The sequence below is a fragment of the Panulirus ornatus genome, chromosome 39, assembly GCF_036320965.1.
Source record: "Panulirus ornatus isolate Po-2019 chromosome 39, ASM3632096v1, whole genome shotgun sequence".
Classification (NCBI taxonomy): Eukaryota; Metazoa; Arthropoda; class Malacostraca; order Decapoda; family Palinuridae; genus Panulirus; species Panulirus ornatus.
The window spans coordinates 5748727-5809674 of NC_092262.1; the positions used below are offsets into that span (position 1 = coordinate 5748727).

At 39.8% G+C, this 60948-nt stretch overlaps 2 protein-coding genes across 10 annotated transcripts in view; one reads left to right on the forward strand and one right to left on the reverse strand.

The window, feature by feature from the left end:
• LOC139761058 (agrin-like) overlaps window positions 1–24063 on the forward strand; it is a 26502-nt gene extending 2439 nt beyond the window's left edge. For 4 of the 9 annotated variants that reach the window (XM_071684845.1, XM_071684843.1, XM_071684844.1 and 1 more), the window contains exons 5-17: window positions 711–875; window positions 4812–4973; window positions 5868–6032; window positions 9978–10139; window positions 11062–11226; window positions 15447–15608; window positions 16228–16392; window positions 20613–20774; window positions 21395–21559; window positions 22342–22509; window positions 22978–23118; window positions 23558–23711; window positions 23948–24063. In XM_071684845.1, coding sequence (XP_071540946.1) covers window positions 711–875; window positions 4812–4973; window positions 5868–6032; window positions 9978–10139; window positions 11062–11226; window positions 15447–15608; window positions 16228–16392; window positions 20613–20774; window positions 21395–21559; window positions 22342–22509; window positions 22978–23118; window positions 23558–23711; window positions 23948–23963 — 1952 coding nt within the window. In that variant the 3' untranslated portion in view covers window positions 23964–24063. Of the gene's footprint in view, window positions 1–710; window positions 876–4811; window positions 4974–5867; window positions 6033–9977; window positions 10140–11061; window positions 11227–15446; window positions 15609–16227; window positions 16393–20612; window positions 20775–21394; window positions 21560–22341; window positions 22510–22977; window positions 23119–23557; window positions 23716–23947 lie in introns of all 9 variants that reach the window. The other 5 variants (XM_071684848.1, XM_071684849.1, XM_071684850.1 and 2 more) reach the window with 5 other exon arrangements.
• Window positions 24064–28580: 4517 nt separating this feature from the next.
• Arl6 (ADP ribosylation factor-like 6) lies at window positions 28581–60742 on the reverse strand. Its single transcript, XM_071684853.1, has 4 exons — window positions 60687–60742; window positions 58897–59235; window positions 58505–58677; window positions 28581–37027 (listed from the first exon to the last, which is right to left on the reverse strand). The coding sequence occupies exons 2-4, from the start codon at window positions 59072–59074 to the stop codon at window positions 36809–36811; spliced, it is 570 nt and encodes a 189-aa protein (XP_071540954.1). The 5' UTR covers window positions 59075–59235; window positions 60687–60742; the 3' UTR covers window positions 28581–36808.
• Window positions 60743–60948: the final 206 nt, after the last annotated feature.

Below are 60948 nucleotides of genomic sequence, written 5' to 3' on the forward strand. Positions count from 1 at the left end.
TTTTAGATACATTATTAAATCTCTCAAACCTAATCTATATAGTTTTCAACCCACAACGACGTTCATTGTTCTTGTACGTAAACTATTATTTCGCTTTAATTCTAAGAAGTCTTCTAACAATGGACTCTAATTTCTTCTTTCCTCTTCAAACTAATTTTATATACTATATCCTATTTTACTACTCGCCATTTTCACATTTAATGTGCTCTGCGATACTCATCATAAACCCTTGCAAATATTTTTATTCCAACATAGGTGTTAGTCTTGTACAAAGCCTAATTTAAGTTGCATATCGTGGGTAAAAGTTAATGTAACCTACTCCATTAGCATGAACCCCTACGAACATTATTGCATCCTTTAACTCTGACGAAATCCCAACAATTTGCTTGAAAAACCTCAACATATTTACACATTAGAATCTTGAAACCCACCTTAACATTGCTATAGTCTTGAAACCTATCGAGTGTTTTCGAAACTTCTATGATTCATATTTTAAAACTTGCATTAAAACCAAAGTTCTTCATAATGTTACATCACATTAATGACTAAAATAAGTCCTATTAGCTTACCAGAACTTTAAACATTTTCTGATAATGACTTAAACACAAAATTCCTCCATCGTATTTTAACCCCCCATTTGAAATCTAACATTTAATGGAACTTTAAATTTAAACATTTGGATAAACTCCTTCTTCCCATCTCTTCACAAGACGAGTGTCCAGAATCTTGTCCACAAGAATACGACCCCGTGTGTGGTAGTGACGGACATACATACAGCAATGAGTGTGAACTGCAGCGTGCATCATGTAATGATTCACAAATCTCTATGAAACATACCGGCAAATGTAAACCCTCAACACCTGATGCCATTCCAGGTAAGATAAATTATCTGCTTGTCTTGTACGTACATTGTTCAATTCGTCCAAGCTAATGATTTTCAACCCACTACAACGTTGATTCTTCTTATACTTAAACTATTCTTGTTTCACTTTAATTCTAAGAAGTCTTACCAACTTTATTTACTATGCTTTGTCGCCGTCTCCCGCGTTAGCGACGTAGCGCAAGAAAACAGACGAAAGGATGTCACGACCCATGCACATGTATATACATAAACGTCCACACACGCAAATGCATACCTATACATCTCGCTGTACACGTATATATACACACGTACATATATGCACATGTACATAATTCACTCTGCCTTTATTCATTCCCATCATCACCTCACCACACATGGAGTAACAACCCCTACCCCCTCGTGTGTGCAATATAGCGCTAGGAAAATACAAGGCCCCATTCGTTCACACCTAGTCTCTAGCTGTCATGTATATTGCACCGAAACCACAGCTCCCTTTCCACATCCAGGCCCCACAGATTTCCATGATTTACCCCAAACGCTTCACATGCCCTGGTTCAATCCATTGACAGCACGTAGACCCCGGTATACCACATCGTTCCAATTCACTATTCCTTGCACGCCTTTCACCCTCCTACATGTTCAGGCCCCGATCGCTCAAAATCATTTTCACTCCATCTTTCCACCTCCAATTTGGTCTCTAGCTTCTCGTTCCCTCCACCTAACACGTATATCCTCTTCGTCAATCTTTCCTCACGCATTATCTCGATGTAACCAAACCATTTCAAAACACCCTCTTCTATCTCTACAATTTTATTTCCACGCATCTCTTAACCTTGCATTACTCTATCAAACCACCTCACACCACATATTGTCCCCAAACATCTCATTTCCAGCACATCCACCCTCCTGCGCAAAACTCTATCCATCGCCCACGCCTCGCAACCGTACAACATTGTTGGAAACGCTATTCCTTCAAACGTACCCATTTTTGCTTTGAGATGTTCTAGACTTCCAAGCATTCAAAGCTCCCAGAATTTTCGCCGCCTCCCCCACCCTTTGATTCACTTCAGCTTCCATGGTTCCATCCACTCCCAGATATCTAAAACGCTTTACTTCCTCCAGTTTCTCTCCATTCAAACTTGCCTCCCAATTGACTTGACCCTCAACCCTACTATACCTAATAACCTTGCTCTTATTCACATTTACACTCTACTTTCTTTTTACACACTTTACCAAACTGTCACCAGCTTCTACAGTTTCTCGCATAAATCAGCCACCAGCGTTGTATCATCAGCGAACAACTGACTCTTCCTAAGCTCTCATCCACAACAGACTTCATACTTCCCCTTCTTTCCAAAACTTTTGCATTCACCTCCCTAACAACCCCATCCATGAACAAATAATTAAACAACCATTGAGAGGTCACACCCCCCCTGCCGCAAACCTACATTCACCGAGAACCAATCGCTTTCCTCTCTTCCTACACATACACCTGCCTTAACATCCTCGATAAACTTTTCACTGCTTCTAACAACTTGCCTCCCACACCATATATTAATACCTTCCACACAGCATCTCATCATACGCCTTCTCCAGACTCATAAATGCTACATACAAATCCATTTGCTTTTCTAAATATTTCTTACATTCTTCAAAACAAACACCTGATCCACACATCCTCAACCACACTGCTCTTCCCCAATCTGATGCTCTGTACATGCCTTCACCCTCTCAATCAATATCCTCTCGTATAATTTACCAGGAATACTCAACAAACTTATACCTCTGTAATTTGAGCACTCTTTTATCCCCTTTGCCTTTGTACAATAACACTATGCAAGCATTTCGCCAATCCTCAGGCACTTCACCATAAATCATACATACAGTAAATGTCCTTACCAACCAGTCAACAATAGTCACTCCCTTTTTTTTTAATAATTCCACTGCAATACCATCCAAACCTACCTTGCAAAATCATTTTCCCTAACCCTCACTTTGCACACCACCTCGACCAAAACGCCGTATATCTGCCACTATCATCAAACTCGCAACAAACCTTCAAAATACTCGCGCCATCTCATTCTCACATCACCGCTACTTTTAGCCCCATTCACTGAAGTTCCCATTTGCTCCCTTGTCATAAGCACTTTATTTACCTCCTTCCAAAACATCTTTTATCTCACTCGTTTGCATTTTTCCCTACAAAATTCGTCCAAATACTTCTTTCACTAATCTTACTACTTCATCCCGCCACTCGCTACCCTTTCTAATAAACGCACCTCCCACGCTTCTCACATCACAAGCATCTTTTGCGCAAGCCATCACTGCTTCCCTAAATACATCCCATTCCTCTCCCACTCACCTTACCTCCTTTGTTCTCACTTTTTTCCATTCTGTACTCGGTCTCTCCTTGTACTTCCTCACACAAGTCTCCTTCCCAAGCTCACTTACTCTCTTCACCCCAGCATTCTCTTATCATTTAACACTTAATCCAATAACGCTCTGGCCATCTCTCCTACTTACATACGTATACTTGTGTATCTCGCTTTTTAAACCAGGTTTTCCCAATCACCAGTCCTTTTTCAACACATAAATCTACAAGCTCTTCACCATTTACAACACTGAACACCCCATGTATAAAATTATTCCCTCGACTGCCACATTACTCGCCTTTGCATTCAAATCACCCATCACTATAACCCGGTCTTGTGCATCAAAACCACTAACACTAGTTCAGATGCTCCCAAAACACTTGCTTCTCATGATCTTTTCTCATGTCCGGGTGCATATGCACCAATAATCTCCCATCTCTCGTATCAACTTTCAGTTTACCCATACCAATCTAGAATTTACTTACACTCCATCACATACTCCCAGAACTCCTGTTTCAGGAGTAGTGATACTCCTTCCCTTGATGTTCTCGCGCTAACCCCTGACTTTACTCCCAAGACATTACCAAACCACTCTTCCCCTTTACCCTTGAGCTTCGTTTCACTGAGCCAAAACATCCAGGTTCCTTTCCTCGAACATACTACCTATCTCCTTTTTTCTCATCTTCGTTACATCCACACGCATTTACACCCCAGTCTGAGCCTTGATGGAAGATGAGCACTCCCCGCGTGACTCCTTGTTTCCCCTTTTAGGAAGTCAAAATACAAGGAGGGAAGGCTTCCTGGCCCCCCGTTCCCGTCCCCTTTAGTCGCCTTCTACACGTGAGGAATGCGTAAAAAGTATTTTCTCCCCTACCCCCAGGGATAGGGGAAATATAACTATTATAATTGTCCATGTACGTAATCTAAAATGTGTTAAGAAACGTGTAGTTCCAACCCTCTCGCAGTACTGTATTCTAACAATACTGTACTACTCTAGAATTCCATTCCTCGTTAAACAAACTTTATATAGTAAACCCCATTTTACTGTTCACAATTTTCACCCTTTAATGTACTCTGCGATGCTCATGATAAACACCCTTACAAGTTTTTTTATTCCTACTTAGGTGTTAATCTTATACAAAGCCTATTTTAAAAGTTAAATATCGTGTGTAAAAGTTAATGTAACATACTTCATTATTAACATAAACTCCTACCAACATAATTGTATCCTTTAACACTGATGAAATCCCAACAATTTGCTTGAAAAACATTTCACAAATACATTCGAGAGTCTTGAAACCCACTCTTAACAATGCTATAGTCTTGAAACCTATAAAGTGTTCTAAACTTGTTTAATTAATCTTGCTTTTAACCTTGCATTAAAACTAAATTCTTGATAGAATGTTACATCTACACCACATTAATGACTAAAATAAGTCGTATTAGGTTACAAGAAAAGGAATATTTTCTGGTAATAACTTAAACACAAGATACCTCCAGTTTATTTTAACCCCATTTAAAATTTCAACATTTAAACTTTTTACAAATTTACTTACTCTTTATTATCTCCTCACAAGACGAGTGTCCAGAGTCTTGTCCACAAGAATACGACCCCGTGTGTGGTAGTGACGGACATACATACAGCAATGAGTGTGAACTGCAGCGTGCATCATGTAATGATTCACAAATCTCTATGAAACATACCGGCGAATGTAAACGCTCAACACGTTATATTCCAGGTAAGATGAAATGTTTCCTTTTGGAAAATTTAAAGGATTTCCAGCCCCCCGCTCCCTCCCCTTTTAGTCGCCTACGACACGCAGGGAATACGTTACAAGTATTCTTTCTACCCTATCCTCAGGCATAGGGGAGCCAGGTGAGGATATTCCCTCGGCCCCAATCCTTTCTTCTTAACGCTACCTCTCTGACGCGGGAAATAACATAGTATAAAAGGAAAACGTTAAAAAGCTTATGTTGTAAGTGGCTTAAATTCCTCCAAGCTAATCTATAGTTAACAAAGATAATTGTTCTTACACTATTTTTCTTTCGCTATAATCCTGAAAAAAAACTATACTAAAGTTATAACTATATAATTGTCCATACACTTACTTTAAACTCTTGTTAAGGAACGTATAGTTCCAACCATCTCGCTATACTATATTCTAACGATGCTCTTCTACAATTTCTTCATTCTAACAATGCTCTACTACACTCTACAACTTCTTCATTTTTAAGTTATTAAATGTAGCATACTCCGGGTCATTATAACATGAACCCTTACCAAAATTATTACATCCTTTGTAACAATGACGAAATCCCAACAATATGCTTCATAAACATCCGGAAATGTTTCAAAGATGTTCCAAAAATCATCTTTAATTAAGCCTATTTTTTCGAAACTTTAATTCTTTATCTTGGTTGTAACCTTAGATTAAAACTTTAAAATCATAATTTGACATCTACACCACATTCATCAATGAGAGAAGTCGTATCACCTAACACAAACTGAAAGAGTAACTTGTTTGGTAATAGACTTGAGCACAAATAACTTTATAGTATTTTTCCCTCAATCTTGCTTTTAATAAACTTTTCCCCAATTTTGAAATAACCAGATTTTCGTCTCCTCCTCACAGACGATTGTCCAAAGTATTGTACCAATGATTACAACCCCGTATGTGGTAGTGATGGTCGTACGTACAGCAATGAGTGTGAACTGAAACGTGCATCATGTCAAGGTTATGAAGTTTATATAAAATATCCCGGCAAATGTAAACGCTCAACACGTGATGCTATGCCAGGTAAAATGAAGTATCTCGTGTTTATTGTAAATTCCTCCAAGGTAATCTATATAGCTCTCAACCCACAACGAAGGCAATTAGTCTTTGTACGTAAACTATTCTTAAACTTTAATAACTTCTGTAAGAGAACCTAAGTTATAACACCGTCAATTTACTTACTTTAAAACCCCAACTGTATTAACATGGTTAAACTCTTGCATTACTGTATTCTAATACAATACTAAATTGGAATTTTTCATACATTCGTCATTAACCATTCTACAATGAAGCCATTAACTTTATATTTATTTTATTTTGCTTTGTCGCTGTCTCCCTTAGTGAGGTACCGCAAGGAAACAGACGAAAGAATGGCCCAACCCGTCCACATACACATGTATATACATACACGTCCACACGCAAATATCCATACCTATACATCTCAATGTACACGTGTATATACAGACATATACATATATACACATGTACATAATTCATACTGTCTGCCTTTATTTGTTCCCATCGCAACCTCCCCACACATAGAATAACTACCCCCTGCCCCTCATGTGTGCGAGGTAGCGCTATGAAAAGACACCAAAGGCCCCATTCGTTCGCTCTCGTGTAATAATGCACCGAAAACACGTCTCCCTTTCCACATCCAGGCCCCACAGAACTTCCCATGGTTTACTCCAGACGCTTCACATGCCCTGGTTCAATCCACTGAAAGCACGTCGACTCCGGTATACCACATCGTTCCAATTCACTATTCCTTGCACGCCTCTCACCCTCCTGCATGTTCAGGCCCCGATCACACTGTATTTTTCACTCCATCTTTCCACCTCCAATTTGGTCTCCCATTTCTCCTCGTTCCCTCCACCTGACACGTATATCCTCTTGGTCAATATTTCCTCACTCCTTCTCTCCATGTGACCAAACCACTTCAAAACGCCCTCTTCTGCTCTATCAACCACACTTTTTATTTCCACAAATCTCTTACCCTTACATTACTTACTCGATCAAACCACCTCACACCACATAGTTCTCAAACATCTCATTTCCACCACATCCACCCCTCCTGCGCAGAACTCTATCCATAGCCCACGCCTCTCAACCATACAACTTTCTTGGAACCACTATTCCTTCAAACCTACCCATTTTTGCTTCGAGATAATGTTCTCGACTTCCAAACGTTCTCCAAGGCTCCCAGAATTTTCGCCCCCTCCCCCACCCTATGATTCACTTCCGCTTCCATTGTTCCATCCACTCCCAGATATCTAAAACGCTTTACTTCCTCCAGTTTTTCCTCCATTCAAACTTTCCTCCCAATTGACTTGACCCTCAACCCTACTGTACCTAATAACCTTGCTCTTATTCATTTACTCTTAAATTTCTTCTTTCGCTCACTTTCTCAAACTGTCACCAGCTTCTGTAGTTTCTTACATGAATCGGCCACCAGCGCTGTATCAACGAACAACTGACTCTTCCCAAGCTCTCTCATCCACAACAGACTGCATACTTGCCCCTCTTTGCAAAACTCTTGCATTCACCTCCCTAACAACCCCATCCATAAACAAATTAAACAACCATGGAGACATCACACACCCCTGCCGCAAACCTACATTCACTGAGAACCAATCACTTTCCTCTCTTCCTACACATGCCTCGCATCCTCGAGAAAAACTTTTCACTGCTTCTAACAACTTGCCTTACACGCCATATATTCTTAACCTTCCACAGAGCATTTCTATTAACTCTTATATGCTTTCTCCACATCCATAAATGCTACATACAAATCCATTTGTTTCTATTTCTCGCATACATTCTTCAAAGCAAACGCCTGAACCACACATCCTCTACCAATTGTGAAACCACACTGCTCTTCCCCAATCTAATGCTCTGTACATGCCTTCACCCTCTCGATATAATTTACCAGGAATACTCGACAAACTTGTACCTCTGTAATTTGAGCACTCATTCTTATCCCCTTTGCCTTTGTACAATGGCACTATGCAACCAATCCTCAGGTACCTCGCCATGAATCGTACATACATTAAATAACCTTAATAACCAGTTAACAAGTCGCCCCCTTTTTCAATAAATTCCACTGCAATACCATCCAAACCTGCTACCTTGCCGGCTTTCATCTTCCGTAAAGCTTTTACAACCTCTCCTCCATTTACCAAATCATTTTCCCTAGCCCTCTCAATTTTCAAACCACCTCCCACGCTTCTCATGCCACAAGCATCTTTTGCGCAAGCCATCATTGCTTCCCTAGATACATCCCATTCCTCCCCCACTCCCCTTACCTCCTTTCTCGCCTTTTTCCATTCTGTACTCTCTCTCCTGGTGCTTCCTCACACAAGTCTCCTTCCCAAGCTCACTTACTCTCACCACTCTCTTCACCCCAACATTATCTCCTTTTCTGAAAACCCATACAAATCTTCGCCTCCAAGATAATGATGAGACATCCCTCCAGTTGCACCTCTCGGCACATTAACTATCAATTAACACGTAATCTAATAACGCTCTCGGACCATCTCTCATACTTACATACCTATACTTGTGTATATCTCTTTTTAAACCAGGTATTCCCAATCACCAGTCCTTTTTTCAACACTTATATCTACAAGCTCTTCATTTACAACACTGAACACTCCATGTATACCAATTATTCCCTCAACTGCCACATTACTCGCCTTGGCATTCAAATCGCCCATCACTATAACCCGGTCTTGTGCATCGAAACCACTAACACGCTCATTCAGCTCCTCCCAAAACACTTGCCTCATGATATTTTCTCATGCCCGAGTGCATATGCACCAATAATCGCGCATATCTCTCCAAATTTTAGTTTACCCATATCAATCTAGAATTTCCTTTCTTTCAATCTATCACATACTCCCACAACTCCTGTTTCAGGAGTAGTACTACTCCTTCCCTTGATCTTGTCTCCCTAACCCCTGACTTTACTCCCAAGACATTCCCAAACCACTCTTCCCCTTTACCCTTGAGCTTCGTTTCACTCGGAGCCAAAACATCCAGGTTCCTTTCCTCAAACATATACCTAATCTCCTTTTTTTTTTTTTTCTCATCTTGTGTTACATCTACACACATTTAGACACCCCAATCTGAGTCTACGAGGAGGATGAGCACTCCCCGCGTGACTCTTCCTTGTTTCTCCTTTTAGAAAGTCAAAATACAAGGAGGGAAGGGTTTCTGGCCCCCCGCTCCCGTCCCCTTTAGTCGCCTTCTACACGTGAGGAATGCGTGGGGAGTATTTTCTCCCCTTCCCAGGGTTAGGGGAAATGTAACTATTATAATAGCCCATGTACGTAATCTAAACTGTTAAGAAACTTGTAGTTCCAACCCTCTCGCAGTACTGTATTCTAACAATACTGTACTACTCTAGAATTTCATTCCTCGTTAAACAAACTTTATATAGTAAACCCTATTTTACTGTTCACAATTTTCACCCTTTAATGTGCTCTGCGATGCTCATGATAAACCCTTGCTAGTTTTTTTATTACTACATAGGTGTTAATCTTACACAAAGCCTATTTTAAAAGTTAAATATCGTGTGTAAAAGTTAATGTAACATACTTCATTATTAGCATGAACCCCTACCAACATTATTGTATCCTTTAACACTAACGAAATCCCAACAATTTGCTTGAAAAACATTTCGCAATACATTCGAGTCTTGAAACCCACTCTTAACAATGCTATAGTCTTGAAACCTATAGTGTTCTCAAAACTTTAATTCATCTTGCTTTTAACCTTGCATTAAAACTAAATTCTTGATAAAATGTTACATCTACACCACATTAATGACTAAAGTCGTATTAGGTTACAAGAAAAGGAACGTTTTCTGGTAATAACTTGAACACAAGATGCCTCCAGTTTATTTTAACCCCATTTAAAATTTCAACTTTTTACAAATTTACTTATTCTTTATTGTCTCCTCACAAGACGAGTGTCCAGAGTCTTGTCCACAAGAATACGACCCCGTGTGTGGTAGTGACGGACATACATACAGCAATGAGTGTGAACTGCAGCGTGCATCATGTAATGATTCACAAATCTCTATGAAACATACCGGCGAATGTAAACGCTCAACACGTTATATTCCAGGTAAGGTGAAATATTTCCTTTTGGAAAACTTAATTTCCAGCCACCCGCTCCCTCTTTTAGTCGCCTTCTACGACACGCAGGGAGTACGTGACAAGTATTCTTTCTCCCCTAGGGATAGGGGGCCCAAGTGAGGATATTGGGGGCCAAATAAAGATATTCCCTCAAAGGCCCAGTCATTTGTTCTTAACGCTACCTCGCTGACGCGGGAAATGGCGAATAGTATAAAAGGAAAAGCTGAAATTGTATCTGCTTATGTTGTAAGTGGATTGAATTCCTCCAAGCTAATCTATAATTTTCAACTAACAACCAAGATAATTGTTCTTCTACTATTTTTCTTTCACTTTAATTCTATAAGAAACCATATCTAAGTTATAACTATATAATTGTCCATACACGTACTTTAAACTTGGTGTTAAGGAACATGTAGTTCCAACCCTTTCGCTATACTATATTCTAACAATGCTCCACTACACTTTACAATTTCTTCGTATTCTAACAATGTTCTACTACACTCTACAATTTCTTCATTAAGTTGTTATATATAACATACTCCGGGTCATTATAACGTGAACCCTTACCAAAATTAGTGCATCCTTTGTAACAATGAAATCCCAACAATTTGCTTCAAAGATGTTCCAAAAACCATCTTTAAACCTATTTTTTTTTTTTTTTTTCGAAACTTCTTTAATTCCTTATCTTCGTTTTAACCTTAGATTAAAACTGTAAATTCATCATGTGACATCTACACCACATAGATAACTGAAATAAGTCATATCACTTAACACAAACTGAAGGAATAACTTGTTTGGTAATAGACTTAAGCACAAATAACTTTATAGTATTTTTCCCTCTATCTTACTTTTGATAGACTTTATCCCAATTTTGAAATTGAAATAACCACATTTTCGTCTCCTCCTCACAGACGATTGTCCAAAGTATTGTACCAATGATTACAACCCCGTGTGCGGTAGTGATGGTCGTACGTACAGCAATGAGTGTGAGCTGAAACGTGCATCATGTCAAGGTTATGAAATTTATATAAAATATCCCGGCAAATGTAAACGCTCAACACGTGATGCTATGCCAGGTAAAATGAAGTATCTCGTGTTTATTGTTAAATTCCTCCAAGTAAGCTATGTAACTCTTAACCCACACCCAAGGCAATTAGTCCTTGTACGTAAACTATTCTTAAACTTTAATAACTTCTATAAGAACCTGTTATAACATTGTCAATATACTTATTTTTAAACCCCAACTGTATTAACATGGTTAAACTCTTGCATTACTGTATTCTAATACAATACTAAATTGTAATTTTTCACACATTCCTCATTAAACATTCTACTACAATGAAGCCATTAACTTTATACATTGTATTTATTTTGCTTTGTCGCTGTCTCCCTTTAGTGAGGTAGCGCAAAGAAACAGACGAAAGAATGGCCCAAACCGCCCACATACACGTGTATATACATGCATGTCCACACACGCAAATATACATTCCTATACATCTCAATATATATATATACAGACATATACATATATACACATGTACATAATTCATACTGTCTCCGTTTATTTGTTCCCATCGCAACCTCTCCACACGTGGAATAACCCCTTCCCCCCTCATGTGTGCGAGGTAGCGCTAGGAAAAGACAACAAAGGCCCCATTCGTTCACACTCACTCTCTAGCTGTCATGTAATAATGCACCGAAAACACAGCTCCCTTTCCACATCCAGGCCCCACAGAACTTTCCATGGTTTACCCCAGACGCTTCACATGCCCTGGTTCAATCCATTGACAGCACGTTGACCCCGGTATACCACATCGTTCCAATTCGCTCTATTTCTTGCACGCCTTTCACCCTCCTGCATGTTCAGGCTCCGATCACTCAATATTTTTCACTATATCTTTCCACCTCCCATTTGGTCTCTCACTTCTCGTTCCCTCCACCTCTGACACGTATATCCTCTTGGTCAACCTTTCCTCACTCACTCTCCATGTGACCAAACCACTTCAAAGCACCCTTTTCTGCTCTCTCAACCACTTTTTATTTGCACACATCTCTTGCCCTTACATTACTTACTCGATCAAACCACCACATTATCCTCAAACATCTCATTTCCAGCACATCCACCCATCCTGCGCACAACTCTATCCATAGCCCACGCCTCGCAATCTTACAACATTGTTGAAACCACTATTCCTTCAAACATACCCATTTTTGCTTTGAGATAATGTTCTCGACTTCCAAACATTCTTCAAGGCTCCCAGAATTTTCGCCCCCTCTCTCACCCTATGATTCGCTTCCATGGTTCCATCCACTGCCAGATCCACTCCCAGATATCTAAACTTTACTTCTCCAGTTTTTCTCCATTCAAACTTGCTTCCCAATTGACTTGACCCTCAACCCTACTGTACATAATAACCTTACTCTTATTCACAATTACTCTAAACTTTCTTCTTTCACACACGTCACCAAACTGTCACCAGCTTCTGCAGTTTCTTACATGAATCAGCCACCAGCGCTGTATCATCAGTGAACAATAGATTCGCTTCCCAAGCTCTCTCATCCACAATACTCTGCATACTTGCCCCTCTTTCCAAAACTCTTGCATTCACCTCTTTAACAACCCCATCCATAAACAAATTAAACCATAGAGACACCGCAAACCTACATTCACTGAGAACCAATCTCTTTCCTCTTCGTACACGTGCCTTGCATCATCGATAAAAACTTTTCACTGCTTCTAACAACTTGCCTCCCACACCATATATTCTTAATACCTTCCACAAAGCATCTCTATCAACTCTTATATACTTTCTTCAGATCCATAAATGCTACATACAAATCCATTTGTTTTTCTAAGTATTTCTCGCATACATTCTTAAAAACAAACGCCTGATCCACACATCCTCTACCACTTCTGAAACCACACTGCTCTTCCCCCATCTGATGCTCTGTACATGCCTTCACCCTCTCAATCAATACCCTCCCATATAATTTACCATGAATACCCAACAAACTTGTACCTCTGTAATTTGAGCACTCACTCTTATCCCCTTTGCCTTTGTACAATGGCACTATACAAGCATTCCGCCAATCCTCTGGCACCTCGCCATGAATCGTGCATAATTAAACCTTACGAACCAGTCAACAATAGTCACCCCCTTTTTTAATAAATTCCACTGCAATACCATCCAAACCTGCTGCCTTGCCGGCTTTCATCTTCCGTAAAGCTTTTACTACCTCTTCTCTATTTACCAAATCATTTTCCCTAACCCTCTCACTTTGCACACCACCTCGACCAAAGCACCCTATATCTGCCACTCTATCATCACACATTCAACTAACCTTCAAAATACTCTCTCCTTCTCACATCACCACTCCTTATCACCTCACAATTAGCCCCCTTCACTGAAGTTCCCATTTGCTCCCTTGCCTTACGCACTTTACCTCCTTCCAAAACATCTTATCATTCTCCCTGAAATTTAATGATACTCACCCCTACTCTCATTTGCTTGCGCCTTTCTCTTGACCTCCTGCCTTTCTTTTATACCTCTCCCACTCGTTTGCATTTTTTCCCTCCAAATGCCTCTATTCTTTCACTAATAATCTTACTTCTTCATCCCACCACTCGCTACCTTTTCTAATCAATCCACCTCCCACGCTTTTCATGCCACAAGCATCCTTTGCGCAAGCCATCACTGCTTCCCTAAATGCATCCCATTCCTCCCCCACTCCCCTTACCTCCTTTGTTCTCACCTTTTTCCATTCTGTACTCGGTCTCTCATGGTGCTTCCTCGCACAAGTCTCCTTCCCAAGCTCGCTCACTCCCGCCACTCTCTTCACCCTAACATTCTCCTTTTCTGAAGACCCCCACAAATCTTCGCCTCCACAAGATAATGATCAGACATCCCTCCAGTTGCACCTCTCAGCACATTAACTATCAATTAATACGTAATCCAATAACTCTCTGGCCATCTCTCCTACTTGCATACGTATACTTGTGTATATCTTTTTAAACCAGGTATTCCCAATCACCAGTCTTTTTCAGCACATAAATCTACAAACTCTTCACCTTTTCCATTTACAACAGTGAACACTCCATGTATACCAATTATTCACTCGACTGCCACATTACTCGCCTTTGCATTCAAATCGCCCATCACTGTAACCCGGTCTTATGCATCAAAACCACTAACACGCTCTTTCAGCTGCTCCCAAAACTCTTGCCTCATATTTTCTCGTGCCCGGGTGCATATGCACCAATAATCAGCCATCTCTCTGTTTAAGTTTACCCATATCAGTCTAGAATTTACTTTCTTACACTCTTGTCACATACTCCCACAACTCCTGTTTCAGGAGTAGTGCTACTCCTTCCCTTGCTCTTGTCCTTTCACTAACCCCTGACTTTACTCCCAAGACATTCCCAAACCACTCTTCCACTTTACCCTTGAGCTTCGTTTCACTCGGAGCCAAAACATCCAGGTTCCTTTCCTCAAACATACTACCTATCTCCTTTTTTCTCATCTTGGTTACATCCACACACATTTACACCCCAGTCTGAGCCTTCATGGAGGATGAGCACTCCCCGCGTGACTCCTCCTTGTTTCCCCTTTTAGAAAGTCAAAATACAAGGGAAGGCTTTCTGGCCCCCCTCTCCCGTCCCCTTATACACGTGAGGAATACGTGGGGAGTATTCTTTCTCCCCTATCCCCAGGGATGGGGAGAATATAACTATAATTGTCCATATACGTAATTTAAACTGTGTTAAGAAACGTGTAGTTCCAACCCTCTCGCAATACTTTATTCTAACAATACTGTACTACTCTAGAATTTCTTCATTCCTCGTTAAACTTTATATAGTAAACCCTATTTTACTGTTCACAATTTTTACCCTGTAATGTGCTCTGCGATGCTCATGATACACCCTTGCAAGTTTTATTCCTACATACGTGTTCATCTTGTACAAAACCTATTTTAAAAGTTAAATATGGTGCGTAAAAGTTAATGTAACATACTCCATTATCATGAACTACCAACATTATTGTATCCTAATGAGATGTTTTCGAAATTTCTTTTTAATTCTTCATCTTGCTTTCACCCTTACATTAAAACTAGAATCTTTATAATGTTATATCTGAACGACATTAATGATTAAAATGTCTTATTAGCAGAGAAACTAACATTTTCTGGTAATAAACAAATACCATTTTTTAACCCGCATTTGAAATGTCAACATTTAATGAAACTTTTTACGAATTTACTTACTCCTTATTCTTACTCCTTATTGTCTCCTCACAAGACGAGTGTCCAAAGTTTTGTCCACAAGAATACGACCCCGTGTGTGGTAGTGACGGACATACATACAGCAATGAGTGTGAACTACAGCGTGCATCATGTAATGATTCACAAATCTCTATGAAACATACCGGCGAATGTAAACGCTCAACACGTTATATTCCAGGTAATTATATCTGATTGTGTTACAGGTGGATTGAATTCCTCCAAGCTAATCTATTCACTATAATTCTAAGTAACTATACTAAAGTTATAACTATACTTGTCCATACACTTACTTTAAACTAGAGTTCAGGAACATGTAGTTCCAACCCTTTCGTTATACTATATTCTACTACACTCCACAATTTCTTCATATTCCAACAATTTTCTCCAATTTCTTCATCTTTAAGTTATTAATTATAACATACTCCGGGTCATTAGAACGTGAACCCTTACCGAAATTATTACATCGATTATAACACTGACAAAATCCCAATAATTTCCTTCAAAAACATCCGGACATGTTTCAAAAATGTTCCATAAAGCATTTTTAAAACTATTTTTTTCGAAACTTCTTTAATTCATCTTGGTTTTAACCTTAGATTAAAACTTTAAAATCATAATGTGACATCTACACCACATTCATAAATGAGAGAAGTCGTATCACTTAACACAAACTGAAATAATAACTTGTTTGGTAATAGACTTTAGCACAAATAACTTTATAGTATTTTTCCCTCAATCTTACTTTTGATAAACTTTTCCCCAATTTTAAAATAACCACATTCTCGTCTCCTCCTCAGACGATTGTCCAAAGTATTGTACCAATGATTACAACCCCGTGTGTGGTAGTGATGGTCGTACGTACAGTAATGAGTGTGAACTGAAACGTGCATCATGTCAAGGTTATGAAGTTTATATAAAATATCCCGGCAAATGTAAACGCTCAACACGTGATGCTATGCCAGGTAAAATGAAGTTGTATCTTGTGTTGTAAGTGGATTATTAAATTCCTCCAAGGTAATCTATATACCTCTCAACCAACAACCAAGGCAATTAGTCCTTGTACGTAAACTATTCTTCTTAAACTTTAATAACTTCTATAAGAACCTGTTATAACATTGTCAATATACTTATTTTTAAACCCCAACTGTATTAACATGGTTAAACTCTTGCATTACTGTATTCTAATACAATACTAAATTGGAATTTTTCATGCATTCCTCATTAAACATTCTACAATGAAGCCATTAACTTTATATCTATTTTAATTTTGCTTTGTCGCTGTCTCCCTTTAGTGAGGTAGCGCAAGGAAACAGACGAAAGAATGGCCCAACCCACCCACATACACGTGTATATACATACACGTCCACACACGCAAATATACATACCTATACATGTCAATGTACACATATATACAGACATGTACATAATTCATACTGTCTGCCTTTATTTGTTCCCATCGCAACCTCCCCACACATGGAATAACCCCTTCCCCCCTCATGTGTGCGAGGTAGCGCTAAGAAAAAACAAAAGCCCCATTCGTTCACACTCGGCCTCTAGCTGTCCCTTTCCACATCCAGGCCCCACAGAACTTTCCATGGTTTACCCCAGACGCTTCACATGCCCTGGTTCAATCCATTGACAGCACCTTGACCCCAGTATACCACATCGTTCCAATTCACTCTATTCCTTGCACGCCTTTCACCATCCTGCATGTTCAGGCTCCGATCACTCAATCTTTTTCACTCCATCTTTCCACCTCCCATTTGGTCTCCCACTTCTCCTCGTTCCCTCCACCTCTGACACGTATATCCTCTTGGTCAACCTTTCTTCACTCGCTCTCCATGTGACCAAACCACTTCAAAGCACCCTTTTCTGCTCTCTCAACCGCTTTTTATTTGCACACCTCTTACCCTTACATTACTTACTCTATCAAACCACCACATTGTCCTCAAACTTCTCATTTCCAGCACATCCACCCCTCCTGCGCACAACTCTAAACATAGCCCACGCCTCGCAATCTTACAACATTGTTGGAACCACTATTCCTTCAAACATACCCATTTTTACTTCGAGATGATGATCTCGACTTCCAAACATTCTTCAAGGCTCTCAGAATTTTCGCCCCCCTCCCCCACCCTATGATTCACTTCCATGGTTCCATCCACTGCCAGATCAACTCCCAGATATCTAAACTTTACTTAAGTTTTTCTCCATTCAAACTTGCTTCCCAATTCACTTGACCCTCAACCCTACTGTACATAATAACCTTGCTCTTATTCACATTTACTCTAAACTTTCTTCTTTCACACACGTCACCAGCTTCTGAAGTTTCTTGCATGAATCGACCACCAGCGCTGTATCATCAGTGAACAATAGATTCGCTTCCCAAGCTCTCTCCTCCACAACACTCTGCATACTTGCCCCTCTTTCCAAAACTCTTGCATTCGCCTCCCTAACAACCCCATCCATAAACAAATCAAACCATAGAGACATACACACCCCTGCCGCAAACCTAAATTCACTGAGAACCAATCGCTTTCCTCTCTTCCTACACGTACACATGCCTTACATCCTCGGCAAAAACTTTTCACTGCTTCTAACAACTTGCCTCCCACAACATATATTCTTAATACCTTCCACAGAGCATCTCTATCATATGCTTTCTCCAGATCCATAAATGCTACATACAAATCCATTTGTTTTTCTAAGTATTTCTCGTACATTCTTCAAAGCAAACTCCTGATCCACACATCCTCTACCACTTCTGAAACCACACTGCTCTTCCCCGATCTGATGCTCTGTACATGCCTTCACCCTCTCAATCGATACCTTCCCATATAATTTACCATGAATACCCAACAAACGTATACCTCTGTAATTTCAGCACTCGCTCTTATCCCCTTTGCCTTTGTACAATGGCACTATGCAAGCATTCCGCCAATCCTCGGGCACCTCACCATGAATGGTGCATAATTAAATAACATTACAAACCAGTCAACAATAGTCACCCCCTTTTTTAATAAATTCCACTACAATACCATCCAAACCTGCTGCCTTGCCGGCTTTCATCTTCCGTCAAGCTTTTACTACCTCTTCTCTATCTACCGAATCATTTTCCCTAACCCTCTCACTTTGCACACCACCTCGACCAAAACACCCTATATCTGCCACTCTATCATCAAACACATTCAACAAACCTTCAAAATACTCGCTCCATCTCCTTCTCACATCACCACTACTTGTTATCACCTCCCCATTTGCGCCCTTCACTGAAGTTCCCATTTGCTCCCTTGTCTTACGCACTTTATTTACCTCCTTCCAGAACATCTTTTTATTCTCCCTGAAATTTAATGATAATCTCTCACCCCAACTCTCATTTCCCCTCTTTTTCACCTCTTGCGCCTTTCTCTTGACCTCCTGCCTCTTTCTTTTATACCTCTCCCACTCGTTTGCATTTTTTCCCTCCAAAAATAGTCCAAATGCCTCTATTTTCACTAATAATCTTACTTCTTCATCCCACCACTCGCTACCTTTTCTAATCAATCCACCTCCCACTCTTCTCATCCCACAATCATCCTTTGCGCAAGCCATCACTGCTTCCCTAAATACATCCCATTCCTCCCCCACTCCCCTTACCTTTGTTCTCACCCTTTTCCATTCTGTACTCGGTCTTTCATGGTACTTCCTAGCACAAGTCTCCTTACCAAGCTCCCGTACTCTCACCACTCTCTTCACCCCAAGACCCCCACAAATCTTCGCCTCCAAGATAATGATCAGACATCCCTCCAGTTGCACCTCTCAGCACATTAACTATCAATTAATACGTAATCCAATAACTCTCTGGCCATCTCCTACTTGCATACGTATACTTGTGTATATCTTTCTTTTTAAACCAGGTATTCCCAGTCTTTTTCAGCACATAAATCTACACTCTTCACCTTTTCCATTTACAACAGTGAACACTCCATGTATACCAATTGTTCCCTCGACTGCCACATTACTCGCCTTTGCATTCAAATCACCCATCACTATAATCCGGTCTTATGCATCAAAACCACTAACTCATTCAGCTACTCCCAAAACGCTTGCCTCTCATATTTTCTCATGCCCTGGTGCATATGCACCAATAATCAAACATCTCTCTCCAAGTTTCGGTTTACCCATATCAATCTAGAATTTACTTTCTTGCTCTTATCACATACTCCCACAACTCCTGTTTCAGGAGTAATGCTACTCTTCCCTTGCTCTTGTCCTCTCGCTAACCCCTGACTTTACTCCCAAGACATTCCCAAACCACTCCCCCCCTTTACCCTTGAGCTTCGTTTCACTCGCAGCCAAAACATCCAGGTTCCTTTCCTCAAACATGCTACCTATCTCCTTTTTTTTTTTTCTCATCTTGGTTACATCCACACACATTTACACCCCAGTCTGAGCCTTCATGGAGGATGAGCACTCCCCGCGTGACTCCTCCTTGTTTCCCCCTTTTAGAAAGTCAAAATACGAGGAAGGCTTTCTGGCTCCCCTCTCCCGTCCCCTTTAGTCGCCTTATACACGTGAAGAATACGTGGGGAGTATTCTTTCTCCCCTATCCCTAGGGATACGGAGAATATAACTATAATTGTCCATGTACGTAATCTAAACTGTGTTAAGGAACTTGTAGTTCCAACCCTCTCGCAATACTTTATTCTAACAATACTGTACTATTCTAAAATTTCTTCATTCCTCGTTAAACTATATATAGTAAACACCATTTTACTGTTCACAATTTTTACCCTGTAATGTGCTCTGCGATGCTCATGATACACCCTTGTAAGTTTTTTATTCCTACATACGTGTTAATCTCGTACAAAACCTATTTTAAAAGTTAAATATGGTGCGTCAAAGTTAATATAACATACTCCATTATCATGAACTACCAACATTATTATATCCTAATGAGATGTTTTCGAAATTTCTTTTTAATTCTTCATCTTGCTTTCACCCTTACATTAAAACTAGAATCTTTATAATGTTACATCTGAACGACATTAATGATTAAAATGTCTTATTAGCAGAGAAACTAACATTTTCTGGTAATAAACAAATACCATTTTTTAACCCGCATTTGAAATGTCAACATTTAATGAAACTTTTTACGAATTTACTTACTCCTTATTCTTACTCCTTATTGTCTCCTCACAAGACGAGTGTCCAAAGTTTTGTCCACAAGAATACGACCCCGTGTGTGGTAGTGACGGACATACATACAGCAATGAGTGTGAACTACAGCGTGCATCATGTAATGATTCACAAATCTCTATGAAACATACCGGCGAATGTAAACGCTCAACACGTTATATTCCAGGTAATTATATCTGATTGTGTTACAGGTGGATTGAATTCCTCCAAGCTAATCTATTCACTATAATTCTAAGTAACTATACTAAAGTTATAACTATACTTGTCCATACACTTACTTTAAACTAGTTAAGAAACGTGTAGTTCCAACCCTTTCGTTATACTATATTCTAACAATGTTCTACACTCCACAATTTCTTCATATTCTAACAATGTTCTACTACAATTTCTTCATTTTTAAGTTATTAATTATAACATACTCCGGGTCATTAGAACGTGAACCCTTACCGAAATTATTACATCCATTATAACACTGACGAAATCCCAACGATTTGCTTCAAAAACATCCACACATGTTTCAAAAAACATTTTTAAAACTATTTTTTTTCGAAACTTCTTTAATTCTTTAACTTGGTTTTAACCTTGGATTGAAACTTTAATTTCTTCATAATGTGACATCTACACCACATTGATAACTGAGAGAAGTCGTATCACTTAACACACACTGAAGGAATAACTTGTTTGGTAATAAGATTAAACACAAAACTTTAGTATTTTTCCCTCAATCTTACTTTTGATAGACTTTTCCCCAATTTTGAAATGACCACATTCTCGTCTCCTTCTCAGACGATTGTCCAAAGTATTGTACAGATGATTACAACCCCATGTGTGGTAGTGATGGTCGTACGTACAGCAATGAGTGTGAACTGAAACGTGCATCATGTCAAGGTTATGAAGTTTATATAAAATATCCCGGCAAATGTAAACGCTCGACACGTGATGCTATGCCAGGTAAAATGAAGTTGTATCTTGTGTTGTAAGTGGATTGTTAAATTCCTCCAAGGTAATCAATATAGCTTTCAAACCCACAACAAAGGCAATTAGTCCATATACGTAAACTATTATTATTCTTAAACTTTAATAACTTCTATAAGAACCTAAGTTATAACGGTCAATATACTTATTTTTAAACCCCAACTGTATTAACATGGTTAAACCCTCTTGCATTACTGTATTCTAATGATACAATACTGAATTGAAATTTTCCATACATTCCTCATTAATTCTACAATTAATCCATTAACTTTATACAGGATAATTTCACTTTTAAAATGCTCATCGATACTCGACATGATTAACCCTCAAATTTTTATTTCTACTCGAATGGTAATTGTTATACAAACCCTATTCTAAAATGGTTTACATTTTATACTAGTTACTGTAACACGTACTCCACCCTTGATAATATGAACCCCTCCCAACATTTCATATTTTAACACTTAATGAAATCCCAACAATTTACTTCAAAACACTTCTTAAATTTAGATTAAAACTAAATACTATGGTTACGTACAAACGACATGGACGACGTTGACAAATCACAGGTTTGATAATGACTTCCTCACAATATAAGCACAAATACCTCCATAAAATTTTTTCCTCGATTGAAATCCAATTTTCAAATTAGAAATTTTGAAATTCAACATTTAATGAACTTTCAATTTAGAAAATTTTGAAATTCAACATCTAATGAACTTTCAATTAAGAAATTAAGATAATTTTCATTATCACAGATGATTGTCCAAAATCTTGTACAAATGAGTACAACCCCGTGTGTGGTAGTGACGGTCGTACATACAGCAATAAATGTGAACTACAACGTAAAATATGTAATGGTTCACAAGTCTCTATAAAATACAATGGCGAATGTAAACGCTCAACACGTGATATCATAATACCAGGTAAGGTTAAGTTGTATCTGCTTGTTGTAGATGGGTTCTTAAATTCGTTCAAACTTATATACACATATAATTTTGAACCCACATGGGATTTTTCTACATTTTTTATATACTTCAATAAATAGCTTAAGTTTTTAATTTCATTGTCTATACACTTGATTCAAATGTTGAATGTATTAAGGCACATTATATAAATCCAACATATAAATCGTATGTTTTCTATTACAATTTTTGATCAATCGACTAACTACGAAAGTTAGAATAATATCCGCTTTTTCTATATAGACCATAGTCAATATTGTTCTAGTTACACCACTTGCATAACTTGGAAAGTCGTACCAACTGAGAATAGTTAAATGTTTAATAATGGTTTGAGCACAAAAATACCTAATTTTTCCCAGATTAAAATCTATATAACATAAAATGAACCTTACAAGTTTAGAAATTAGTTTACTTTTCGTATATCTTCAGATGAATGTCCTGAAATCTGTACAGAAGAATACGACCCCATGTGTGCTACTGATGGTAAAACTTACAGTAATAAATGTAAACTCCAACAAGCCATTTGTTTGGATCAAAGCATCTCTCTAAAACACACTGGTGAATGCAAAGGTAATGCTTGACCCCTTCATGAATATTTTCCTCTTATTTCTAACCAATGTACTATCTTCTTAAGCCCCATGAAGAGGCTTGGGTTAAATGTTAATACTGTAACGATGTAAATTGTGGCCATAATTTTCAAATCTTGAATCTCAATTCTGTATGGAAACCTTAAGCCATGTATCCACAACTAACTATAAATCTCTCCCAACATCGTGGTATATATGCAAAGTCCTGAATATTGATTTTAAAAAGTAACTTTCAAATTTTATGTAGGATGCATAAATTCAATGACTGTTATAAAATTTGTATATCTCTAATAATTAATAATTCGATTCTCTAATCAATCCTAACTAAAATTGCTTATGTAAACATCCCTTTACAATTGAAACTATATCAATCCTAACTAAAATTGCTCATTATGTTAACAACTGTTAACCTTTCAAACTAGGTCAAGAATGCGAAGCAGTTTGCGCTCCAATCCAAAATCCCGTGTGTGGCACAGATGGCAAAACTTACTCCAATATCGGTTGTTTAGCTGTTGCAGCTTGCAAGAACCCAGACATCAAGCTGGCACACACTGGCCACTGTCATGGAGATGTAAAGTAGGTAATGTACAACACTAAAACATTTGCGGCCATTGTAACTTGTACTATGATCTAAAAGATAGATGGTTTCAACTCGGCAAGTTCATATATCTATATTATTTGATAAACTATAGCTTTATTACTTTAAGTTTATCAATGATGAATTGTACATATCTACATTAGCCAGTTTGGAAACTGTTTCATTAACTTGGTTTAAAAAACAAATGGTAATTCTATATTCTATTTTTTTGCAGGTTAGATGTCCGTTAATTTGCCCTTAATATTTAAGTAAAATTGTGCAAGTGATAAACTTTAAGACTGTATTAATATATGTATGAAATCTTATTTATAAATATTTTTCAAAATGAGACCCAACGGCTTTATTTTTAACCATTTGATAAATGTTTATCATATATTTTGGAAGTAAACATACGGAACTTCAGTCTTTACAATATAAAGAAAAATGTTGTATGTATTGACCACGTTTGGCGCGGGACTTGAGCTTCAAATATACCCATAAAAGAGAATGAAACTGCACAAGCCACAGTAATACTGTCATTAAATTGGATACTTCCTGCGAATGTTAATACCTTAAACACTTTGCGTGGTAAGCATATAAAATAATTCCATGGTCAAATCATTAAAGCTTACAAATTTAGCCTACAATCAAGCCGTTCCTCTTAAGAATTTTATAAATATGCCCTACAATTCTTGTGTAGTAACTTTTTTGGGTAAAAAATATTAGGGGGTCGACCTATACACGGGTAATAGTTTCGTTAAGTTAGTCCGTGCGTAATGGGAAAAACTAGTAACAACTTTTGGCTTGAGACGTGAAAGTTTTACAAGTGAACAAATCTTAAGTGTCTGTCTGATATAAGAAAATGCCGTTGCACTATTTTTTTGGGAGGAGGTTTGAGGAGGACTAATGCCAGATATTTGAGGGGTTTTATTTTTTGGAAAGTCTTCAGTAAATACCCACAATGGTATTTGTCTAGTGTATTTCTAAAAAGATTACTAGTAAACTAGAGTAACCATAACATTATAATGTATACAAAATATTACTAAGTTTCAACGTTAATAGATATCAAAATCTACTTGTGAAAGAAAGATGCGAAACCTCTGCGACCAGTGTTCTCTTGGCGAATATACAATACGTGTCTTCATTCGTTTTTACTTGGATAGTATTTTCCTTTAATTGTGCCTAAGTCAATGTATTCTCGGAAATGGAAATTTTTCTTAACTATATTTAAAAGAAAATGGGATAAAAAGTACATTAAGAAACTTTACCTAACCTTCCGATGTATAAGAGTTGTTACTAATGTAAGTTTTCGGTTTAATGTGATTAATAGTCAAAATGTATTGCTTTTCGCTGAATATGAGATAAGGAAGAAAGAATACTTCCCACGCATTCCTCACGTGTCGTAGGCGACTAAAGCGGACGAGAGCAGGGGTCCAGAAACCCTCCCCTCCCTGTATTAACTTTCTAAAATGGGAAACAGGAGTCACGCGGGGAGTGCTCATCCTCCTCGAAGGCTCAGATTGGGGTGTCTAAAGGTGTGTGGACGTAACAAAGATGAGAAAAAAGGAGATAGGTAGTATGTTTGAGGAAAAGAACCTGAATGTTTTGGCTCTTGAGTGAAACGAAGCTCAAAGGTAAGGGGAAGAGTGGTTTGGGAATGTCTTGGGAGTAAAGTCAGGGGTTAGTGAGAGGACAAGAGCAAGGGAAGGAGTAGCACTACTCATGAAACAGTTGTGGGAGTATGTAATAGTGTAAGAAAGTAAATTCTAGATTGATGTGGGTAAAACTGAAAGTTAGAGAGACGGGTGATTATTGGTGCATATGCACCTGGGCATAAGAAAGATCATGGGGCAAGTGTTTTGGGAGCAGCTGAGTGTGTTAATGGTTTTGATGCACAAGACCGGGTTATAGTGATGGGTGATTTAAATGCAAAGGTGAGTAATGTGGCAGTTGAGGGAATAATTGGTATACATGGTGTTCAGTGTTGTAAATGGAAATGAAGAGCTTGTAGATTTATGTGCTGAAAAAGGACTGGTGATTGGGAATACCTGGTTCAAAAAGCGAAATATACATAAGTATACGTATGTGAGTAGGAGAGATGGCCAGAGAGCGTTATTGGATTACGTGTTAATTGACAGGCGCGCGAAAGACTTTTGGATGTTAATGTGCTGAGAAGTGCAACTGGAGGGATGTCTGATCATTCTCTTCTGGAGGCGAGGGTGAACATTCGTATGGGTTTTCAGAAAAGAGTGAATGTTGGGGTGAAGAGAGTGGTGAGAGTAAGAGCTTGGGAAGGAGACTTGTGTGAGGAAGTACCAGGAGACAGAGTACAGAATGAAAAAGGCGAGAACAAAGGAGGTAAGGGGAGTGGGGGAGGAATGGGATGTATTTAGGGAAACGGTGATGGCTTGCGCAAAAGATGCTTGTGGCATGAGAAGCGTGGGAGGTGGTTTGATTAGAAAGGGTAGTGAGTGATGGGATGAAGAAGTAAGATTATTAGTGAAAGAGAAGAGGCATTTGGACGATTTTTGCAGGGAAAAAATGCAAATGAGTGGGGGATGTATAAAAGAAATAGGCAGGAGGTCAAGAGAAAAGTGCAAGAGGTGAAAGAGGGCAAATGAGAGTTGGGGTGAGAGAGTATCAATAAATCCTAAGGATAAAAAGCTGTTTTGAAAGGAGGTAAATAAAGTGCGTAAGACAAGGGAGCAAATGGGAACCTCGGTGAAGGGGGCTAATGGGGTGGTGATAAGTAGTGATCCGAGGAGATGGAGTGAGTATTTTGAAGGTTTGTTAAATGTGTTTGATGATAGAGTGGCAGATATAGGGTGTTTTGGTCGAGGTGGTGTGCAGAGAGAGGGTTAGGGAAAATGATTTGGTAAACAGAGAAGAGGTAGTAAAAGCTTTGCGGAAGATGAAAGGCGGCAAGGCAGCAGGTTTGGATGGTATCGCAGTGGAATTTATTAAAAAAGGGGGTGACTGTATTGTTGACTGGTTGGTAAGGTTATTTAATGTATGTATGACTCATGGTGAGGTGCCTGAGGATTGGCGGAATGCGTGCATAGTGCCATTGTACAAAAGCAAAAGGGATAAGAGTGCTCAAATTAGAGGTATAAGTTTGAGTATTCCTGGTAAATTATATGGGAGGGTATTGATTGAGAGGGTGAAGGCATGTACAGAGCATCAGATTGGGGAAGAGCAGTGTGGTTTCAGAAGTGGTAGAGGATGTGTGGATCAGGTGTTGGCTTTGAAGAATGTGAGAAATACTTAGAAAAGCAAATGGATTTGTATGTAGCATTTATGGATCTGGAGAAGGCATATGAGAGTTGATAGAGATGCTCTGTGGAAGGTATTGAGAGTATATAGTGTGGGAGGAAAGTTGTTAGAAGCAGTGAAAAGTTTTTATCGAGGATGTAAGGCATGTGTACGTGTAGGAAGAGAGGAAAGTGATTGGTTCTCAGTGAATGTCGGTTTGCGGCAGGGGTGTGTCATGTCTCCATGGTTGTTTAATTTGTTTATGGATGAGGTTGTTAGGGAGGTGAATGCAAGAGTTTTGAAAAGGGGGGCAAGTATGCAGTCTGTTGTGGATGAGAGAGCTTGGGAAGTGAGTCAGTTGTTCACTGATGATACAGCGCGAAAATTCTGCGAGCCTTGAAGAATGTTTGGAAGTCGAGAACATTATCTCGGAAAGCAAAAATGGGTATATTTGAAGGAATAGTGGTTCCAACAATGTTGTATGATTGCGAGGCGTGGGCTATGGATAGAGATGTGCGCAGGAGGGTGGATGTGCTGGAAGTGAGATGTTTGAGGACAATATGTGGTGTGAGGTGGTTTGATCGAGTAAGTAATGTAAGGGTAAGATGTGTGGAAATAAGAGTGGTTGAGAGAGCAGAAGAGGGTGTTTTGAAATGGTTTGGTCACATGGAGAGAATGGGTGAGGAAAGATTGACCAAGAGGATATATGTCAGAGGTGGAAGGAACGAGAAGTGGGAGACCAAATTGGAGGTGGAAAAATGGCGTGAAAAGGATTTTGAGTGATCAGGGACTGAACATGCAGGAGGGTGAAAGGCGTGCAAGGAATAGAGTAAATTGGAACAATGTGGTATACCGGGGTCTACGTGCTATCAATGGATTGAACCAGGGCATGTGAAGCGTCTGGAGTAAACCATGGAAAGTTCTGTGGGGCCTGGATGTCGAAAGGGAGCTGTGGTTTTGGTGAATTATTACACGACAGCTAGAGACTATGTGTGAACGAATGGGGCCTTTGTTTTTTCCTAGCGCTACCTCGCACACATGAGGGGGGAGGGGGTTATTCCATGTGTGGCGATGGGAATAAAGGCAGACAGTATGAATTATGTATGTGTATATATGTATGTCTGTGTGTACATTGAGATGTATAGGTATGTATATTTGCGTGTGTGGATGTGTATGTATATACATGTGTATGTGGGTGGATTAGGCTATTCGTTCGTCTATTTCCTTGCGCTACCTCGCTAACGCGGGAGACAGTGACAAAGCAAAATAAAATAACACTAGTGGAAAGCTGGGAGAAAATCGTAAAGGCAATCTACTACCGCATTCTTTCATTGTTCAAAAGATGTTACCGTAATCGATGTTTGACTTTTTGTACAATGATAACATAGACAAATTGACTTGAATCAATACTTGAATGGAAATTATATATGCCATGATATAAGCTTCATTACCCTAATTTCCTGTAACATTACCTTCAGGATCTTAGGTTGACTTATACACGAAGCATCTCATGATTGTCAAAAATCAGTGGTCATCCTATCTACAACGTAGATTTGTAGAATATAATTATCCCTTGGGATAATTATATTCTACATGTCGTAGAAGGCGACTAAAAAGGGAGGGAGTGGGAGGCTGGAAATCCTCCTTTCAGTATTTTTTTTTTTTTTTTTCGAAAGGAACAGAGGAAGGGGCCAAGTGAGGATATTCCCTCTATGGCTGTCCTCTGTTCTTAACGCTGCCTCACTAAAGCGAGAAATGGCGAATATGTGTTGTATAAGTTTTCAGAAAGCCAGAAATGATGCAAGAACCGATTGATTAGATTTTGGGAATGATCCAAATCATGGTCTGCATCCAGGACGCCATTACGGAAATATCAATTTTTTTTTTTTTTGTGAATATTGAAGTAATATCAATGATTCCAAATGCCACATACGTTTTCATGGTCAAGAAATTTAAATTTTCTTAGGATTCAACAATGCCATATGGGCATAGGAGCTGCCTTGGCAGATGTCTAGACTCTCCAAATGCAATATTTCATTCCAATATACCTCGAGTATTGTATTAGGAAAGACTTTTGTTCAAGCATATATCTAATTATAAGGAAAATACTCATTAGGAGCACATTATTCGATCTGACAGCTCTATATTCTAATTTGGAATAATCTTTTAGTAATGACTTTGCAGCCAAGGATGTTTTCTTGATTCCTCTTTAAAATTTCAAATTCTTATAAATTTCACAAATCTTAATGTTTTGAAACACTCTCAATAACACTCGCTTATATCAACTTACAATTTACATACAGGATGGTCAAATCAATTTGTATATTTCATATAAAATATTTCTCCTGTTACCTTGTTTTCTGCAGTTGTATATTACACATTTTCACAAGTTGCAATAAATTACATACCATTTAAAGAGCAAAAAGGATATATTCTTTAACAAATACTTAAGGGATAAATTCCAGACCATACAGGAATAATACAATTAAACTATATTACTTGGAAACCAAGATTTATTGTGCTAGCTGGACGGACAGGAAATAAATGTGTCTTATAAAAAATATATACTTTACTTTTATGATCAAATACTCTCATTTTGAATGGACGGATAAATCCTTAGGATGCATAACACAAACTTGTTTTTGAACACTAGTAAGGAAGATGCCTTGTTACATAACCTATCTGCATTGCACTGTCAACTGGAATTTACTGAACTAAGTATACCCCGATTCTTTAACAGTGTATGTTGAAAAGTGAGCTATTCCTATTGCAATATCTGTATCTTTTCTTTACAGAAATCTAACCAGAGCATAAAACTTATTACCATGTTTAATAGTTAAACAAAACTGAAAAGGGTAAAATCTCACACAGCCATACTATCTATCTAAAAACTTCTGTAGCACTGCATATCTATGCAGAAAATATTACATCAGATGATACTTAGCACTCTTGTTAGTATTTCAATCAAAAAAGAAATGCAGAAATGTTTGTTGCTCGTACTTTTAAAATTGGTGTACATATCATACATTCAAGACAATACAACATAAATTTGCAACCACTTATAAGTTTCATTTCTAGGGTAACAAACATTTTTCCTAATAGTTATAGAATTCTATGGAATGCATGCAAAGGTGAAGCAGAAATGTGCTGAAAATAAGAATGTAATAAAATATTGTTGTACTGGATATTCAACTCTACTGCAGTATTTACTCCCATTTCAGAAGGTATGTTATAGAGAAGTCTACCTTGAGGATTTGCGCCTCAATCTGCAAACCACAAAACATTAAAAGCACAAGAGAGTAGTCATATAGAATAAAGAATAAGGAATATATTGAGGTATAATTGTGATACAACAAAAATTGTATGTTTTGAGGTTTGAAAATTTTCTATGGGGCAATCCCATAAGCAATAAGATACTAACACTTCACCTCACCAGTGCGATAATGCAGAGAATTCCCTACTCATTGTTGACCATTAACATGGGGTTGTAGCAATTTACTTGTTTATGACCTGCCTTCAACATTTGCCAGTGAGGTTACCAGGCCTTTTGACTTCGGAGAACTGATCTGCCCAGTAGCTCACAACTGGCATATTGTATGTTTCAGCCCAAAAGCAGACATCACTGGTAAAGAAAAAGGCCTTTTGATGAGGGGAAGCAGAGCAAAGCAGGAAATCCAGACAATTGCTAGTGGAACACTGACTTGAAGAGAATATTTTTCAGACTTCAAAACTTGCGTTTCTCTTCTCTATCACTTTGCCCCACGACCAATGGAAGCATACACTCACAGACGAGGAGGATTTGAAGAAAAAACTTGAAAATAGAGGAAATGTGGAAATAAATTCCTTCAGTGATCCAGACACACTCCAAAAACACACCTACAAGAAGAGTCCTTTGCCAAGAGAAGTAAATCCACCATGCCTAGGACTATGGAATCATACTGGTATGGTGTTATATGAATGCCAAAGAACTATAACGTAAATTTCCTGGGACATCTGTTTTCTAAGTAAAGGTTAAGTTAGAGGTCACCCTCCTCACATCATGGGGTAAAATGTAAAAAATACGTTGAGCCACGAAAAACGGTCCCTATTCAAAGTAGGAATTCATCAAAGGATTCTTTATATTTTAGATTCCTGGACATTCAAATAAATGTCCCTCAAAAATCATATGATTCCCAAAAGCAAAGTTTTACTAAGAAAATGCTAATCCCCTCTAAGTTTAACAAAAGGGGTATGCCTAGTATTTAAAGCTTCACACTTTACTATACCACAGTGGTTCATCTTTGAATTTCATCAGAAAGAAGGCTGTACTTGTGTAGACACTGCATGTATTTCATCAACAGATTTTAGAAGTCCCATAAGAGGTGTTTACAAAATTGATATATTACTATACAAAAACACTGTTTCCTGCATCGGCGAACTAGCGCCAGGAAACAGACTAAGAATGGCCCACCCATTCATATACACATATATATACATAAACGCCCACATACGCACATAGATATACATATACATATTAACATAAAATACACAGACATATACATACATACACATGTACATATTCATACTTGCTCTCCTTCATCCATTCCTGTCGCTACCTTGCCCCACAGGAAAACAGCATTGCTACCCCCTACTTCAGTAACATAGTGCCAGGAAAACAGACGAAAGAAGCCACATTCATTCACACTCATTCTCTAGCTGTCATGAGTAATGTGCCAAAACCACAGCTCCCTATCCACATCCAGGCCCCACAGACCTTTCCATAGTTAACCTCAGATGCTTCACACGCCCTGGTTCAGCACGTCAACCCCAGTATACCACATTGTTCCAATTCACTCTTTTCCTTGCACATCTCTCACCCTCTTGTATGTTCAAGCAACAATCACTCAAAATCTTTTCTACTCCATCCTTCCACCTCCAATTTGGTCTCCCACTTTTCCTTCTTCCCTCCACCTCCGACACATATGTCCTCTTTGTCAATCTTTCCTCACTCATTCTCTCCATATGTCCTAACCATTTCAATACACCCTCTTCTGCTCTCTCAACAACTCTTTTTATTTCCAAATGCTTTTCTTACTTAATCAAACAACCTCACACCACATATTGTCCTCAAACATTTCATTTCCAATACTTCCTCCCTCCTCCATACAACCCTATCTATAGCCTATGCCTTGCAACTACATAACATTGTTGGAACTACCATTCCTTCAAACATACCCATTTCTACTCTCCGAGATAACGTTCTCTCCTTCCATACATTCCTCATTGCTCCCAGAACCTTCGCCCCTTCTTCCACCCTGTGACTTACTTCCATGGTTCCATCCATTGCCAAGTCCACTCCCAGATATCTAAAACACTTCACTTCCTCCAGTTTTTCTCCCTTCGAACTTACATCCCAAATAGCTTGTCCCTCAACCCTACTGAACCTAATAACCTTGCTCTTATTCATGTTTACTCTTAACTTTCTCCTTTCACACACTTTTTCAAACTCACTCATCAACCTCTGCAGTTTCTTACATGAATCAGCCACTAGAGCTGTATCATCTGCGAACAACAACTGACTCACTTCCCAAGCTCTCTCATTCCCAACGGACTGCATTCCCGTCCCTCTCTCCAGAACTCTTGCAGTTACCTCCCTAACCACCCCGTCCATAAACAAATTAAACAACCATAGGGACACCACACACCCCTGCCGCACACCGTCATTCATTGGGAACCAATCACTTTCCTCTCTTCCTACTCGTACACATGCCTTACATCCATGGTAAAACTTTTCACTGCTTCTACCAACTTACTCCCCCCCACACCATATACTCTTAAAACCTTCCACAAAGCATCTCATTCAACTCTACCATATGCCTTGTCCAGATCCATAAATGCTACATACAAATCCATCTGTTTTTCTAAGTATTTTTCACACACATTCTTCAAAGCAAACACTTGATCCACACATCCTCTACCACTTCTGAAACCACACTGCTCTTCCCCAATTTGATGCTCTGTACATGCCTTCACCCTCTCAATCAATACCTTCCCATATAATTTCCCAGAAATAAACAAACTTATGCCTCTATTGTTTGAACACACACCTTTATCCCCTTTACCTTTGTACAGTGGTACTATACATGCATTCTGCCAATTCTCAGCCACTTCACCAGGGTCCATACAGACAATGAATATCCTTAACAACCAGTCAACAACAGAGTCAGCCCCTTTTATGATAAATTCCACCATAATACCATCCAAACCTGCCACCTTGCTGCATTTCATCTTCCACAAAGCTTTCACCATCTCTTCTCTCTTTTCTAAACCATTCTCCCTGACCCTCTCACTTTGCACACCAACCCAACCAAAACACCCTATATCTGCCACTCTATCATCAAACACATTCGACAAACCTTTAAAATACTCAATCCATCTCCTCACTTCACCACTAACTGTTGTTTACCTCCCCACTTCCCCCCTTCATTGATGTTCCCTTTTTGTTCTCGTCTTACACACATTATTTACCCCCTTCCAAAACATCTTTTTATTCTCCCTAAAATTTAATGATACTCTCTCACCCCAACTCTCCTTTGCTCTCTTTTTCAACTCTTGCACCTTTCTCTTGACCTCATGCTGCTTTCTTTTATACATATTTGCACTACTTCCCTACAAGTATCATCCACATGCCTCTCTTTTCTCTTTCACTAACAACCTTACTTCTTAATCTCACCCTCACTACCCTTTCTTATCTGCCCACCTTTCTCATGCCACAAAAGTACTTTTCAAAAACCTAATAAACAGTTTCATCATTAACATAGAACATAATTTTCTTTTAACCCATAGCAAACTCACTTAATATGTAATATGAAAATTAGTCTTCATAAGAAGACATTGAAGTGTTGACTACCATAAAAAAAACAACCAAAATGCCCCAGAAAAAGTGCTTATCTATAAAGCCCATGTAAAAGACATTATCTGAATTTCAGAGCCCTCAGGGTGACCTGTGTTGCCATTTATCATGGAAAAAGACAACCCATCCACCATAACAAAGGAAGGCAGGGGTAACCCTCATAAACAGGCTGTTCTGAACAGCGTAGCTTTGAGAGAAAAAGTTTCCATAAACGAAACTAAGCTACATGTCTACCAAATTTTCGTGCGATCATTAGGAACCATATGAAATGGAGGCTTGACCATTTGGCACTCATCCCCAAGTTGTCACTCCCATACAGTTCAAAAGCATTGTCAGATATTAAAGTAATTTCACTACAGTGACTCTCCTAACTCCTACCTCTAGTGTAAAACCCCCTACCTGAAGACCATATATTCAAAGCCTCCAAAAGAACATGAAAATATTACATAAGCACAAAGGAAAACCATTTGTGTTGTACGGGAGAAACAAAAGCAATAATAGGAAAGGAGGGGGACCACCAACAATATACAATATATGACAACAATAATTAGTCCATAAAAAACTGCATATTCTATAGATCTATCCAAAGTACATCTACAAACCGTATTCCTCCACAGAAAGATGAAAAAAGAATTATGTCCAGTATACACACAATCCAAGAGGATTCTGAGCTGCTAGGCAGATTAGTCCTCCAGAGTGAGTGGATCAGATATCTTATCACTGTGGTGGACTCTAACCATGCAAAGGTAGGCCAAAAATAAGTTAGCACCCACAACTACAGGTTAGTGGTTCGCAATGAGTGGGGAATGCTTGTGCTACCCCAGCACTTGTTAGGAAGCCCTGACCCCAAAAATATAAAAGAGATACATCATTGCTCCCAATGCAAACTGGCAAAGAAAAGCTAAATCTGTACTGTTATAATTAAAAGTATGAATAAACATAATTTTTTATATTACATGGGATGATAATAAATATGTTCTGAAATTACCGAGTAGATTTAGGGTAATATGACTAAACAGGGAAATGAAGGTAAAAAGCAGAGTTAAACATATAAAGGGGAAAACTATACTAAGCTTTGCTACAACTCGCTTCCAAGGGAAAACAAGCATGCAGAGGGAAAACACATAAAACTGACGGTCATATAAGGCCCTACAATAACCATCACCTCTTGAAGATCAAACAGTACAATGTATATTGTCATCACAAAAAAGATGGTCTACACTAATTTCTCATGCAGCAAGTGTTTGGAAATTGAACCTGTTTTTGAAAAACTGTTCAACACTGAATGTGAGAACTTATTACCCTGGGACATCACATAAGAGGCATTTACTACATGAGCCCTCCATCATACATAGTTGTAAATAATTTATGTACTTGTACTTTTTATGAAACTGTGTACCTAGCAATTCCATTAATTGGACAACTATTTCACATGGTGCAATTAAAAGTGATGATGTAACAAACGGTACAAAAAACAAGAAAGTGACCTTAACACTTTAAGCAAAAAATCCTTTTTACCATTTTGAAAACCTTGATTTTCACAAATTTATTTGGTACATGCACTGTAAAAAACACATGTAACAATTCAAACGATAAAATTTCTGCAAGCATTTACTGCTATTGTACTTTATAGCATGCTGCACTTTTAATACACTAATGAAGTAATTATCTTATGGCTCATAATTAACTGAGAGAAATTTAACATAAGTAATACCACTTACAGAATTTCATAAAGATGTAAAAAGGTACAGAAGTTGCATTACAAATTAATCAGCTTGATGAAATAACGCCGAGATGGGAGGAACACGAACACCACATGAAAAGGGATGAGTTGTTGAAAAATATGTATAAAACAGAAAATTAAATGGGAATTGTTGACTACACAGGTTCAACAAAAAGTTGGTGAGGTATGAGGATATATCACTGCATTGTGAAATAAAAATAGAGAAAAATAAAAGAGTGAACAAAGATGAATCTACTCATCAACTAAATATGAAAATGTGTGGTCCAACTTAGTAAACACTTGTGCTGATACAGTGCTACAATGAAAGGTTCTTATCACCAATAAGTCTGGAATGTAAACTGACTTTGCACAGTAAGATATAACGAAAAAATTACAGTAATACATACACGCTAAACCCATGTGAAAAAAATCAGTCACTTACATATACTTATCACCGTGCTATGGTCTCCTTCTTTCAAAGGCCAGAATGTATAGACAGCTTGAAAATATACACACTGTAGATGTATGACTAGTTATTCCTGAAGTGAAGAATTCTACATAAAAGAAATCACAGCCTAATGACTAGGTTAATATTTTTCTTTTCATTACATCCTATACATCTTCATTTATCCATGAAAATGCTTTCCTCATCCAAGCCTATCATATTCAAGAAACCTGCTTTGATTTTTTTCTATAACTCATACCAATGCATTAATTCACACCTCATGACAATTTACCGTGGTGGGTTTTGAAAACTTTATCTGTTCATATCAGATACCTAGCCTTTTGATAAACCTATAAAGATAGCTTTCTTTGCATCTCAGTAATAATAATAATTACAGCCCATATAAAGAAAGCTGAGAGAGACAAAGACGAAAGCCTAACTCAATAAATAATGAACTGCACTTTTTTCTAACCATTATTCAGTAGCAATACTGCATTGACTAGATGAGGAAAACAAGCTCAGCAGGTCATACCTAACTAAGCAATGTTAACACTGTGGAAAACAGATTATTTTTCTGGTAGTCTATAACCAAGTTCACTTTCCTACATCATACTTCACAGCATCTAATGCATCATGAACTTCAAATTGAGGATGTTCAAGAAATGCTTCTTTTAACAACTATAACAGATCTGTTGAAATACAATAACTTGAAGTATTCTCAAGCTGTATTCCTGATACTACCAAAGAATTAATACCAAGTGATACAAGTATTGTCTGTAAACCATTACTTATTGTTTCCAAGGTTTTCTTTAATCTGATATGTAAGCCATTCCACACCCTCATGTAGACCATCTCCAGTAATGGCATTGGAAGCAGTAATATGCCATGGCTTGTCTGTAATTCGCTCTAAGCCCAAAGCTGCTGAAACCTTAACACTACTCACTGCTTCACGCATATCCATTTTGTTTGCAAAAAATAAGATGGGGATACGTCGATGCCGAATCTGCAAACAATAAAGCATCTCAGCAAAATTCATTTTATTGGCAACATAAGCATTTCAGAATATATTTTATTTATTTATTTTGCTTTGTCGCTGTCTCCTGCATTAGCAAGGTAGCGCAAGGAAACAGACAAAAGAATGGCCCAACCCACCCACATACACATGTATGTCCACACACGCAAATATACATACCTATACATCTCAACGTATACATATATATACACACACAGACACATACATATATACACATGTAGAAAATTCATACTATCTGCCTTTATTCATTCCCATCGCCACCCCGCCACACATGAAATAACAACCCCCTCCCCCGCAAGTGCGTGAGGTAGCACTAGGAAAAGGCCACATTCGTTCACACTCAGTCTCTAGCTGTCATGTATAATGCACTCAAACCACAGCTCCCTTTCCACATCCATGCACCACAGAACTTTCCATGGTTTACCCTAGATGCTTCACACGCCCTGGTTCAATCCATTGACAGTACGTCGACCCTGGTATACCACATCGTTCCAATTCACTCTATTCCTTGCACGCCTTTCACCCTCCTGCATGTTCAGGCCCTGATCACTCAAAATCTTTTTCACTCCATCTTTCCACCTCCAATTTGGTCTCCCACTTCTCGTTCCCTCCACCTCTGACACATATATCCTCTTGGTCAATCTTTCCTTGCTCATTCTCTCCATGAGACCAAACCATTTCAAAACACCCTCTTCTGCTCTCTCAACCACACTCTCTTTATTTCCACACATCTCTCTTACCCTTCCATTACTTACTCAATCAAACCACCTCACACCACATATCGTCCTCAAACATTTCATTTACAGCACATCCACCCTCCTCTGCACAACTCTATCTATAGCCCACGCCTCGCAACCATATAACATTGTTGGAACCACTATTTCTTCAAACATACCCATTTTTGCTTTTCAAGATAATTTGATGGAAGAACTCATGACGGATTACTGAACTGGTTGGACAATTTTAGTCAAGGACAAAAGTCCATCAAAGGTATACTGAGCTCTCTATCTTGAAAATTAAAGGTAGGAGGTTCTAAACAACCTTGACCTGGCACAAACCTGAACACAGGTGTGTCCCAGGAGTTTATCTACAATAGCACAAGACTTATATCTACAGCAGAGTTAGATAAATAGAGATCCTGATTTTCAGTCTTACAGTATAGGATATTCTGCATTTCTTCTTTATTTCAGCTGATACATTGTATATATCTTCTTTAGCATAAAAATATGACCTATACTGCTATCTCAAAGAAAACCTAATTTGTAAAGAAAATGGGCTAAAAATGCAGGTATTAGATTAGGAAACCTTTCAGGCCAAAACATTGTTTTGTTTCAAAAATGGAATATGTGATGAAAAGATTCTTTAGCTTAAACCTCCAAACTCTATAGTTATGCTTCCTGAGGCAAACAGATACCAAAAGAATAAAGAATATATTTAACAGGCAATCAATAAAAAGTTTAATAACACAAATTAACATGTAGTTCCAAAATAACACTTGGGCCCCAGAATCTCATAAAGCATGAAAATTATGCCCTACATCATTATCCTATCATGAATTCAATATTTATCTATTTATTTTGCTTTGCCGCTGTCTCCTGCATTAGCGAGGTAGCGCAAGGAAACAGACAAAAGAATGGCCCAACCCACCCACATACACATGTATACACATACACGTCCACACACGCAAATATACATACCTATACATCTCTACGTATACATATATATATGGGATGAAGAAGTAAGATTATTAGTGAAAGAGAAGAGAGAGGCATTTGGACAATTTTTGCAGGGAAAAAATGCAGTTGAGTGGGAGATGTATAAAAGAAAGAGACAGGAGGTCAAGAGAAAGGTGCAAGAGGTGAAAAAAAGGGCAAATGAGAGTTGGGGTGAGAGAGTATCATTAAATTTTAGGGAGAATAAAAAGATGTTCTGGAAGGAGGTAAATAAAGTGCGTAAGACAAGGGAGCAAATGGGGACTTCAGTGAAGGGCGCAAATGGGGAGGTGATAACAAGTAGTGGTCATGTGAGAAGGAGATGGAGTGAGTATTTTAAAGGTTTATTGAATGTGTCTGATGACAGAGTGGCAGATATAGGGTGTTTTGGTCGAGGTGGTGTGCAAAGTGAGAGGGTTAGGGAAAATGAGTTAGTAAACAGAGAAGAGGTAGTAAAAGCTTTGTGGAAGATGAAAGGCGGCAAGGCAGCAGGTTTGGATGGTATTGCAGTGGAATTTATTAAAAAAGGGGGCGACTGTATTGTTGACTGGTTGGTAAGGTTATTTAATGTATGTATGACTCATGGTGAGGTGCCTGAGGATTGGCAGAATGCTTGCATAGTGCCATTGTACAAAGGCAAAGGGGATAAGAGTGAGTGCTCAAATTACAGAGGTATAAGTTTGTTGAGTATTCCTGGTAAATTATATGGGAGGGTATTGATTGAGAGGGTGAAGGCACATACAGAGCATCAGACTGGGGAAGAGCAGTGTGGTTTCAGAAGTGGTAGAGGATGTGTGGATCAGGTGTTTGCTTTGAAGAATGTATGTGAGAAATACTTAGAAAAGCAAATGGATTTGTATGTAGCATTTATGGATCTGGAGAAGGCATATGATAAGAGTTGACAGAGATGCTCTGTGGAAGGTATTAAGAATATATGGTGTGGGAGGCATGTTGTTAGAAGCAGTGAAAAGTTTTTATCGAGGATGTAAGGCATGTGTCCGTGTAGGAAGAGAGGAAAGTGATTGGTTCTCAGTGAATGTAGGTTTGTGGCAGGGGTGTGTGATGTCTCCATGGTTGTTTAATTTGTTTATGGATGGGGTTGTTAGGGAGGTGAATGCAAGAGTTTTGGAAAGAGGGGCAAGTATACAGTCTGTTGTGGATGAAAGAGCTTGGGAAGTGAGTCATTTGTTGTTCGCTGATGATACAGCGCTGGTGGCTGATTCATGTAAGAAACTGCAGAAGCTGGTGACTGAGTTGGGTAAAGTGTGTGAAAGAAGAAAGTTAAGAGTAAATGTGAATAAGAGCAAGGTTATTAGGTACAGTAGGGTTGAGGGTCAAGTCAATTGGGAGGTAAGTTTGAATGGAGAAAAACTGGAGGAAGTAAAGCGTTTTAGATATCTGGGAGTGGATCTGGCAGCAGATGGAACCATGGAAACGGAAGTGAATCATAAGGTGGGGGAGGGTGCGAAAAACCTGGGAGCCTTGAAGAATGTGTGGAAGTCGAGAACATTATCTCGGAAAGCAAAAATGGGTATGTTTGAAGGAATAGTGGTTCCAACAATGTTGTAGGGTTGTGAGGCATGGTCTATGGATAGAGTTGTGTGCAGGAGGGTGGATGTGCTGGAAATGAGATGTTTGAGGACAATGTGTGGTGTGAGGTGGTTTGATCGAGTAAGTAATGTAAGGGTAAGAGAGATGTGAGGAAATAAAAAGAGCGTGGTTGAGAGAGCAGAAGAGGGTGTTCTGAAATGGTTTGGGCACATGGAGAGAATGAGTGAGGAAAGATTGACCAAGAGGATATATGTGTCAGAGGTGGAGGGAACGAGGAGAAGTGGGAGACCAAATTGGAGGTGGAAAGATGGAGTGAAAAAGATTTTGAGTGATCGGGGCCTGAACATGCAGGAGGGTGAAAGGCGGGCAAGGAATAGAGTGAATTGGATCGATGTGGTACACCGGGGTTGACGTGCTGTCAGTGGATTGAATCAGGGCATGTGAAGCGTCTGGGGTAAACCATGGAAAGTTGTGTGGGGCCTGGATGTGGAAAGGGAGCTGTGGTTTCGGGCATTATTGCATGACAGCTAGAGACTGAGTGTGAACGAATGGGGCCATTGTTGTCTTTTCCTAGCGCTACCTCGCACACATGAGGTGGGAGGGGGGTGGTATTCCATGTGTGGCGAGGTGGGGATGGGAATGAATAAAGGCAGACAGTGTGAATTGTGTGCATGGGTATATAGGTATGTGTCTGTGTGTGTATATATATGTGTACATTGAGATGTATAGGTATGTATATTTGTGGTGTGGACGTGTATGTATATACATGTGTATGGGGGTGGGTTGGGCCATTTCTTTCGTCTGTTTCCTTGCGCTACCTAGCAAACGCGGGAGACAGCGACAAAGCAAAATAATAAAATTAATATATATATATGGCCAGAGATAGCCAGAGAGCATTATTGGATTACGTGTTAATTGATAGGCGCACGAAAGAGAGACTTTTGGATGTTAATTTGTTGAGAGGTGCAACTGGAGGGATGTCTGATCATTATCTTGTGGAGGCGAAGGTGAAGATTTGAAGGGGTTTTCAGAATAGAAGAGAGAATGTTGGGGTAAAGAGAGTGGTGAGAGTAAGTGAGCTTGGGAAGGAGACTTGTGTGAGGAAGTACCAGGAGAGACTGAGTACAGAATGGAAAAAGGTGAGAACAAAGGAGGTAAGGGGAGTGGGGAAGGAATGGGATGTATTTAGGGAAGCAGTGATGGCTTGTGCAAAAGATGCTTGGTTCATGAGAAGCGTGGGAGGTGGGTTGATTAGAAATGGTAGTGAGTGGTGGGATGAAGAAGTAAGATCATTAGTGAAAGAGAAGAGACAGGCATTTGGACGATTTTTGCAGGGAAAAAATGCAAATGAGTGGGAGAGGTATAAAAGAAAGAGACAGGAGCTCAAGAGAAAGGTGCAAGAGGTGAAAAAGAGGGCAAATGAGAGTTGGGGCGAGAGATTATCATTAAATTTTAGGGAAAATAAAAAGATGTTTTGGAAGGAGGTAAATAAAGTGCGTAAGACAAGGGAGCAAATGGGAACTTCAGTGAAGGGGGTTAATTGGGAGGTGATAACAAGTAGTGGTGATGTGAGGAGATGGAGTGAGTATTCTGAAGGTTCGTTGAATGTGTTTGATGACAGAGTGGCAGATATAGGGTGTTTTGGTCGAGGTGGTGTGCAAAGTGAGAGGGTTAGGGAAAATGAGTTAGTAAACAGAGAAGAGGTAGTAAAAGCTTTGTGGAAGATGAAAGCCGGCAAGGCAGTAGGTTTGGATGGTATTGCAGTGGAATTTATTGAAAAAGGGGGTGATTGTATTGTTGACTGGTTGGTAAGGTTATGTAAATTATGTATGATTCATGGTGAGGTACCTGAGGATTGGCGGAATGCTTGCATAGTGCCATTGTACAAAGGAAAAGGGGATAAGAGTGAGTGCTCAACTTACAGAGGTACAAGTTTGTTGAGTATTCCTGGTAAATTATATGGGAGGGTATTGATAGGGTGAAGGCATGTACAGAGCATCAGATTGGGGAAGAGCAGTGTGTTTTCAGGCTGCCTCCAGCGTTAGCGAGGTAGCGCAAGGAAACAGACGAAAGAATGGCCCAACCCACCCACATACACATCTATATACATACACGTCCACACACGCAAATATACATACCTATACATCTCAATGTACACATATATATACACACACAGACACATACATATATACACATGTACACAATTCATACTGTCTATCTTTATCTATTCCCATCACCACCTCGCCACACATGGAATAACCACCCCCTCCCCCCTCATGTGTGCGAGGTAGCGCTAGGAAAAGACAACAAAGGCCCCATTCGTTCACACTCAGTCTCTAGCTGTCATGTAATAATGCACCGAAACCACAGCTCCCTTTCCATACCCGGGCCCCACACAACTTTCCATGGTTTACCCCAGATGCTTCACATGCCCTGGTTCAATCCACTGACAGCACGTCGACCCTGATATACCACATCGTTCCAATTCACTCTGTTCCTTGAACGCCTTTCACCCTCCTGCATGTTCAGGCCCCAATCACTCAAAATCTTTTTCACTCCATCTTTCCACCTCCAATTTGGTCTTCCACTTCTCGTTCCCTCCACCTCTGACACATATATCCTCTTGGTCAATCTTTCCTCACTCATTCTCTCCATGTGACCAAACCATTTCAATACACCCTCTTCTGCTCTCTCAACCACACTCTTTTTATTTCCACACATCTCTCTTACCGTTACATTACTTACTCGATCAAACCACTTCACACCACATATTGTCCTCAAACATCTCATTTCCAGCACATCCACCCTCCTGCGCACAACTCTACCCATAGCCCATGCCTCGCAACCATACAACATTGTTGGAACCCCTATTCCTTCAAACATACCCATTTTTGCTTTCCGAGATAATGTTCTCGACTTCCACACATTCTTCAAGGCTCCCAGAATTTTCGCCCCCTCCCCCACCCTATGATTCACTTCCGCTTCCATGGTTCCATCCACTGCCAGATCCACTCCGACATATCTGAAACACTTTACTTCCTCCAGTTTTTCTCCATTCAAACTTACCTCCCAATTGACTTGACCCTCAACCCTACTGTACCTAATAACCTTGCTCTTATTCACATCTACTCTTAACTTTCTTCTTTCACACACTTTACCAAACTCAGTCACCAGCTTCTGCAGTTTCTCATGAATCAGCCACCAGCGCTGTATCATCAGCGAACAACAACTGACTCACTTCCCAAGCTCTCTCATCCCCAACAGACTGCATACTTGCCCCTCTTTCCAAAACTCTTGCATTCACCTCCCTAACAACCCCATCCATAAACAAATTAAACAACCATGGAGACATCACACAAACCCCTGCCGCAAACCTACATTCACTGAGAACCAATCACTTCCCTCTCTTCCTACACGTACATATGCCTTACATCCTCGATAAAAACTTTTCACTGCTTCTAACAACTTGCCTCCCACACCATATATTCTTAATACCTTCCTCAAAGCATCTCTATCAACTCTATCATATGCCTTCTCCAGATCCATAAATGCTACATACAAATCAATTTGCTTTTCTAAGTATTCTCACATACATTCTACAAAGCCAACACCTGATCCACACATCCTCTACCACTTCTGAAACCACACTGCTCTTCCCCAATCTGATGCTCTGTACGTGCCTTCACCCTCTCAATCAATACCCTCCCATATAATTTACCAGGAATACTCAACAAACTTATACCTCTGTAATTTGAGCACTCACTTTTATCCCCTTTGCCTTTGTACAATGGCACTATGCAAGCATTCCGCCAATCCTCAGGCACCTCAGGCACCTCACCATGAATCATACATACATTAAATAACCTTACCAACCAGTCAATAATACAGTCACCCCCTTTTTTAATAAATTCCACTGCAATACCATCCAAACCTACTGCCTTGCCGGCTTTCATCTTCGACAAAGCTTTCACTACCTATTCTCTGTTCCCCAAATCATTTTCCCTAACCCTCTCACTTTGCACACCACCTCGACCAAAACACCCTATATCTGCCACTCTATCATCACACACATTCAACAAACCTTCAGAATACTCACTCCATCTCCTTCTCACATCACCACTACTTGTTATCACCTCTCCATTAGCCCCCTTCACTGAAGTTCCCATTTGCTCACTTGTCTTACGCACTTTATTTACCTCCTTCCAGAACATCTTTTTATTCTCCCTTATATTTAATGATACTCTCTCACCCCAACTCTCATTTGCCCTCTTTTTCACCTCTTGCACCTTTCTCTTGACCTCCTGCCTCTTTCTTTTATACATCTCCCACTCATTTGCATTTTTCCCTGCTAAAATCATCCAAATGCCTCTCTCTTCTCTTTCACTAATAATCTTACTTCTTCATCCCACCACTCACTACCCTTTCTAATCAACCCACCTCCCACACTTATCATGCCACAAGCATCTTTTGCACAAGCCATCACTGCTTCCCTAAATACATCCCATCCCTCCCCCACTCCCCTTACCTCCTTTGTTCTCACCTTTTTCCATTCTGTACTCAGTCTCTCCTGGTACTTCTTCACACAAGTCTCCTTCCCAAGCTCACTTACTCTCACCACTCTCTTTACCCCAACATTCTCTCTTCTTTTCTGAAAACCCCTACAAATCATCACCTTCGCCTCCACAAGATTATGATCAGACATCCCTCCAGTTGCACCTCTCAGCAGATTAACATCCAAAAGTCTCTCTTTCGCGCGCCTATCAATTAACACGTAATCCAATAACGCTCTCTGACCATCTCTCCTACTTACACACGTATACTTATGTATATCTCGCTTTTATATATATATATATATATATATATATATATATATATATATATATATATATTTTTATTTATTTATTATACTTTGTCGCTGTCTCCCGCGTTTGCGAGGTAGCACAAGGAAAGAGACGAAAGAAATGGCCCAACCCCCCCCCATACACATGAATATACATACGTCCACACACGCAAATATACATACCTACACAGCTTTCCATGGTTTACCCCAGACGCTTCACATGCCTTGATTCAATCCACTGACAGCACGTCAACCCCGGTATACCACATCGCTCCAATTCACTCTATTCCTTGCCCTCCTTTCACCCTCCTACATGTTCAGGCCCCGATCACACAAAATCTTTTTCACTCCATCTTTCCACCTCCAATTTGGTCTCCCTCTTCTCCTCGTTCCCTCCACCTCCGACACATATATCCTCTTGGTCAATCTTTCCTCACTCATTCTCTCCATGTGCCCAAACCACTTCAAAACACCCTCTTCTGCTCTCTCAACCACGCTCTTTTTATTTCCACACATCTCTCTTACCCTTACGTTACTCACTCGATCAAACCACCTCACACCACACATTGTCCTCAAACATCTCATTTCCAGCACATCCATCCTCCTGCACACAACTCTATCCATAGCCCACGCCTCACAACCATACAACATTGTTGGAACCACTATTCCTTCAAACATACCCATTTTTGCTTTCCGAGATAATGTTCTCGACTTCCACACATTCTTCAAGGCCCCCAGAATTTTCGCCCCCTCCCCCACCCAATGATCCACTTCTGCTTCCATGGTTCCATCCGCTGCCAGATCCACTCCCAGATATCTAAAACACTTCACTTCCTCCAGTTTTTCTCCATTCAAACTCACCTCCCAATTGACTCGACCCTCAACCCTACTGTACCTAATAACCTTGCTCTTATTCACATTTACTCTTAACTTTCTTCTTCCACACACTTCACCAAACTCAGTCACCAGCTTCTGCAGTTTCTCACATGAATCAGCCACCAGCGCTGTATCATCAGCGAACAACAACTGACTCACTTCCCAAGCTCTCTCATCCCCAACAGACTTCATACTTGCCCCTCTTTCCAAAACTCTTGCATTTACCTCCCTAACAACCCCATCCATAAACAAATTAAACAACCATGGAGACATCACACACCCCTGCCGCAAACCTACATTCACTGAGAACCAATCACTTTCCTCTCTTCCTACACGTACACGGGAGCGGGGGGCCAGAAATCCTCCCCTCCTTGTATTAACTTTCTAAAATGGGAAACAGAAGAAGGAGTCATGCGGGGAGTGCTCATCCTCCTCGAAGGCTCAGAGTGGGGTGCCTAAATGTGTGTGGATGTAACCAAGATGTGAAAAAAGGAGAGATAGGTAGTATGTTTGAGGAAAGGAACCTGGATGTTTTGGCTCTGAGTGAAACGAAGCTCAAGGGTAAAGGGGAAGAGTGGTTTGGGAATGTCTGGGGAGTAAAGTCAGGGGTTAGTGAGAGGACAAGAGCAAGGGAAGGAGTAGCAATACTCCTGAAACAGGAGTTGTGGGAGTATGTGATAGAATGTAAGAAAGTTAATTCTCGATTAATATGGGTAAAACTGAAAGCTGATGGAGAGAGGTGGGTGATTATTGGTGCATATGCACCTGGGCATGAGAAGAAAGATCATGAGAGGCAAGTGTTTTGGGAGCAGCTGAATGAGTGTGTTAGTGGTTTTGATGCACGAGACCGGGTTATAGTGATGGGTGATTTGAATGCAAAGGTGAGTAATGTGGCAGTTGAGGGAATAATTGGTATACATGGGGTGTTCAGTGTTGTAAATGGAAATGGTGAAGAGCTTGTAGATTTATGTGCTGAAAAAGGACTGATGATTGGGAATACCTGGTTTAAAAAGCGAGATATACATAAGTATACTTATGTAAGTAGGAGAGATGGCAAGAGAGCGTTATTGGATTACGTGTTAATTGACAGGCGTGCGAAAGAGAGACTTTTGGATGTTAATGTGCTGAGAGGTGCAACTGGAGGGATGTCTGATCATTATCTTGTGGAGGCAAAGGTGAAGATTTGTATGGGTTTTCAGAAAAGAAGAGTGAATGTTGGGGTGAAGAGGGTGGTGAGAGTAAGTGAGCTTGGGAAGGAGACCTGTGTGAGGAAGTACCAGGAGAGACTGAGTACAGAATGGAAAAAGGTGAGAACAATGGAAGTAAGGGAGTGGGGGAGGAATGGGATGTATTTAGGGAATCAGTGATGGATTGCGCAAAAGATGCTTGTGGCATGAGAAGAGTGGGAGGTGGGTTGATTAGAAAGGGTAGTGAGTGGTGGGATGAAGAAGCAAGAGTACTAGTGAAAGAGAAGAGAGAGGCATTTGGACGATTTTTGCAGGGAAAAAATGCAATTGAGAGGGAGATGTATAAAAGAAAGAGACAGGAGGTCAAGACAAAGGTGCAAGAGGTGAAAAAAAGGGCAAATGAGAGTTGGTGTGAGAGAGTATCATTAAATTTTAGGGAGAATAAAAAGATGTTCTGGAAGGAGGTAAATAAAGTGCGTAAGACAAGGGAGCAAATGAGAACTTCGGTGAAGGGCGCAAATGGGGAGGTGATAACAAGTAGTGGTGATGTGAGAAGGAGATGGAGTGAGTATTTTGAAGGTTTGTTGAATGTGTCTGATGACAGAGTGGCAGATATAGGGTGTTTTGGTCGAGGTGGTGTGCAAAGTGAGAGGGTTAGGGAAAATGATTTGGTAAACAGAGAAGAGGTAGTAAAAGCTTTGCGGAAGATGAAAGCCGGCAAGGCAGCAGGTTTGGATGGTATTGCAGTGGAATTTATTAAAAAAGGGGGTGACTGTATTGTTGACTGGTTGGTAAGGTTATTTAATGTATGTATGACTCATGGTGAGGTGCCTGAGGATTGGCGGAATGCGTGCATAGTGCCATTGTACAAAGGCAAAGGGGATAAGAGTGAGTGCTCAAATTACAGAGGTATAAGTTTGTTAAGTATTCCTGGTAAATTATATGGGAGGGTATTGATTGAGAGGGTGAAGGCATGTACAGAGCATCAGATTGGGGAAGAGCAGTGTGGTTTCAGAAGTGGTAGAGGATGTGTGGATCAGGTGTTTGCTTTGAAGAATGTATGTGAGAAATACTTAGAAAAGCAAATGGATTTGTATGTAGCATTTATGGATCTGGAGAAGGCATATGATAGAGTTGATAGAGATGCTCTGTGGAAGGTATTAAGAATATATGGTGTGGGAGGCAAGTTGTTAGAAGCAGTGAAAAGTTTTTCATCGAGGATGTAAGGCATGTGTACGTGTAGGAAGAGAGGAAAGTGATTGGTTCTCAGTGAATGTAGGTTTGCGGCAGGGGTGTGTGATGTCTCCATGGTTGTTTAATTTGTTTATGGATGGGGTTGTTAGGGAGGTAAATGCAAGAGTCTTGGAAAGAGGGGCAAGTATGAAGTCTGTTGGGGATGAGAGAGCTTGGGAAGTGAGTCAGTTGTTGTTCGCTGATGATACAGCGCTGGTGGCGGATTCATGTGAGAAACTGCAGAAGCTGGTGACGGAGTTTGGTAAAGTGTGTGGAAGAAGAAAGTTAAGAGTAAAAGTGAATAAGAGCAAGGTTATTAGGTACAGTAGGGTTGAGGGTCAAGTCAATTGGGAGGTGAGTTTGAATGGAGAAAAACTGGAGGAAGTGAAGTGTTTTAGATATCTGGGAGTGGATCTGTCAGCGGATGGAACCATGGAAGCAGAAGTGGATCATAGGGTGGGGGAGGGGGCGAAAATTTTGGGAGCCTTGAAAAATGTGTGGAAGTCGAGAACATTATCTCGGAAAGCAAAAATGGGTATGTTTGAAGGAATAGTGGTTCCAACAATGTTGTATGGTTGCGAGGCGTGGGCTATGGATAGAGTTGTGCGCAGGAGGATGGATGTGCTGGAAATGAGATGTTTGAGGACAATGTGTGGTGTGAGGTGGTTTGATCGAGTAAGTAACGTAAGGGTAAGAGAGATGTGTGGAAATAAAAAGAGCGTGGTTGAGAGAGCAGAAGAGGGTGTTTTGAAATGGTTTGGGCACATGGAGAGAATGAGTGAGGAAAGATTGACCAAGAGGATATATGTGTCGGAGGTGGAGGGAACGAGGAGAAGAGGGAGACCAAATTGGAGGTGGAAAGATGGAGTGAAAAGGATTTTGTGTGATCGGGGCCTGAACATGCAGGAGGGTGAAAGGAGGGCAAGGAATAGAGTGAATTGGAGCGATGTGTTATACAGGGGTTGACGTGCTGTCAGTGGATTGAATCAAGGCATGTGAAGCGTCCGGGGTAAACCATGGAAAGCTGTGTAGGTATGTATATTTGCGTGTGTGGACGTGTGTATGTACATGTGTATGGGGGGGGTTGGGCCATTTCTTTCGTCTGTTTCCTTGCGCTACCTCGCAACCGCGGGAGACAGCGACGAGGTAAAAAAAAAAAAAAAAAAAAAAATATATATATATATATATATATATATATATATATATATATATATATATATATATATATATATATATATCTTTTTTTTTTTTTTGCTTTGTCGCTGTCTCCCGCATTTGCGAGGTAGTGCAAGGAAACAGACGAAAGAAATGGCCCAACCCACCCCCATACACATGTATATACATACGTCCACACACGCAAATATACATACCTACACAGCTTTCCATGGTTTACCCCAGACGCTTCACATGCCTTGATTCACTCCACTGACAGCACGTCAACCCCGGTATACCACATCGCTCCAATTCACTCTATTCCTTCCCTCCTTTCACCCTCCTGCATGTTCAGGCCCCGATCACACAAAATCTTTTTCACTCCATCTTTCCACCTCCAATTTGGTCTCCCTCTTCTCCTCGTTCCCTCCACCTCTGACACATATATCCTCTTGGTCAATCTTTCCTCACTCATTCTCTCCATGTGCCCAAACCATTTCAAAACACCCTCTTCTGCTCTCTCAACCACGCTCTTTTTATTTCCACACATCTCTCTTACCCTTACGTTACTTACTCGATCGAACCACCTCACACCACACATTGTCCTCAAACATCTCATTTCCAGCACATCCATCCTCCTGCGCACAACTCTATCCACAGCCCACGCCTCGCAACCATACAACATTGTTGGAACCACTATTCCTTCAAACATACCCATTTTTGCTTTCCGAGATAATGTTCTCGACTTCCACACATTCTTCAAGGCTCCCAGAATTTTCGCCCCCTACCCCACTCTATGATCCACTTCCGCTTCCATGGTTCCATCCGCTGCCAGATCCACTCCCAGATATCTAAAACACTTTACTTCCTCCAGTTTTTCTCCATTCAAACTTACCTCCCAATTGACTTGACCCTCAACCCTACTGTACCTAATAACCTTGCTCTTATTCACATTTACTCTTAACTTTCTTCTTTCACACACTTTACCAAACTCAGTCACCAGCTTCTGCAGTTTCTCACATGAATCAGCCACTAGCGCTGTATCATCAGCGAACAACAACTGACTCACTTCCCAAGCTCTCTCATCCCCAACAGACTTCATACTTGCCCCTCTTTCCAAGACTCTTGCATTCACCTCCCTAACAACCCTATCCATAAACAAATTAAACAACAATGGAGACATCACACACCCCTGCCGCAAACCTACATTCACTGAGAACCAATCACTTTCCTCTCTTCCTACACGTACACATGCCTTACATCCTCGATAAAAACTTTTCACTGCTTCTAACAACTTGCCTCCCACACCATATATTCTTAATACCTTCCACAGAGCATCTCTATCAACTCTATCATATGCCTTCTCCAGATCCATAAATGCTACATACAAATCCATTTGCTTTTCTAAGTATTTCTCACATACATTCTTCAAAGCAAACACCTGATCCACACATCCTCTACCACTTCTGAAACCACACTGTTCTTCCCCAATCTGATGCTCTGTACATGCCTTCACCCTCTCAATCAATACCCTCCCATATAATTTACCAGGAATACTCAACAAACTTATACCTCTGTAAGTTGAGCACTCACTCTTATCCCTTTTGCCTTTGTACAATGGCACTATGCACGCATTCCACCAATCCTCAGGCACCTCACCATGAGTCATACATACATTAAATAACCTTACCAACCATTCAACAATACAGTCACCCCCTTTTTTAATAAATTCCACTGCAATACCATCCAAACCTGCTGCCTTGCCGGCTTTCATCTTCCGCAAAGCTTTTACTACCTCTTCTCTGTTTACCAAATCATTTTCCCTAACCCTCTCACTTTGCACACCACCTCGACCAAAACATCCTATATCTGCCACTCTATCATCAAACACATTCAACAAACCTTCAAAATACTCACTCCATCTCCTTCTCACATCACCACTACTTGTTATCACCTCCCCATTTGCGCCCTTCACTGAAGTTCCCATTTGCTCCCTTGTCTTACGCACTTTATTTACCTCCTTCCAGAACATCTTTTTATTCTCCCTAAAATTTAATGATACTCTCTCACCCAAACTCTCATTTGCCCTTATATATATATATTTTTTTTTTTCTTATACTTTGTCGCTGTCTCCCGCGTTTGCGAGGTAGCGCAAGGAAACAGACGCAAGAAATGGCCCAACCCCCCCCATACACATGTATATACATACGTCCACACACGCAAATATACATACCTACACAGCTTTCCATGGTTTACCCCAGACGCTTCACATGCCTTGATTCAATCCACTGACAGCACGTCAACCCCGGTATACCACATCGCTCCAATTCACTCTATTCCTTGCCCTCCTTTCACTCTCCTGCATGTTCAGGCCCCGATCACACAACATCTTTTTCACTCCATCTTTCCACCTCCAATTTGGTCTCCCTCTTCTCCTTGTTCCCTCCACCTCCGACACATATATACTCTTGGCCAATCTTTCCTCACTCATCCTCTCCATGTGCCCAAACCACTTCAAAACACCCTCTTCTGCTCTCTCAACCACGCTCTTTTTATTTCCACACATCTCTCTTACCCTTACGTTACTCACTCGATCAAACCACCTCACACCACACATTGTCCTCAAACATCTCATTTCCAGCACATCCATCCTCCTGCGCACAACTCTATCCATAGCCCACGCTTCGCAACCATACAACATTGTTGGAACCACTATTCCTTCAAACATACCCATTTTTGCTTTCCGAGATAATGTTCTCGACTTCCACACATTCTTCAAGGCCCCCAGAATTTTCGCCCCCTCCCCCACCCTATGATCCACTTCCGCTTCCATATATATATATATATATATATATATATATATATATATATATATATATATATATATATATATATATATATATTTTTTTTTTGCTTTGTCGCTGTCTCCCGCGTTTGCGAGGTAGCGCAAGGAAACAGACGAAAGAAATGGCCCAACCCACCCCCATACACATGTATATACATACGTCCACACACGCAAATATACATACCTACACAGCTTTCCATGGTTCACCCCAGACGCTTCACATGCCCTGATTCAATCCACTGACAGCACATCAACCCCGGTATACCACATCGATCCAATTCACTCTATTCCTTGCCCGCCTTTCACCCTCCTGCATGTTCAGGCCCCGATCACAAAATCTTTTTCACTCCAACTTTCTACCTCCAATTTGGTCTCCCACACCTCCGACACATATATCCTCTTGGTCAATCTTTCCTCACTCATTCTCTCCATGTGCCCAAACCATTTCAAAACACCCTCTTCTGCTCTCTCAACCACGCTCTTTTTATTTCCACACATCTCTCTTACCCTTACGTTACTTACTCGATCGAAACAACACACACCACACATTGTCCTCAAACATCTCATTTCCAGCACATCCATCCTCCTGCGCACAACTCTATCCATAGCCCACGCCTCGCAACCATACAACATTGTTGGAACCACTATTCCTTCAAACATACCCATTTTTGCTTTCCGAGATAATGTTCTCGACTTCCACACATTCTTCAAGGCTCCCAGGATTTTCGCCCCCTCCCCCACCCTATGATCTACTTCTGCTTCCATGGTTCCATCCGCTGCCAGATCCACTCCCAGATATCTAAAACACTTTAATTCCTCCAGTTTTTCTCCATTCAAACTTACCTCCCAATTGACTTGACCCTCAACCCTACTGTACCTAATAACCTTGCTCTTATTCACATTTACTCTTAACTTTCTTCTTTCACACACTTTACCAAACTCAGTCACCAGCTTCTGCAGTTTCTCACATGAATCAGCCACCTAGCGCTGTATCATCAGCGAACAACTACTGACTCACTTCCCAAGCTCTCTCATCCCCAACAGACTTCATACTTGCCCCTCTTTCCAAAACTCTTGCATTCACCTCCCTAACAACCCCATCCATAAACAAATTAAACAACAATGGAGACATCACACACCCCTGCCGCTAACCTACATTCACTGAGAACCAATCACTTTCCTCTCTTCCTACACGTACACATGCCTTACATCCTCGATAAAAACTTTTCACTGCTTCTAACAACTTGCCTCCCACACCATATATTCTTAATACCTTCCACAGAGCATCTCTATCAACTCTATCATATGCCTTCTCCAGATCCATAAATGCTACATACAAATCCATTTGCTTTTCTAAGTATTTCTCACATACATTCTTCAAAGCAAACACCTGATCAACACATCCTCTACCACTTCTGAAACCACACTGCTCTTCCCCAATCTGATGCTCTGTACATGCCTTCACCCTCTCAATCAATACCCTCCCATATAATTTACCAGGAATACTCAAAGTTATACCTCTGTAAGTTGAGCACTCACTCTTATCCCTTTGCCTTTGTACAATGGCACTATGCACACATTCCGCCAATCCTCAGGCACCTCACCATGAGTCATACATACATTAAATAACCTTACCAACCAGTCAATAATACAGTCACCCCCTTTTTTAATAAATTCCACTGCAATACCATCCAAACCTGCTGCCTTGCCGGCTTTCATCTTCCGCAAAGCTTTTACTACCTCTTCTCTGTTTACCAAATCATTTTCCCTAACCCTCTCACTTTGCACACCACCTCGACCAAAACACCCTATATCTGCCACTCTATCATCAAACACATTCAACAAACCTTCAAAATACTCACTCCATCTCCTCACATCACCACTACTTGTTATCACCTCCCCATTTGCGCCCTTCACTGAAGTTCCCATTTGCTCCCTTGTCTTACGCACTTTATTTACCTCCTTCCAGAACATCTTTTTATTCTCCCTAAAATTTAATGATACTCTCTCACCCCAACTCTCATTTGCCCTTATATATATATATTTTTTTTTTTCTTATACTTTGTCGCTGTCTCCCGCGTTTGCGAGGTAGCGCAAGGAAACAGACGCAAGAAATGGCCCAACCCCCCCCATACACATGTATATACATACGTCCACACACGCAAATATACATACCTACACAGCTTTCCATGGTTTACCCCAGACGCTTCACATGCCTTGATTCAATCCACTGACAGCACGTCAACCCCGGTATACCACATCGCTCCAATTCACTCTATTCCTTGCCCTCCTTTCACTCTCCTGCATGTTCAGGCCCCGATCACACAACATCTTTTTCACTCCATCTTTCCACCTCCAATTTGGTCTCCCTCTTCTCCTTGTTCCCTCCACCTCCGACACATATATCCTCTTGGCCAATCTTTCCTCACTCATCCTCTCCATGTGCCCAAACCACTTCAAAACACCCTCTTCTGCTCTCTCAACCACGCTCTTTTTATTTCCACACATCTCTCTTACCCTTACGTTACTCACTCGATCAAACCACCTCACACCACACATTGTCCTCAAACATCTCATTTCCAGCACATCCATCCTCCTGCGCACAACTCTATCCATAGCCCACGCTTCGCAACCATACAACATTGTTGGAACCACTATTCCTTCAAACATACCCATTTTTGCTTTCCGAGATAATGTTCTCGACTTCCACACATTCTTCAAGGCCCCCAGAATTTTCGCCCCCTCCCCCACCCTATGATCCACTTCCGCTTCCATATATATATATATATATATATATATATATATATATATTTTTTTTTGCTTTGTCGCTGTCTCCCGCGTTTGCGAGGTAGCGCAAGGAAACAGACGAAAGAAATGGCCCAACCCACCCCCATACACATGTATATACATACGTCCACACACGCAAATATACATACCTACACAGCTTTCCATGGTTCACCCCAGACGCTTCACATGCCCTGATTCAATCCACTGACAGCACAGTCAACCCCGGTATACCACATCGATCCAATTCACTCTATTCCTTGCCCGCCTTTCACCCTCCTGCATGTTCAGGCCCCGATCACAAAATCTTTTTCACTCCAACTTTCTACCTCCAATTTGGTCTCCCACACCTCCGACACATATATCCTCTTGGTCAATCTTTCCTCACTCATTCTCTCCATGTGCCCAAACCATTTCAAAACACCCTCTTCTGCTCTCTCAACCACGCTCTTTTTATTTCCACACATCTCTCTTACCCTTACATTACTTACTCGATCAAACACCTCACACCACACATTGTCCTCAAACATCTCATTTCCAGCACATCCATCCTCCTGCGCACAACTCTATCCATAGCCCACGCCTCGCAACCATACAACATTGTTGGAACCACTATTCCTTCAAACATACCCATTTTTGCTTTCCGAGATAATGTTCTCGACTTCCACACATTCTTCAAGGCTCCCAGGATTTTCGCCCCCTCCCCCACCCTATGATCTACTTCTGCTTCCATGGTTCCATCCGCTGCCAGATCCACTCCCAGATATCTAAAACACTTTAATTCCTCCAGTTTTTCTCCATTCAAACTTACCTCCCAATTGACTTGACCCTCAACCCTACTGTACCTAATAACCTTGCTCTTATTCACATTTACTCTTAACTTTCTTCTTTCACACACTTTACCAAACTCAGTCACCAGCTTCTGCAGTTTCTCACATGAATCAGCCACCAGCGCTGTATCATCAACGAACAACTACTGACTCACTTCCCAAGCTCTCTCATCCCCAACAGACTTCATACTTGCCCCTCTTTCCAAAACTCTTGCATTTACCTCCCTAACAACCCCATCCATAAACAAATTAAACAACCATGGAGACATCACACACCCCTGCCGCTAACCTACATTCACTGAGAACCAATCACTTTCCTCTCTTCCTACACGTACACATGCCTTACATCCTCGATAAAAACTTTTCACTGCTTCTAACAACTTGCCTCCCACACCATATATTCTTAATACCTTCCACAGAGCACCTCTATCAACTCTATCATATGCCTTCTCCAGATCCATAAATGCTACATACAAATCCATTTGCTTTTCTAAGTATTTCTCACATACATTCTTCAAAGCAAACACCTGATCAACACATCCTCTACCACTTCTGAAACCACACTGCTCTTCCCCAATCTGATGCTCTGTACATGCCTTCACCCTCTCAATCAATACCCTCCCATATAATTTACCAGGAATACTCAAAGTTATACCTCTGTAATTTGAGCACTCACTCTTATCCCCTTTGCCTTTGTACAATGGCACTATGCACACATTCCGCCAATCCTCAGGCACCTCACCATGAGTCATACATACATTAAATAACCTTACCAACCAGTCAATAATACAGTCACCCCCTTTTTTAATAAATTCCACTGCAATACCATCCAAACCTGCTGCCTTGCCGGCTTTCATCTTCCGCAAAGCTTTTACTACCTCTTCTCTGTTTACCAAATCATTTTCCCTAACCCTCTCACTTTGCACACCACCTCGACCAAAACACCCTATATCTGCCACTCTATCATCAAACACATTCAACAAACCTTCAAAATACTCACTCCATCTCCTCACATCACCACTACTTGTTATCACCTCCCCATTTGCGCCCTTCACTGAAGTTCCCATTTGCTCCCTTGTCTTACGCACTTTATTTACCTCCTTCCAGAACATCTTTTTATTCTCCCTAATATATATATATATATATATATCTTTCTTTTTTCTTTCATACTATTCGCCCTTTCCCGCATTAGCGAGGTTGCGTTAAGAACAGAGGACTGGGCCTTTGAGGGAATATCTTCACCTTCTCTGTTCCTTCTTTAGGAAAATTAAAAAAAAGAAAAAACACACACAGACATATATATATATACACATGTACATAATTCATACTGTTTGCCTTTATTCATTCCCATCATCACCCCGCCACACATGAAATAACACCCCCTCCCCCCACATGCGTGCAAGGTAGCGCTAGGAAATGACAACAAAGGCCACATTCGTTCACACTCAGTCTCTAGCCGTCATGCATAATGCACTGAAACCACAGCTCCTTTCCACATCCAGGCCCCACACACCTTTCCATGGTTTACCCCAGACGCTTCACACGCCCTGGTTCAATATATGATGAAAAATTGTCAGAAATGCAGAAAACTTTAAAGACCAAAAAAAAAAACAGTTGCTTTGAATTTCAAATATAAAATAATGTAAAGCTTGTTTATGGTAAACATCAACCAAAAATATTCCATAATGCTTCCTTAAGCCAACAGGTAGCAAATGATTGAAATATTAAAAATTAAATTATCTCTTAGCTAAATTACAGACATTCATGGTTCCAAGGAATATTTCAAAATGAGAGTCTTTTCTAGCATAAGAAATATGACCTATACTGATCTTTTAATTGAAATTTTAAAAAAATCTTATTTTTGGAAGAAAATGGCAAAAAATGCAGGTTCAGGTATTTTTCAGACTTCTTTTTTTCAATAATGTAATATAGCATAATCAAAGGCCTATCTATATGAAATATATCAAAGCTTAATGACAGAAACTAGTAGCCCCAAAACATCTGGACCCTAGAATTTTAATCAGCATGAGAGTATAAACTAATGTGAGATTTCAGTTTTTGAAAAATGGTAAAAATGCCGGGAAAGCACACAAGTGTATTTTCCAGGCCAAAAGACTTTTTGTTTTAAAATTGGAAAATATAATGACAGTTTTCTTTACCTTAAAAATCAACCTGAAATCTTTGATAATGCTTTCTACGAGTGACAGATAGCAGGTAATCTACATCTTTGTTTCTTCTACTGTAACTGACATTAACCTGGTCTGATGCATTTGAATATTAAGCAAAACAAAACTTGAGGATAAGAAGCAACAAAGAAATAAAAACATAAACACAAAAACACAATAAAAGAATCTTCTACGACTACTTGCAATCAATAACTTGAATTTTCTTTCTATACACTCTACTTCCAATTAATAGCAAAAACAGTTACTGATACCTCTGGATGCTGCAGCAACATGTCCAGCTCATCTTTTGCTACAACTAGCCGCAGCTTGTCACTAGAATCTACAACAAAAATCACACCTTGACAGTCATGGTAGTAATGCTCCCACAGGCTTCGGTATCGACCCTGACCTGACATGTCAAATGCCGTGAAACCCACACTTTTTGCTGAAAAAGAAGTACATCATGATACTAACTCTACCTTAAAGAATTCATAATATAAGGACACAGTAGAGGTAAAGTCAGGCATGCAATGTGCATTCAATGAATTTACACACATTACTGCCGTTGCTAAATTATGAATCTGTTGTCACTAATTCAAGCTTTTTGTTAAAATTTATATATTTCTTATCATTAAACAATATCAAGATACTCATTTAACCTTACTTTTAAACTTCTCCACATTAAAGCCCACTGTAGGGACAATTTCATTAGTCTTTTGGTCATCAGACTTGAAATGATTGAGCATTGTGGACTTGCCAGAGTTATCAAGGCCAATGACCAAAACACTTGCTTCTCTCTTCTTTATTCCCAAAGCAAAGGCCAACTTCTCAAACATTCCCATTGTGGAGTAGATCACGAAGGTATTTGTGCACCGAGCCCGTATTTGTTGGGTTGTTCTTGTAGATGCTGATTCAATGGAAATTCTCTTCACTAACTGGTAAATCCACTTCACATGAACAACAAAATCTTTCTTGTTAGTGGAAGCCTTTCATTTTCATCTTGCTAAAAGAAAGAAGAAATCAACAAGGAATGAGTTTAATTACATCGTCACTAACATCACCCACCAGGAAAATAAATCATATAAAATGAAAAAAGGACAACGAATCTATCTAAACTAAACATATGAATAATATGCCCGGAATGGAATTACTAACACCATTACATCCTCTGAAAGTAATGAGTGTTGCATAAGATATCCTGGATGGATACAGTGGTTATGGTCATAATTACTATGTTACAAGATTTGAAATTAGTGTAATTTCTTCAGCAATTAGTTAAGTATCCCACAAGACAACAAGATTCTCCATCATATGCCATTCAATATAAACCCTCAAGCACTCAATAGATAAAATCTCAATGACATAATCCTGAATATCTATTATTGTTTAAACAAATCTCAGACACTTGTCAATTTACCGGTCACCAACTGGTGGACGACAGCTTTTGTTTGTTCAGTGAATTATTGAAAAGAGCGATGCTCCGGTGTTGATAAGGTACATATTGTCTATAATCATCTAAAACAGTTAGCTGAGGGAAGAGCTTTCATAAGAGGACATCTCGTATAATGATGATTTAACTTAATGCACGTACAGCATGGTAAGCATACGCATATATCAACTGAGTAGCTGCACACACTTGATCTACCCCCCCCCCCCCCACTCCCATATATAAGTTAGGGTGGAGTGAAAGGTAAAGACAGCAATGGACAGACAGATGAGTTCTCTACTGTGCTATGAACTTCTCCGAAAAATCATATCATCCTATTCTCCAGCAGGAGGATAAAGTCTTAGCAGCTGTACTGTCTCTAGTTCCTGGTAGTCTGGTAATCCTAATTCATCCCACCAAATATAGTCTCTAACGGTTGGATGATCCTAGTTTACCCCACTGTATACAGTTCTAAAGTAGTTGGGTAATTGGTTCATATGTTTTATTGATACATTTCAAATATATTTACTTACTTTTACTTTAATTGACCCCTTGTTTTCGAGATTATACCACTGTCGCCTTATCAATCGTTCAGTAAAATATAATGTTCCAAAAATGTTGTTTCTCTGGTATTTCTGTGATCACAACAAACTGTATCAAGCAATCAATACATAAGCAGCCATTTCCCAAAACTGGTTTCCATGCTGGGCGAATAAATGATAAATTACCTATATAATAATAACATATTCTTTTACTAATAAATTATCTATTGGTACAAATAAATGACAAAGTAAGCATTGATTACATCCTAAGTCTGCTAAGTAACCTATACGTTGGTATTCTATAATGACACAGGCGAACTTGGAATATCAGTCACATGAATACGACGTTACCAATTAACACAAAAGAATAGTTTCTATATACTCTTGGACATAGATACTTATCGTTCACATGCATATTGAAACGATATATTATGAAAAATATAAGTATAGGAGGCGAAATAAGGACGAGTCTTAGAATATCGTCACCTGAAGCGTTGTCTGCTACCACCACCAGATGTAAACAAAAACACAGCTGGAACGTCAGGTGGCTACATTCATTCATGAAGTTAAATTCATATATATACCTAATTATCATTCTAGATAATACAATCTAGCTTATATAACTATTAGATAAATCTTATCAATATTTTCATAATTATCATTTTTATTATTATTATTATTATTATTATTATTATTATTATTATTATTATTATTATTATTATAATTATTATCATTATTATTATTATTA

Bases quoted from the DNA above. Each gene is read 5' to 3' on its own strand.
- Arl6 (XM_071684853.1), bottom strand. From the start codon at position 59,074: ATGGGAATGTTTGAGAAGTTGGCCTTTGCTTTGGGAATAAAGAAGAGA. The intron at 58,678-58,896 runs GTAAGGTTAAAT...CTTCTTTTTCAG, and splicing joins TAATGTGGAGAAGTTTAAAA to CAAAAAGTGTGGGTTTCACG. The intron at 37,028-58,504 runs GTATCAGTAACT...TATTGTTTGCAG, and splicing joins TGTTGCTGCAGCATCCAGAG to ATTCGGCATCGACGTATCCC.